Source organism: Saccostrea echinata, unplaced genomic scaffold (genome assembly GCF_033153115.1).
Source record: "Saccostrea echinata isolate AGI-Se365-2 ecotype Australia unplaced genomic scaffold, CSIRO_AGI_Sech_v1 ptg000062l, whole genome shotgun sequence".
Taxonomy (NCBI): Eukaryota; Metazoa; Mollusca; class Bivalvia; order Ostreida; family Ostreidae; genus Saccostrea; species Saccostrea echinata.
The window spans coordinates 3,934,063-4,006,151 of NW_026889811.1; the positions used below are offsets into that span (position 1 = coordinate 3,934,063).

At 34.1% G+C, this 72,089-nt stretch overlaps 6 protein-coding genes across 8 annotated transcripts; 4 read left to right on the forward strand and 2 right to left on the reverse strand.

Moving 5' to 3' along the window:
* Positions 1 to 7,716: 7,716 nt before the first annotated feature.
* On the reverse strand, positions 7,717 to 17,916 carry LOC133175481 (proline-serine-threonine phosphatase-interacting protein 2-like). Of its 3 annotated transcripts, XM_061310579.1 has the most exons (14): positions 17,710 to 17,916; positions 17,216 to 17,316; positions 16,892 to 16,966; positions 16,554 to 16,695; positions 15,260 to 15,322; positions 15,066 to 15,170; positions 13,595 to 13,640; positions 12,510 to 12,589; positions 10,884 to 10,982; positions 10,419 to 10,515; positions 10,077 to 10,229; positions 9,797 to 9,865; positions 9,320 to 9,390; positions 7,717 to 8,959 (listed from the first exon to the last, which is right to left on the reverse strand). In XM_061310579.1, exons 1-14 carry the CDS (start codon positions 17,743 to 17,745, stop codon positions 8,813 to 8,815), a joined length of 1,284 nt encoding a protein of 427 aa, XP_061166563.1. In that variant the 5' UTR covers positions 17,746 to 17,916; the 3' UTR covers positions 7,717 to 8,812. The 3 variants fall into 3 exon arrangements, with proteins under 3 accessions (XP_061166563.1, XP_061166564.1, XP_061166565.1); XM_061310580.1 differs by lacking the exon at positions 9,797 to 9,865 and having other exon boundaries at positions 17,710 to 17,915; XM_061310581.1 differs by lacking the exon at positions 9,320 to 9,390 and having other exon boundaries at positions 8,817 to 8,959; positions 17,710 to 17,915.
* Positions 17,917 to 18,575: 659 nt separating this feature from the next.
* Positions 18,576 to 22,084, forward strand: LOC133175482 (E3 ubiquitin-protein ligase TRIM23-like). Its single transcript, XM_061310582.1, has 4 exons — positions 18,576 to 20,006; positions 20,336 to 20,395; positions 21,200 to 21,283; positions 21,367 to 22,084. The coding sequence occupies exons 1-4, from the start codon at positions 18,584 to 18,586 to the stop codon at positions 22,008 to 22,010; spliced, it is 2,211 nt and encodes a 736-aa protein (XP_061166566.1). The 5' UTR covers positions 18,576 to 18,583; the 3' UTR covers positions 22,011 to 22,084.
* Positions 22,085 to 22,860: 776 nt separating this feature from the next.
* LOC133175303 (anti-sigma-I factor RsgI6-like) lies at positions 22,861 to 30,775 on the forward strand. Its single transcript, XM_061310398.1, is given in 13 exon segments — positions 22,861 to 22,987; positions 23,170 to 23,262; positions 24,083 to 24,243; positions 25,371 to 25,409; positions 26,880 to 26,942; positions 26,944 to 27,042; positions 28,403 to 28,458; positions 28,559 to 28,696; positions 29,148 to 29,316; positions 29,584 to 29,691; positions 29,877 to 30,092; positions 30,240 to 30,447; positions 30,738 to 30,775. Coding segments are annotated over 13 exon segments (1,515 nt in total).
* A 2,749-nt stretch (positions 30,776 to 33,524) lies between these two features.
* On the forward strand, positions 33,525 to 42,855 carry LOC133175483 (anti-sigma-I factor RsgI6-like). Its single transcript, XM_061310583.1, has 13 exons — positions 33,525 to 33,729; positions 33,956 to 34,101; positions 34,304 to 34,396; positions 34,492 to 34,648; positions 38,205 to 38,244; positions 39,559 to 39,717; positions 40,156 to 40,211; positions 40,308 to 40,445; positions 40,850 to 41,021; positions 41,569 to 41,676; positions 41,910 to 42,125; positions 42,264 to 42,471; positions 42,758 to 42,855. Exons 1-13 carry the CDS (start codon positions 33,536 to 33,538, stop codon positions 42,793 to 42,795), a joined length of 1,725 nt encoding a protein of 574 aa, XP_061166567.1. The 5' UTR covers positions 33,525 to 33,535; the 3' UTR covers positions 42,796 to 42,855.
* Positions 42,856 to 46,644: 3,789 nt separating this feature from the next.
* On the forward strand, positions 46,645 to 61,815 carry LOC133175304 (uncharacterized). The gene is made up of 25 exons (XM_061310399.1): positions 46,645 to 46,840; positions 46,926 to 47,071; positions 47,181 to 47,273; positions 47,422 to 47,578; positions 47,822 to 47,861; positions 47,997 to 48,155; positions 48,299 to 48,354; positions 49,765 to 49,902; positions 50,613 to 50,784; positions 50,907 to 51,014; positions 51,224 to 51,439; positions 51,621 to 51,828; positions 53,811 to 54,018; positions 54,328 to 54,473; positions 54,596 to 54,688; positions 54,803 to 54,959; positions 55,360 to 55,399; positions 55,537 to 55,695; positions 57,294 to 57,349; positions 57,500 to 57,637; positions 57,727 to 57,904; positions 60,351 to 60,458; positions 60,550 to 60,765; positions 60,923 to 61,130; positions 61,723 to 61,815. Exons 1-25 carry the CDS (start codon positions 46,656 to 46,658, stop codon positions 61,755 to 61,757), a joined length of 3,420 nt encoding a protein of 1,139 aa, XP_061166383.1. The 5' UTR covers positions 46,645 to 46,655; the 3' UTR covers positions 61,758 to 61,815.
* A 7,977-nt stretch (positions 61,816 to 69,792) lies between these two features.
* LOC133175305 (prostaglandin E2 receptor EP4 subtype-like) lies at positions 69,793 to 70,252 on the reverse strand. Its single transcript, XM_061310400.1, has 2 exons — positions 70,172 to 70,252; positions 69,793 to 70,017 (listed from the first exon to the last, which is right to left on the reverse strand). Exons 1-2 carry the CDS (start codon positions 70,250 to 70,252, stop codon positions 69,793 to 69,795), a joined length of 306 nt encoding a protein of 101 aa, XP_061166384.1.
* Between the last annotated feature and the right edge of the window lie 1,837 nt (positions 70,253 to 72,089).

The following is a 72,089-nucleotide window of genomic DNA, read 5'->3' on the forward strand; positions in this document are numbered from 1 at the left end:
ATCTTGAGAAATTTTGAAAACGTCCTTCTCCCAGGACTGCCGTGTCCAAACTGAAGCACGGGCTTACAAATATTTTAAAGGTCCGGTGATTTGAGGTATAAAACAGGGTAACATAAACCCGGTGAAAAATGGAGACTCCCCACAGGTAAATATAAATTGCTTGCGTGTTCGAATAGGAACATGTAGATTTTAATGTGACAGTAACCTTGGGTTATGGGGATTCAAATTTGTTCATATGAAGGGCCATGCCCTCTTCCAAGCGGAGATAATTACAAATTAGTGAAAAGTTAATACCATCTTTTAAAAATCTTCTTCTCAAGAACTTCTGGGCCAGGAAAGAAGAAACTCATGTGGAATCATCCTCAGGTAGTGTAGATTCAAGTTTGGTCAAATCATGACCCCGGGGGGTAGGGTGGGGCCACAATGGACGACCAAATTTTACATAGGAATATATAGGAAAAATTCTTGAAAATTTCTTCTCAAGAATAGCAAGGCATGATTGGTCATATTGATATGGAAGCATCCTCAGGTAGTGTAGATTCAAGTTTGTTCAAATCATGACCCCCGGGGGTAGGTTGAGGCCACAGTGGGGGATCAAAGTTTTACATAGGAGTATATAGGAAAAATCTTTAAAAATCTTTTTCTCAAGAACAACAAAGCCACAATTAGTCATATTGATAGGGAATCATCCTCAGGTAGTGTAGATTCAAGTTTGTTCAAATCATGGCCCCCGGGGGTAGGGTGAGACCACAATGGGGGATCAAAGTTTTACATAGGAATATATAGGAAAAATCTTTAAAAATCTTCTTCTCAAGAACAACAAGGCCACAATTAGTCATATTAATAGGGAATCATCCTCAGGTAGTGTAGATTCAAGTTTGTTCAAATCATGACCTTTGGGGGTAGGGTGGGGTCACAATGGGTGATTAAAGTTTTACATAGGAATATGTAGAAAAAAAAACTTGAAAAATCTTCTGCTCAAGAACAGCAAAGCTTTGTTAAGTTATATTGATATGGAAGCATTCTCAGATAGTGAAGATTCAACTTTGTTCCAATCGTGACCCCCAGGGTTAGGGTGGGGCCACAATGGGGGATCAAAGTTTTACATACATGTAGGAATATATAGAAAAAAATTTTAAAATCTTTTTCTCAAGAACAGCAAAGCCTTGTTAAGTCATATTGATATGGAAGATTCTCAGATAGTGTAGATTCAAGTTTGTTCAAATCATGACCCCTGGGGGTAGGGTGGGGGCACAATGGGGAATCATAGTTTTACATGGGAATATATGGGAAAAAAACTCGAAAAATCAGCACAAGAACAACAAAGCTATGATTGGTAATATTGATATGGAAGCATCTTCAGGTAGTGTAGATTCAAATATTACCCCCCCCCCCCCATGATAGGATAGGGCCACAATGGGGGATCAAAGTTTTACATAAGTATATTTAAGAAAAAATCTTTTCAAGAACAGAAAAGCTATGTTTAGTCATATTGGAAACATCCTTAGGTAGAGTTGATTCAAGTTTGTTCAAATGATGACCCCCCCTTCTCCGGGGGTTTGGGGTTGGAGGGGCCACAATGGGGGATCAAATTTGTAACAAGGGAATATATAGGAAAAAAGCTTTTTTTTAGCCAATGTGCTCAGGTGAGCGATGTGGCTCATGGGCCTCTTGTTATGGATTAATTTTTTTCTTAAATTTTATAATTATAACTTAAATACTTTAAAGCCTAGAACTATCTGACTTTACTAGCTGATGCATGTTGGGTAGAAGGTGTATTGCTCATTAAAGACAGGTCACCAGAACCTTAAATTAAGATGATATGACCAAATAAACTCCAACTCAGAACTTGAAAATTATTTGGCTTAGAATAATAAAACTTGGTCGGTTTATACATCTTTGGAAGAATTCTTAAATCCCATACTAGCTGTGAATATCCTATTTAGTACTCTAGTCATTGGGATATTAAATTTCCTTTTAGCTTTTACCTTCTACTGGCTTATTGGCTCAGTATTTTTTAAAAGATGTAGTCCCATAACTGCAATGGTGTATGCAGACAAATTGAGTAACATGCTTTACCGCATTAAGAAAAATTCTTTGCATAAAAAGTTGCAGTTATGAGGCTACATCCTTCAAAAATAATTCAATGCTTATATTTACATTTTTAACTCCCTGCCTTGTCTGCAAATATGATTCTACTAGTTGATTGTTTATCACAGACATTTTTGTTAAAAGCCCCATCTCCATATAGCATGTACATATCGTCTTGTTACATATATTGTAATATTGTAAGTGTGGAAATTTATGTTGGATATTGAGCAAACAAACTAAGTGCATAATTATGATGACCAAGGGTGCCTCTTTCAAAATTGTGAATTTCATGGCCCCTAGGTCAGGGGTTCTGGTGTTAAGGCAGGACTGTATAGATCAGATAGCGAAAATACGCTAATTCTTTGAAAATCTTCTGTGCTCCTGGGTATTAGCAGATAAACTAAGTGAGGATTATGATGTACAAGGATGCCTCTCTAAATTATTAAATTCATAGCCGAAATCAAAACTGATATAAAAACTTCTCACACAGGAATCTGCATCAGAAATGTCCACAGTTTTCAGAGAATTAATTTATTCTGTATATACTGTGATTCATATATATGACGTTTTATTTTGTATGGCTCATAGACTACCTATTTCTCTTGCTTTTGGGCAAGATAGCTTCATCTAGTTTTATTATACCTCTACTGATTTTTTCCTTGTATAACATTAGATCGTTAGATGTGACTTATTCCCTAGAACTCGTTAAGAGTGGACTAACCCCCGTGTGTTAGTCAAGTGAGCTAATCCCTGCTTCGGAAGCTAATTCCCGGTTATCCGTAATCCTCTAGATTTTACTTTTACATAGGTATGATATGTAAATGGACTAATCCCCGTGTGTTAGTTCAGTGAGCTAATCCCTGCTTTGAAATCACGCTATCTGAATCCTCAAAATTTTACGTTTGTATCGGTATAATAAAACAGTTAAAAGTATATCATTGCGGGAATTAGCAAGATTTCAGTTCCCTTCGACCAGGACTATTTCCCTCGGCTTCGCCTCGGGAAATAGTCCTGGCCTTGAGGAACTGGAATCTTGCTAACTCCCTCAATGATATATTTTAACTGTATATTATTTTATACTTTTATAGATTCATTACAGTGTTATTATATTCAGGTGACCGTAAAGGCTCTTTGGGTCTCTTGTTCTAATATCTAATCCGATAAATAAATCAGTTAATTGTAGCCAGTCTTTGTAATTATGTTTACAGAGAAAATCAAACCAAACATTCATGAGGTAGATATTCTACAGTATACTCCCTTTGTAATTTTAAACAATAAAATGCTTTCTTTGGTTGTTAGTACGGGAATTAATGTCGCAGCTATTGTAGAAAAAATACATAACCCGCGTAAGCGGGTTATGTAATTTTTTCTGCAATAGCTGCGACATTAATTTCCATACTAACAACCAAAGAAAGCATTTTATTGTTTATATTTATATCTGTTTTAAAAAACATTCAAAGTAAAATTAAATATGTTATATTTTGTATTATAGTTGTGTATGTCATTGTTTGCATAATTGATGGAACAACCGTTGTTCAACTAGAAATCTATGCAGGTGGCTTGCTTAGTGTCGTTTACCGACTGATAAACGGCAATGGTTTTCATAAGAAATAAAGGAAATAATATTCAGTGGATTTAAGTATTTTTATTTAAAAATACTGATACAGAAAGGAAGTTTCCTTAACCACTATATCTAGTAAGATACCGTAAAGGTTTACTTCTTCCTGATATAGATTAGCACAGAAAGTCAGGCACGCGGTGAAAGATACGTATAAAGTACATGTCCTGTACAGGTTTTAGAATTTGGAAATTGTGTGTACTCTAAACTTTAGAATAAGGGAACTTCCTTGCATAGAGAGGAGAGAGAGAGTCTAAATATATAACATGGAGTTAATTAAACACCGATCGGAGATGGTTATCTTTTAGCTACAGTACTACTATAATAGTGTCCCTAATACAGGACTAATTAAAAATTCAATCATAAGAATCAATATTAATTATTAATTCCCTTCTGAGGAAACTGGGGGTACCGTATACGTTTGATCTCCATTCGCCAATCTGTCCACCAGTATTATTAAAGTTCTGTGTTCTTCATTGAATTTTGACAAAAAATTCGGTTTATTACACTAGTACAGTTATAAAGGAACTGTAGATGTCGTTTCAGCTTTGTGGGAATTGTGTTTGTTGGAATTATGACTATTTGTTATCTGAAAATTGAAGAGAGAAAAATATATTATCCAGAATTTCTTTTACTTAGCACCTTTTAGTTCTTGAGATCGGAGATAATTAAAAATACACAGAATATCTTCTAAAATATGTTCTTGAATAATTAAATAAAAAAATATAATTTCAGCACACGACAAAACAGGCCAGTAAAGATGTCCTATATTTTTTCATAAAGAAATCTGATGAGGTTGAACTGATTGAAATGGCTGCTATGTAGCTTGCGAGAATAGAAATTATGCGAGAATATTTTAAATTAACGAATTTCTATGCTTTTGATTTCTGCGCGACATGCATCTTGTTTAATCTTGTACAAGGTATTATTATCAAGACTTCAAAATTCAAAACACACCACACAACAATAATCAGTTGATTATAAATACTCTGAAATCAAATCATTTAGTAAATGTTGTAAAAATATATTTTGTCTTTCCTAATATGACAATACTAACGAAATTGGCATTCAATTTTCGTTCACATAAATTTGATCAAGTGATCAGACTTTCTTGCGTTTGGAAAGCAAACTGCACACTTGGAAGGACTAAACTGACATGTGTACATTACGTTCCATTTCTATAACAGAGTCTAAATAGAGCATTTTTTTTTCTTTGTAACACAATTTGAAATAAAATATACACATAAGAAATAAAATATAATTTCTTAAGAGTTTCATTGGGTTTTGACATAAAATTGGTACCATCAAATCTACAATGAAATATGGCGATAACGAACAATAATCAAGCTCGAAAGTCCATTGAAACAATACAAAATTAGTGCAGAGTAAACGCAGACCTCTAAAACCTCAGAGGTGCACGTGAGATGAGGTGCCATGTAGGAGTAAGTGTCCCCTGTCGACTGGTCACACTCGCCGTGTGCTTATTGTCATGATCGGGAAAAAACGTAAAAATCCATAGACAGTTTAGCGTGTAAATAATGGCCAAAATTAGTACAAAAAAACGTCATTCAGCGTTCGACTTGATGGTATTTGCTGACTAGGTCATTGTATCGACCAAGGAATTTGCGAAATGTTGACTTAAAACGAGACTGTTGATATCCTTGTTTCATTAATTTATTTGTCAATACCTTGTTTCGATTTAGAAATTGTTCGTACGCAGAGCATGCTCTTGCGTAACGAATCACCTGGGAGACATAAACTCCTTATGCAGGTGATAAGGGTATATTGTTACATAAATAAGGGAAGTTTGACGATAGAAAAATTGAAGTCATCACGTTTATCATAAAATTAAAGTCATCACGTTTATCATAAAGTTTTGTTTGTAAGGGGTCTTTTTCTAGTAAAATATCCAAATATGAAACAGATGTGTCAGACTCTGTACTTTCTTTTATTTCGAGTTCAGAGGAAATATCGAATCAACGTAAGAATGAAAATGAATATTGTTAATTGATAAAACGTCGTTGATATATCAAGAGAATTTTTTCATATAGAAGTTTTTGAATAAATTCTGCTTCATAAGAATACAAAAATAGGCATGTTAATAACGGGGCGCAATTGGTATCCATGGGAATTCCGGGTTGTTGGAAGTCGATCTCCAAAAACTACATAGATATAGTCAATATGAAACTCAATCAACTTTTTAATATCAACTTCGAGGTACTTGTGTGTACAATCAGAATGGTTTTAACAAAATAATTTTGCAAATGACCAATTACAAGGTAAGTAAATCTACGAATTCCATTTCTATTGAAAAAGCAGCTGTCTATGATGTCAAAAAGCCTGACATGAAAAACCGTACGTCTTGATGTTATTGATTTTGATAAAATTTTATGTGATTTCAAATTTTCTTTTTATTTTTAAGAACAGATCTGTGTAAAAATCATGCAAAATAGGCATGTAGGTGATATATGAAGGTTCTCAGAATTTGATGATTTTCCACACAGAGTTTGTAACCATGTATGTAAAATTAAAAAAAAGTTTTGGTTCATGGTTACCATGAAAACATGGGTGAAGAAATTTCCCTAGCAAAAAGTATCCACATCTGATTTACACCACTTCTCGAATATATTGTTGAACAGTACTCTTGAAGTTTCTCCTTTGTCAATATTTTCGAGAAGAGTAAATAAAGGGGCAAGGCAGAACGTTTACCAGAACCCGCTATGTATCTTGTTTGTTGGGAATATTAAAAATATTTAAAATTAACATGATTTTGAAAAAAAATTCCTCCTTAGAAAGGGAGCTATATGTATATGTTGGATTACCACTTGCAGCTCCTATAAAATACAGTTAAAATAATGAGCCTTACAAAGACAATGTTGTTACCTGCTTTGTCAGCTGGGACCAGTACATATTGATCGTGTAATCTATCTAATTCCATTTTCACTTCCGAATTATTGAGGAAAGAAAAATAGATGATTTTTATATTGCCCCTCAATCGCTACTGATACATAAAATCCATTCTGACAAAGTGACAAGGTCTTCTTTTTCATATTTGGCCCACAAACTTGGACATAATAATTATATATAAAATTATGACATCAGTTTAAAGATCAGTGTTCCCTAAATTTTGGCCGTTGTAAAATATCTGATTCAAGGTCCTCATTATTAAGTATATTTACGTCACCAGTAATGACGTGTCCAGCAGGACTAAAGTTGTTGGGTGAAGAACATGAACACGTTTGAGGATTATGTTTCAGATGTTCGATATCTAGGCCATGTAAAGTTTGTTTGTAATTAAAAAGTTTGGAAGCAATAGTCGATGTATATTTGTAAGAAATACAAGGTGTAGACTTCAACTTGAAATATGGTGGAATAAAAGACTGGATCCTTTTGTGATTAAGAATATTACTTATATTAACTGCATCAATTCATTTGTTGGCAAATTGAAGTTTAAGGAACAAAATGGTTGCTTGAATAGTATTCTCTTCCGTAAAACGTGGCGCTTTAAAAAGCCTATGATTTGCAATATCCATATTCACAGATCCAAGCCTGTATTCTGTTGTCGAAGAATCCAAATTTGGACTTTCTTTGACCTTTTCAAACAGACTATTTAAAACTTTCAAAAGGACAGAGTAAAGTTTGGCTGCGAATGTGATGAGGACCTAACTGTTTATTTACATAGGATTTGATCACGTGACCAACTTCATGTCATATCCATATGAAACTCTAAAAATGATTTCTTATTTCTTAAAAGGACACTTTTATTTAACTTGGACCGAAAGCATGAAGAATTGAGATGAATTGAGATGTTTTACTTAACAAAGAAATAGGAAAGAAAGAACAAAAAATGCTTGCCAAGAAAAAATAAAAGAAAAAAATCTGTATACATTTTAAGGAATGAATCAGAAATGAAAAAAAAATTGCTAAAATACATCGTACTAAAGGAGAATGAAGCAGGAATTTGGCAATAAATTATTTTAAAGAAGAAAATACAATAAACACACGAATCACAGAATAAATAATTGATTTTAAACTTTGAAATAGAATAGGTGTGAATATCTGGTATACTCCAGTTCCACATAACTGATTGCACATTGTTCAACATTAAAGCGCTTAAGTACCTGACATTATCACATAATTTGTCTCACAACTAAAATTGAATTATTCGTGTTTCAAGAGACATTTTGGTATAATTTCTTATATTACAATGATTTCATATCTTATACAGTGCATGAATATATAAAATAGCTTTATTCTATATTCTTATGAAAGTCTCTATTGTTATAATCTTGTAATACTGCTATAAGACGTATGTCTTCTGCAATAAAGAAATTGAATTGAAAGTGAAAGTGAAATTTGTCTCAATTACGAACACATTGATGATTTAACGAAGTAGAATTCTGTTATTTTCATTTACAGAGTCACTGAGAAATCATCAATACGGTAAATTAATTTTTTAAGTACATTTCTTTTTTATCAGTTTGTGTCAGGTATGAGTAAATGAAATTTATAAGATACACAAAACAAAAATAAACGAATTCAGCATCTGGCAATGGATTAAGCGTCAAATGAATGTTTTATATATAAATGAACATCTTTATACTTTACTACAAGCATAACAAAACGAACATCATATACGGAAATAAGCTCCTTCTAGGATTATAAAAAAAATAAAATCTTTTAAAGAACGACTGACTTCAATTTTTACATAGCTTTCTCAACATGACGAATGAAAAACATTTCTGACATAAAATATTGCATATGCACATGTAGTTCGTAACGATATTTTTACGTAGTACTTTTTTCTATAGGCCAACTTAAACTGATTATTTTACCCATTCCTAAGCACCTTAATGAAATTTGGCTTCAAATTGTTATCTTAATGTAAGACTAAATACAGATTAAAATTCTCTTTCTCTCTCTTTGAGACACAAAATCGGGTAAGGGTAATAAATTCAGTTCATACGTAACACTAAACATACATTTAAATATAAATAATAAAATAAAAGAAGGTTTCAAAAAATTGCATTTAAACATTGCGATTCACAACGACAAACATATCCACAGTAAATTTTTATTGTTGTTTCTTCCAGAGGTGAGAATTCACAGGTAGGTAGTGGTCCCCATTCTGACACACGCTGTGGGGATCAGACCACACCTCTCCCCCACCTTAACCTGGGTCATCCCCGCCTTCATGTCCCTCATGAATTCCACCTTCTGTCCTATCTCCACTGTCAGCTCAGACGGACTCTAGAGAGAATATATATAATAAAAGGTCAAAGGTTAACTCTTATGACAATTTTGTATGACATATTTGTCTTATTCGATTTACAGGTCTAATTTGCACACTTATTCACAATAATCATGGTAAAAGTAATAGTGCTTTTCATTATTGCTATAGTGAATCAAGATTTACATTCTGGTGATCTTTTCGGCCAGAAAATTTATTTAGACTTTACAAAAATAATGCTTAAAGTTTTGCAATTTTCTACCTTTTTTTACATTTCAATAAGTATATACATCAGTAAGCAATTCTTTCATCAGATAGATTTGAACGAGACAAGACGAGACATGACTAGACTTCCTGTAGAAGGAGAGGAGATTTATTACCTTTGCTTGATAAGACTTGAGAATGTTAACCAGTGATCCGGGCGTTAGACCTGGTCCAGAAGGCCTGGAATCTTTGTAGAAAGAAAGTAGTACAGAGCATGCGCAAAAATACTCAGATAACAACTGGACAATCTGACAAGAAATGCATAAGACTTTGATGTACAGTATATATGTTGAAAGCAGAGATTAAAAAAGTGGTTTCCTCAAAATCATCTAACAGACTGCCATATACACTTCAGAATGTTTTTAAAGAGCAAGAAACAAAAATAGATTAGTAAAATACAGAAAACACAAGACGTGCAATTGAAATGCAGAGCACTTCAGATAGGAAAGAGAGCATATTATGAGAGCTTTTAAAATTATGAATATTAGTACTCTCTCAAGAGACAAGTAGATACAAAAATAAATGGGATGGTTACAGTGTGCAACAGTGACATGCTATATAATTACAGGCAGTACGTGTCCGCTCCGATTTACCTTGGAAAACACGAGCATAAGAATATTCCCCAGACGGTATGGCTCCCGCCAAAGCATAATGCTCGTCAGCTAAGCATGCGTGGAAATTAAAACAGCAAAACAATTAATTCTCAGGGTTAGTAAGACAAAATCAAGGATTTTTGTAATCTATTAACTTTTTTGTATTCTTTTTGCAATTGTCTGGTAAAACAAACATAGCATTAGGTTTAACAAGCAACCGTGTACGGAACAAAATTGTTGTATATAAATTTGATGCAGTTATTCTACTGCTTTCTTCTACCTTCGTCAAAGGAGATGAGCGGCCCCTCAGAGGGCCTGGGTGGTGGTACTCTAGGCTGCTGGATGGGAGGCAGTGGCTGTGGGGGTCGCATCGTGTGGCTCCGAGGTGGTGTACTGGGGGCTCGTCGGTCGTAGTCTTCAAAGACTATCGGCTCTGTAGTGTAGTAAAAAGTTCATCTTATATTCCTTTTTTATTTCACTTGTCATTTAGAAAAAAAAATCACTCTAATAATTGACTATCTCTGCAATGTGTTTCATGGTTTATGTTTCAATAAAATCAACAAACATTCAAGTACAACGTACATATATCAAACATACACTAGAGAATTTATATTTTGCTAACCTGGTCTTCTCCCTGATAATTTGTTGTTATCTATGAATTCTTGTAGGTCTTTTGATATATCACAGTATTGCAAGACGTTCCGAACAGCTTCAGCGCACTGTTCAACACAAAAGAAGAAACTGTTTATCAAAGCTTATAACCAATCAAAGGCAAAAACAAAGAGTGATAAAAAAGAAATGGGTACATCACATAAGCTTTGTCTATTGGTAAACAAAAGATATAAATTACAGGTAGGTGAGTACTCAGTATAAAGAGCGCCGATTATAAAATAAAGAGCTACCGGGTAGATACCAGGAGAAATTACGATGATAAATTATATACGTGTTTCATCGCTGTATCGCTATTCTCTTCATTGCACCGATTGTCATATAAATATCGCACAATAGTGTATTCAATGATATGCTTTCAAGCTAAGAGATCAACTTTTCTTTCGCCAATATTCAATCATTCAGAATAAAAACTGACCTCGTCGTGATCCACGCATGCTTTAGAGTCTACATTGGTACACTTCCATATGCTATCTCTAAAAAAGCCGACCCTCTGTTCCTCCAAGCGCTGGAATTGCTGTGGATAAAATGATATATATGTCAGATCAATATGAGATGTTTAATTTAATACATTATTACAAGTAACTGAATTAAGAGGGGATACAAAACATAATGACAAATATTAATGAATACGTCTGAAAAGATCTAATTAATGAAATACGCAGTATATATAGATTTTGTAGGTATTATTTTGAATTCTTTTACAGTTATTGCCGAGATCGTTACAAACATTACAATCGTTCTCTACTCACATTACATTACAAACGATCTCTAATCACAATTATTTCATTATAAACAATATTTTCTAATCACACAAAAATTATATAAAACGTTTTCTAATCACACAAACATTAGATTTCAAACATTCCCTACAAAAAACATTACATAACAAACGTTCTCTAATCACACAAACATTACATTACAAACGTTCACCAATCACAAACTTCTCTAAATCAAACAAACATTACACAAACATAACAGATGTTCTCCACACAAGCAATAATTACATACAAGCATCCTCCATCTCCTTTTCAAACACATAAAATTTTACATTACAGCATGCATCCTTTGTTCACATAATAATTACATTACAGCATGCGTCCTTGGTTCACACAATAATTACATTACAGCATGCATCCTTGGTTCACATAATAATTACATTACAGTATGCATCCTTGGTTCACACAATAATTACATTACAGCATGCATCCTTGCTGCTCACATTAATTACATTACAGCATGCATCATGCATCCTTGGTTCACACAATAATTACATAACAAGCATCCTCCATCCTTTGTTCACACAACAATTACATTACAGCATGCATCCTTCGTTCTCACAATAATTGCATTACGAGCATTCTCCATTTCCTTTTCCCACATGTAAAATATTACGTTACAGCATGCATCTTTGGTTCACACAATAATTACATTACAGCATGCGTCCTTGGTTTGCACAATAATTAAATTACAGAATGCGTCCTTGGTTCACACAATAATTACATTACAGCATGCGTCCTTGGTTCACATAATAGTTACATTACAGCATGCGTCCTTGGTTCACACAATAATTAAATTACAGCATGCGTCCTTGGTTCACACAATAATTAAATTACAGCATGCATCCTTAGTTCACACAATAATTACATTACAGCATGCGTCCTTGGTTCACACAAAAATTACATTACAGCATGCATCCTTGATTCACACAAAAATTACATTACAGAATGCATCCTTAGTTCACACAATAAATTACATTACAGCATGCATCCTTTGTTCACACAATAATTACATTATAGCATGCATCCTTGGTTCACACAATAATTACATTACAGCATGCATCCTTGGTCCACACAATAATTACATTACAGCATGCATCCTTGGTTCACACAATAATTACATTACAGCATGCATCCTTGGTCCACACAATAATTACATTACAGCATGCATCCTTGGTTCACACAATAATTACATTACAGCATGCATCCTTGGTTCACACAATAATTACATTACAGCATGCATCCTTGGTTCACACAATAATTACATTACAAGCATCCTCCATCTCCTTTTCCCATATCTTCCTAGAGATCTCTACTGCCTGTACTGCATTCTTGTAATTAACATCTAACAACAAAGGACCATTTGTCAAATTATTTATTTACTTCTATGACGTAATAAACATTGTACTTCTAAAACAAATAGGCATTGTCGTCTTTAAATAATCTAGGTTATTTTTAACAGGTCCAGTACACTCTCTTGATTTAGCTATAAAGCTTTATTTAGCTATTCAGAAGAGCATTATAAAGCTATTTATATGCAGTTTTTCACAAAAGTGTTTTTCCTAAGAAATAGATAAAAATTTGCAAGTTTTTGACTTTTCATATGTGTACTATGAGCTATCAAAAAGCAACCCATATCAGAGATAGTTCTAACATTGCAGCATTTGAATGCATTTAAGCAAAAGATGTATTTCCATTGTTTGGATAACTGTACACCACCTTGCATGCGTTAAGGCGTGGATAAATATGATTGGTTTGCATAGTGCTGAATTATTACCAATCAATTATCTTGTTGATCATAATCGACCTTTATAATTCCATTCAAAAAGTAACTATTAGGTCACAAATCAATTGCTTTATATATAGCCTCAAAACTTTTATAACTTTGAGTTCAAAGTCTCTGAAGGAGACGCAATTTGATAGACAATGTTTACATGCACACTTTCCAGAAGAGTTCAAGCTTGAGTTCTATCACTTCACTAAAATGCGACTTTTTGTACATGTTGAAAAAATAACACTAAGTACAAAGTGTGATAAAATAGCTAAATCAAGCTAAATTCTGAATAGCATAATCCAGCTATACAGCTAATCCAAGTTATATAGCTAAATCAAGAGATTGTGCTGGATCTAATTAAATGTGGTTGAATGGTTTATTGAAATACATGTACTTTCTACTAATGCGAAAAAATATTTTGCAACCCTTAGGACAAGTGTGTTATTAGATCGATTTATTGTACAATGTATTTGGTTTTTTCAGATATGCATTACTTTTGTTCCTCGGCAACAAAACACGGAGTAGAATTTTCCAACAATGCATAATCTTTAAAAGCAATATATATTGACCCCTAACCTGCCTGTTGTTGGGCTTCGTCAGCTTTTTCTTTTGCCTTTCCGACCTATTGTCATTGAAAATATTAAAAAAGTGATAATCATATCTGGTATTTTGTTGTCTTCGTTGTTTCTTATAAAAAGCTACACATGTATCATTATATAATAGCAACTGTCAGTAAATCTTACCTTGGCTAAGTCTTTAGAGGTAATTGTCAGGTTAATTGCCAAAGAATTACTAATTATATTATTATACAATGATATGTTTTTTCCAGTAAGTTGTACCTTGGATAAGTCTTCAGAGGTAATCTTTACACTCTGTGGGGTCAAGTTAACATGATCACTGTTTTAGAAGTTTCTAATTATTAGCTCACGTGAGCCGAAGGTTCAAGTGAGCTTTTCTGATCAAAGAGTCTTCGGCGTCCGTCTGTCGTCTGTAAACCTTTCACATTTTCGACTTCTTCACAAAAACCACTGGGCCAATTTCAACCAACTTGCCACAAAGCATCCTTGGGTGAAGGGGATTTAAGTTTATTCATAGGATGTGCCACACCCCCTTTAACAGAGAGATTATTACGAATTTGTTAAAATTTGGTGGCATCTTTTAAGTGACAGCTTCATTACATACTCTAGATCTAAATTTGTTCATATCATAATCCACGGGGTAGGACAGGGCCACAAGAACGGGTCGAAGTTTTACATAGGAATAGGATATATCTTTAAAAAATCCTCTTCTCAAGAACAGTTAAGCCATTATTAGTAATATTAATAAGGATGCATCCTCAGGTAGTGTAGATTCAAGTTCAGTCAAATCATGACCCCGGGGGTAGAGCGGGCCACAACGGTGGGTCAAACTTTTACAAAGGAATATTTAGGAAATATTTTTGAAAATCTTCTCAAGAGCAACTAAATGCAAGTTATTATTAACTGTAGAATCAAGTTTGTTCAAATTATGACCCCAGGGGTTGGGTTTGGGGGGGGGCACAACAGATTGAGAGGGTCAAAGTTTTACATAAGCATAGATAGGAATCATCTTGAAATAAAAATCTTCTGCTCAAGAATAGCAAACCCATGATAAGTAATATTATTACAGAAGCATCCTCAGGTAGTGTAGATTCAAATTTGTTCAAATTTAGAGGGTGTGACCACAATAAGCGATCAGAGTTTTACATAGGAATACATAGGAAAAAATCTTTAAAAATCTTCTGCTCAAGATTAGTAATATTGATATGGAAGAATCCTGGGGTAGTGTAAATTCAAGGTTGTCTCCCCTGTAAACTTTTCACTGAATACTGATTTCTGTTTTTTTCTAGCCAGTGTGCTGAGGTGAGCGATGTGCCCCGTGGGCCTCTAATTATGTAGTGGTAGGTTTGCCATTAAGTCGTACCTTGGCTAAGTCTTTAGATGTAATCTGTACACTCTGTCGGGTTAGATTAATTATTGTCTAAGAATTAACATTATTATATAGTGGTATGTTTGTCAGTAAGTCGTACCTTGGCTAAGTCTTTAGAGGTAATCTGTACACTCTGTCGGGCCTGGTTAAACGTCTCCTCGGCTGCCTCCTTCTCTTTACACTTTGTGATGTATTTCTCTTTGCACTAGACAGAAGTAGAATTATTTGTTTATTATACATTTGTACATGTACCTAATGGCTCAAGATAGATTTACGTGACATCTTCCAACTTACCGACATACAGGCTTTGTATTTTTGGATTTTGTCATTTTGACTTGATTTTGTTCTGTCCTCGATCTAAATATAGAAGATGTATCAAAAATATTTAAAAGAGTCTCGTGTATCTAAATAAAAATTAAACGAACAAAACACAGTTATTTCCGCTTCAAATATAAAATTTGAAAAAAGGTCTCTTTAATTGAGGTTTTATTAGTGAAAAATATCCACTCATGAAAATCTTCAATTATAAAATATGCACGAAGTACCAAATTGAAACGATTCGTGAGAGGAAGAAGTAATCTAAGCATTTTAACAAATGAACCATTGTATGAGAAATTTTTAATTTACGGAAAGTTTTGTTTAGTGGTTAAGTATTCACTTCCAGCGCTCTTCATACTGAAACAAACCAAAACTTTATGAATTAATTTTGTATTTCAACCGACAAAAAATAACAAAATTGTAGAAATAACTGCTAATAGCAATTAAAAAATGTCTTCCTCTTAGTGTTCTTAAGCCTTCGTTTTTCATCATCAAATAGCAAATGACGACCAAGATGCTGGGTACTCACATTGTAAGAAAATTTATGCGTTTCACAACACAATTGTGGAGGTTTGAGATAGAATGGTTAAAAGGGCTCCGAGTGATCATTAACCATTTACACAATATTTCATCCTCTTTGCTTTTGGTTGGCTTTTGCATTTGTCAATTTATCATTATAAGGGAAAGGTGGGGGTCAATTAAAAAAAATACAAAAATTACATAACCTTGATTTCTTAATCAGTTAACATTTCTGACAGACTCAAGTGACATGAATGATTTGAAACATACATATCATTTCCAGTTCCCAATCCGAAACAATCACTCTATTGTTTTTTAATTGCTTCATGCATGACCACCGTTAACATGCAAACTTCAAACATATAAGCTTAACAGAGGACCATGTGTTCATTGTCATTTTGGCGTGAATATCATTAAGTATTCAGAGTTAAAAATACGTATAAAAGATATGTTCGTTTACATTTTCCTAGGAATCATATATACATATATATCTTAATTTTAGAATTTCCTAATAATTGTGTAGTAGTGCAGTAGATATGTCAGTAAATCATTATACAAATTTTGCCTTCGTTTTTTTTTTATCTAGACATATTCTTCCTTGATAGTATCATTTAATTTTTTTTCAATTTGCGTCTTAGTGCCCTGCGAAGCTGAGCGACTCCATGTAAACGAATGAGAGTTTTTAACACACACATTGGCTCAGGTGAGCTAGCTACTGATGTATTGGGCGGACGTGTCCTAAAATGCTCACCTGTTGTTTAATAGATTTATGGTCGTCGTCGAATTTGCTGAGCTCGTTGTAGAGTATTTGGAAGTCACTTCCTGCCTGTTCATGAGTTCGGGCGATCCTCTCTGTCTGAGTTTTTAGTTCCCTTACTGCCTTACCCAGGTCCCTATACGTAATCACAGGAGTATGAATTAGTAAAAGGCCTTAATGGCGTTTCTCATTCTTTTATAGTTTAAATTGTTAACTCTCTCTCTCTCTCTCTCTCTCTCTCTCCTATAGTAAGAAATTCTTGTATTATTTACTAGTAAACTTTAGAATAAACTTTTTTCATACAGAAACTCTTCCCCCACTATTATACATACCCGATTTCTTCTTTAGCCTCTAGTTTCCTGACCAGGGCTTGGATCGCTTTGCTGTACACCTGTTCTGCCTTGGCTCTGTAATAATAAACACCGACATATATATTAAGGTCATTGTGATAAACAATCTAAACTGATATTAAAATGAATTCGTTAGCGATATGTTTATGACCGCCCCTTCATCCTCGCTTAAAATTTACGATTACAAACTCTAACAAATTTCAGCTTATGTATTTTCCTTGTTATTATTTATGTTGTCTTAAACTGTCTTGTATATTCACACTGGAAAACCTTGGGACCGTGTAATACATTAATTTATAACCCTACCTTTCTTTGTAATAATCCTCTAACTCCTTTGACACCTTCCTTATGTCTTTGTTTCTTTTGGAGAGGATCTCAAAACCTTTAGTATTGGTGAAGTCGGGGTCCTGAATACACGAGCAAACAAAAAGTAGAGAATTCTAGAACCGGTTTGTAAAATCAACGAAAGGAGGTAATATAGGTTTAAACTCACGTGTTTTTTTTTTTTTTTTTTTTAAAAAGACAGAAATACGAATATGCAAATTGAACATTTCTGACACCTTTTAGACATACGAGTACTCGATGACAGCTGTTTATATAGCTTTATTAACTTTCTATCGTAAGATGTAGAGATAAAAACCCTTTGTTAATAAAACACGTCAACATATGTGAAACTAGAGCCTATAAATCATTTAAAACATCTATCTTTATGTGTATGTAAAAAAAATAGAATAATAAACGTTTCTAGCGATTACCTAGTAATTCAAGTATTACACAATTGACCGAATTTGAATACATACCCAGAAAGCGTCCACATACTGTGTTGTCCTCGTCATTATTTATATTCCCTCCCGTGACCTATTCACGTGTAATGCACGTCCCTTAAAGTAAAACATAAAACCGCAAACGCTAAAACACAAACGCCACGAATGAGAGCTCTAAAATTAAATGTGAATTATGAGTAAACAATTAAGATCCAGGAAGTAAAATAAGTTCATAGCAAGGTGTAAGTATGTATTGATAATTATTTTATCAGTTAGGTCGCTGTGGGTCCTCCGAGTTACAGGGTCTTAGTGTGATGTTCAAAGGAAAACGCCATAAATAAACTTCCCTTTTAATTAGCTACGAATTCCCTCGAGACAAGTAAATAAAAGTGCTGCGTAAAGTGTGCACTCCTTTTTAACTTTTAAAATGCTAATATCTTGAGGAGTAAACCCACTGAAGAGGCTTATATCGCTTCCTGGTTTATTTAAAGAACAGAAAGCTTTGATCCGCGCCTATTTTATCGCGTATATTTAAATACCTTGTATCATTCATTCAGAATTACTTTAAGCTACACCCATGAATAATAGATGTAATGAAATGCGATGCCAAAGATAATTGGATTATATTGACTTAAACACAACGATAAGATCCTTTGTCTTGCATATTAAACAACAAAGCACAATCTTAAACGTTGTCATTGGTAAAGCATTAGTTTGTCTATACTGGAATGTCTACATTAGTTTGTCTATTCTGGTATGTCTATTTTGTATATTACTGATGATAGTCCTCCACTAGAGGTAAGTACAATCATACTTCACTGTACATCATTGAAAACATTTTTTTTGGCATTCATGCTAACCTAATTGGCAATGTAAATTCTTTTAATTTCCCCCCTTATCCATTTCAGATATGTCAGACACGAACGCGATAAAGAATCTGGATTCGCGGGTTTTCTCAGTCACATGTCGCCGATGTAACCACGTGTATAATGACGAGGATCATCAACCACGTCTGTTACCATGCCTACATGACGTATGCCTGGACTGTCTGTGCGAACTCGTCTTTGATGAGATTTTGAATTGCCCGGAATGTAAATCAGCACACGAGACTTCGGAGAATGACGTCACTCTATTTCCAAAGGACCCTGTCAAGATGCGATACATTGCAGAGAATACCCAAACCCAGACAGAAGTCTACTGCGACTTCTGCGATCAAGAACCGAAGGCAACACATCGTTGTATGGATTGTCTTGATAATCTTTGCTCAGAGTGCCTGCAAATTCATCAGAAGTACAAGAAGTACCGCGATCATGGTATTGTTTCACTTAAAGAGTATGCAAATTTGCAACAACATTATGTTATGTCTTCTTCAAAATGTAAAGCTCCTGGGCATTCAAATGAGCGATTAAAATTTTTCTGTAGCAATAAAAGTTGTGAACGGTGTCTGTGCTCATTATGTGTGATTCCCCACATTGAAGACAACCACAAAGTAAAAACAATTGAAAGTGTGTTTGAGACTAGATTAAAGAATATCAAAACCATAGAGGCAGTTTTGCAGCATCAAAGTGATGGTGTTGATGACACCATAACGTTGATTAGGGACGAAATCAGCAACGTGGATCGACTTAGCGAGGAAGCTCTGGGGGACGCCGACTTTACGTTTAATCTCCTGATGAAGCAACTTGAAAGAAGAAAGTCCGAAGTGAAAACATTCATCCAATCAAAACAAAAGAATAAAAGGGCACTCCTAATGGAACAAGAAAGGAAATTCCAGATGCATAAAAACGTTATAGAGGATGGCAGAAGTTACCTTAAAAATATATTGGAGAGTGGAAATAAACCAGAATTTATTAACCTTGAACGAATCATTAGAGAACAATTCTTGAAGCTAACAGATCAGGATAATAGATGTCTTCCTTGCATTAACTCTACCGTTCGTTTCTCCTCTCAGAACATGCTAGAAGAACTGAAGGAGAGAATCGATATCTTCGGTACCACTGTATTTTCAAATGCGTATGCACCCTATACCAAAATGTATATTCCATCTCTTGCACATGTTGAAGAAACTATTGAAATTAGAATTGAGTTGTTTGATCAACATCAAGTAGGCATTGAGGAAGAAGAAATGGACGTCCAGGTTTGTCTTGTAGATCCCAGTGGAAAGGTAACACGATCCTTGTGCCCGTGTGAGAGAGAGGACGGCGGTCTTCTAAAGACACAATTTCGTGTGGATGTGACTGGTATCTATAGCGTGGAAGTCTTTATACATGGACGGCCATTTTACACCCATAGCCAGCAGCTGGACATTATAGAGAGACCACTGTCACCTGATGGTAGGTTGACTGTTATTGGTCATTCCTGTTTCACAAGTACTATAAGTTCTATGAGATCCAGAAGTTTAAGTTTATTTGACTGAGAAAAATATTTGACATTAAAGTTAATTTTTCATTCTCAATAGAATATCTTATTCTAAAAATAAAATTTAAAATCTCAGATCTCACGGGAAAAGGGGAAATTAATTTAAATGCAGTTTATCGATTGTGACGGCTCCTAAAATAATAAAAAATAATATACAGAATTATAGACACTCGAAGCAATTTATTTTGTTGCTTACTAGTTGAAGTCTTGCACACTTTCACTTATTTCAATAACCTATTTGTAGATGGTGTTCAATGCATTGATATTATGAAAAGTCCCATTCCTGATTTAGTTCTGTCACAAGGTTTGTAACCATTATATATATATATATATATATATATATATATATATATATATATATATATATATATATATATATATATATATATATATATATATATATATATATACTAATGTTTAGTCAATTAAGGTATCCGATCCTCATTATATCCGATTTTATATAATGTATGAAATAGAGAATATTCAATGTTTTGTAGTTGGATATGGAATTGCGAAGCACCAGTGAAAATATAAAAAAAATCCTGTCTCACGAGTGAATTGTGAATTTTTTTTGCATATTTCATTTTCTTTGAATTTCTTTTGCCTCTGTCTTTTGTTAGTTAACACAATGCCAGTCTGTGACGTTATTTTTGAGCGGTTGAGACGTCATAGCTTAGCAATTGTGAGATTAAAAACATTGTAACATTTTAGCAACATATTTGGGAAGAAATTGGTAGTTTTAGTCTCTATCAAGATGGTTTAGTTACTCAATCTCTATCTTATGACAGGCCAGAAATTATTCTTTACTTACTTTGATATCCTTTCACACTGTGATAGAATATCACTTTTGTTTCCTTTCACACTGTGACAGAATATCACTTTTATTCAATAAATAAATAACAGTATTTCACTGTTGAAAATGTAATAAATACTTTTTTAATCTGATGTTTTACGAACGATAAACAATCTAGTGGCAGGTAATTCTCATCACGTGGTGTCTTGATAGAAATCACCAAATAACAGACACTTATTCTTAATCAGTATTTGAGTTATGGTTAAATATACCAGTGTTCTCATGGTTATCATTAACATTTTTTTTAAATTGCAGATGACATGAAGCCTTTGACTTCTCCAAGGAAACCCATCAATTCAGGTTCATCCGGATTAGAGCGCTACCGAATGACCTATACCTGTAACACACTAGTAGCTAACATTCAATAAATCATACTCAATATATAAAGCCTACTTGTGTATTGATTTTTCTTTTACTTTCAGGTCCCCCTTTTCATCTTGATGAGTCAACTTTACACAAGAACTGCTACATTTCTCGAAATAAGCTGATAATTTCCAACACATCTACAGCGGTATCGCAGTATCAGACGACCCTTATCAACAAGGGCAGCGTGTACAATGGAATTGCCGGCTCCATCTGGTTCTTTTCTCCTTGTGCAGCGTATTTTGAAGTCGAAATAAAGTATGACATCTGGGAAGATCTTAGTTTCAGTGATGTCATATGTGACGTCATTATTACTAATTTGGAAATGTCTGACTTTACGTCACCTACTCGACATCACAAGTTTGGCTGGAGCTTCTCTGTCTTGTTTTGTGAGAAATGTCACCAGGTCTGCATTGAGTGCTGGGATCACGGTCACCTTGTCAGTCATTTACCTGTCGGTCTTGTATATAGGAAGTCTTCCCTGAGAAAAGTAATCGGGATATTCGTGGATGATACAAATGGCTGTATATCCATCGTGGACACAACAGAGTCGGATCTCATCGTACGATTTGATGACGTCATGTTTGAAAAACCTCTTTGGCCCGCTTTTTGTCTACACCCTTCAGGGAAATTTACTGTTGAATTAAAAATAAGAACTGGTCAACAAATTAACAAAATCCCGTCTCATCTTTTACCTGTTTGACAGGTGTATAAGGCATTTAATGCACTTGATACATGTTTAGTGTTAATATAATACTTAAAGCACTCGATAAATGTCGAGTGTTAATACAATACCGTAAAGTTGATTTATGTCGATTTTCAATAAATAATTTTAAAATACGATTGATTTATTTTCAGTTTCAATGTAATTTTTGCAGAAAATGTGTTAGAAAACAATGATATTTATTTTTAAGATAAGTCGTCCACAAATATGATTATCTGTACTTTATTCAATTATATTTTGTTTGTCATTGCAGGAAAATGTGAACGATCGAAGTTTAATGGTATCATATTTTGTAAGAAAAAAGTTGCATTTGAACCAAGAAATAAAACTTATATAACGGGCGTATGTACTTTGTAATTTGTTGGGAGACTCCATAAATAGCAATGTCCTACCTCTAGGTTTATCTATGCAGAACTGCCCTATAAATTCTTTTCTGGCCATTCGGTATGTATCGGCATTCACTATGGTGTTGAAATATTTGGTCACAATTTGTTTTTGTATTACATTTCATGGGACAGGCGCAGCCAGTGAATTGTTCCACAATGCAGATTTTGAAAGCACTTCCTTTTCCGGAAATTGGGTGGCTATTGATTGTACCATGACTTCCCGAACAGATGATAAATATCATGGAACGCGCAGTGTCATGGTCTCTCATAGGCGAGTAAAATGTTGCATTTCTTCCTCGTTTCCCGTTTTTGTGGTTGTAGCATTGCTATTTACTTTGCCTTTGTTTTGAGTAATTGTTTCTAGACCTGTTTCTGAATTATCTGTTTATTCATGAGAATAAGGCTTACTTGTTCTTGTGTAAATCTGTCATGTTGCAGACATCATGCGTGGTCCGCAGTCCTACAGACCTGCGAAGAATTACGCGGTTAAGATGTACTTCAAGCTCCTTAACCTTCCCTCTGGACACGCTTATGCCGAAGTCAAACTGAACGTGGCTCTTACTGTTAACGGTATCTTACAAAAAGAAAGTTACTATATGATATTTGACTCTCAAAGAGATTTTTGGTACTGAAAATAATATTTGATAGAATAAGTGACAATTAAACACACATTTCTAAGCTCAGTTTCTGTCATTAATTTTCATAGCTTTTCTATTTATACAATTCGTATCAACCGCCTTTTTATCGTTAAGGAAAGTCAAAGTACTTCATGCTGGCTAAGCTTCCTATGCAACAGTTAAATTTTGGATGGACGGAAATAAGTGGCGATTCTCATGCTCAAAATGGTTGGTTAATCTATTTTGAATTATGCTATACCCTCTTTGATTTTACTATTAAAAAAACTTATCCTGCTTTTTCTAATTTCATACAACATATTTCAAACAAACTGTTAGGCCTTTATTTTTATAATAAAGAGCAAGGTTCACTTTATGCATAAAATGGCCCTGTAGATATACCAATTCATTGACTAACACTTTATGTTCCATTTTTAACATCAAGATAGAGACTTAGTACTTTCATTTTCTATTAAAAATTTTTCTCCTTAAAGCCAAGGTCTTGGAAAACAAGCTTCATGGAATTGCAGTGTTTCTTGAATTTTAAGGAAAACAAGTATATTTGAGTACTTTAACAGAAGAGAAATAATATGAGCGCACCCTCTGATCTAAAAAATAAAACATGTTTTGTAATCCTCAGAAATAGTTCTATCATTTAATAGTTGCATATTTTAGATCAGAGGTTGCGCTCATTAAATATCGAAAAATAGCTTTAAAAATTAGCTGTTTTTGTAGAATTTTTCAGGATATTAGGAAAATGACGCATTTCATGACGTCATAATGCATTGGCTAGCCGGAAAATTACGTCATTTTTGATAGATACGCAGTCATCAAAGGTCTAAATGATATTTAATGCAATGTCAACTAAAACCAAGCAGTTTCAGTTTTTCTGAAATTCCCAGGGCCAAAAAAGGCCCTAAATGAACCTTGTTCGTTAACTAATTTGTCTACCTGATCAATACATAGGTGTTTTATGCCCTGTCTACAGATTTGTATTGTTTGTAGTTTTTTTAATCACTGTCCGTTATCTTCACCCTTTTCATTCTTCTAGGAACCACCGTCGCTTATACATATATTGAGATACCAGACATATCAATCAATTACCTGGTGGACTTCGCCAGTGCCCAGGAGCTACCTCATAATTCCCACTGGATGTCAGATGCCCAAAATAGAATCAACAACATCCGAAAGGCTCCCGTCTCATTCAAGTGAGTTAAACAATCTTTTAAAATGCTTCTATGCTTCTCCTCGTCAGTATATGTCATTTATGGCGTAATATGACTTCAAAGCAGAGTTCTTGTCTTTCCATCTCTCATTTTCCTGCTTCACTTTATCATGACTCGTCATTGATGACGAAATATGGCTACACATTACAGGTCTTTCCTGATCATTTTGGCCCATATTGCTCAACTGGATTGAAAGAGGCGTATCCTACCGAAAGCTATTATATAAAAATTAGAAAAAAGCGTAAGAATATTTAATTGGAAGAAGTTTTTTGTCAGATTTTCCCCCGCTACAATTTACTTTTGGTAGTGGTTAATTGGTCAAAAATGTTTTAAAAAAAGGAGTAAAATTAATGTAACTGATCTGGAAATGATTTTGCTTATGAAATATCTGTCAATTACCTGTTTGTTATATATAGCTTCACTGGCTGCCGGTAGAGTTTCGTTGCCAATTTAAGACTCTTGTCTATGCATACAAAGCACTCCACGGACAAGCTCCAACATATATTTGCGAACTAATTGAGCCGTACACACCTTCGCGTAGCCTCTGCTCAGAATCATCAAATATTTTAGTGGTTCCGTCAACAAGGACTGTGACATATGGGAATAGACGATTCGACAGAGCTGTGTCTACCTTATGGAACTCTCTCCCTTTGTATCTTAGAAAATGTTACTCAATAAAAATTTTTAAGAAAAAGCTAAAAACTTTTCTTTTTAAAAAGACATATGACTTGTAAATAGACTGTGTATTTAATCCTTTAATTACATTAGGGTGACTACATTTTAAATATTTATCCTATTTATCTTATTTTTAGTATTTTATGTATAGTGTGGACACTGAAATTTGATACATTTATCTTATAATTTCATATATGATTGCTGTAAATTTTATTGTTTTATATAATATGCTTGTACAGCGCCTTAGAGTTTAATATATAGGGCGCTCTATAAATGTTTAATAATAATGATAATAATAAAAGCTTCTCCACTGTTTTTGGCCCTTTTTGTACATATTTCATGCACTTTTGAAAATGCTTCACTGACTGGGTTAGGGATAAGCGATAAACTGTTTTAACACTTCATTTATTAAATGTATGTATTTGTTTAATTATCTAGATTGCCACAGTAGTTAATGCACGTGGTATATCGATCGAGGTATGCATGAATATTGACATAAATTGTTTTTGAGAAGAGGAGCGGAATCTTAGCAGCTCTCATTATACTGATGATTTTCGGATCAATGTAAAGTTCATGACGATTGACCCATTTCTCGAAAGTTATTGCCCTTGGACATTGAGAATTTCTAATCCATCACCATTTTCCGGGTTTCACCAGCCTTATGCTTTGAAAATATTCATGAATTCATGCACTGTTTTCCTGATTATTTTCTTCTGATGTGCTGGTTTATAATAAGTAATGATGTCCACCAATAATTCAATAAGAGTAATGGAATGTATGGAGATAATGAACAGTATTCAAGCTCAAAAGTCCATTAAACAATAAAAATTTTGGAGCAGAGCAAACACGGACCTCGAAAAAATAAAAGGTGGTATCAGGTGCCATGGAGGAGTGAGCATCCCCTGCCGACCGGTCACACCCGCCGTGTGCTCCTTGTCATGATCGGGTAATAACGGAAATATCCGTCGACAATTCAGTGTGTAAATAATGCCTAACAATTAGTATGAAAAACGTCAGTCAGCATTTAACTTAATGATAAATTGTATTTGCTGACAAGGTCATTTTATCGACCATAGAACTTACGAAATGACGACCCCAGACGAGACCGCTGATATTCCCGTTCCATCAACCCAACCCGTCTGCCAACAACTTACCTTGCTTCAGAAACTGCCCACACGCAGAGCACGCCCTTGCGCATCGAATCAACTGAAAGACACAAACCCCATATGCAGTCGATGAAGGTGTATTGCCGCATAAGTAAGGGAAGTTGACGATTGAAAAGTTAAAGTCATCACGTTTACTATAAAATAAAAAAGAAGTTGTAATATGATATTCAAATTTGCTTCATTTTCATTAATTGATCTTTTAAAATTTGAATGTAACAGGGGGCATTCATGTCTTATTGACACTTTTCGGCGCTATAGGTACACAGATGTCCATACAAACGTACTTTACGTGTTGTGAAAATATCAAAACAGGCTTTTCATGCTTGATGAGACTGATTGATTAATTCATGTTGTTTTACGTTCCATTTGAGAATTTTTTACTCACATAGAGACGTCAACGTATATCGGTGAAGGGTTTCAAATTCAGACCTTTATTCGGCAATCAGTGCCATTGAGTGGTGAGGATCTTTATTGTGACAACGCCTACCGTGACACAGGGCTTCGGGTTTTTAAGGTTTCATCCGAAAGACTCGCAACTTTCACTTCTAAGTGCCGAGAGCTTGGCAAAGGAATAGTCGCTACCTAATTTTTATCGACTTAGGTCTGTTGCGAACGGAGCTTGAACCCACGACCTTCCGATGATGCTATAATGTGTATTTGCCATATCACAAAGTATTCCTGTATTTCTGGACTTTCTTAAGTCCGTTGATTGGCTTTCAAGATATTTGTCCGTATACTTATGTATTAATGTTATAATATTATACATCTTCTTTTTGTGAAGTTGGTCCAAAAGAAACGAAATTTTGCTTTTGGAACTGCTGTGGTCGCTCAATCCATGACCGACCAATCAGTCAGAAAAGGAATATCAGGACTTCGTGTACAATAACTTTGAATGGGCAATCTTTGAAGGTGCCTTGAAGTGGATGGCCATGGAGTGGACAGAGGTGAGGCTAGTTTTGTTACTTAAATGACTTGGATAGAATAGCTGTGGTTCAATTACATTAGATGGATCTAGTAAAGGTTAAAGGAAAGAGATGGTTTATTTATTTAGGTGTTTTATTGGGGTTGAATGGTCAGATTTCTGTTCAATAGCTTAAATGAGATGTATTACGTCTAGAATAGACAGAGGTAGGCGTTAATTCATTACTTAAAGGTGATGTATTAGGGAAGAGTGGACAGAGGTAGACATTAATTCATTACTTAAAAGTGATGTATTAGGGAAGAGTGCACAGAGGTAGACAGACATAAATTCATTACTTAAATGTAATGAATTAGGGAAGAGTAGACAAAGGTAGGCGTTAATTCATTACTTAAAGGTGATGTATTAGGGAAGAGTGGACAGAGGTAGACATTAATTCATTACTTAAAAGTGATGTATTAGGGAAGAGTAGACAAAGGTAGGCGTTAATTCATTACTTAAAAGTGATATATTAGGGAAGAGTAGACAAAGGTAGGCATTAATTGATTACTTAAAGGTGATGTATTAGGGAAGAGTGGACAGAGGTAGACACTAATTCATTACTTAAAAGTGATGTATTAGGGAAGAGTAGACAAAGGTAGGCTTTAATTCATTACTTAAAAGTGATATATTAGGGAAGAGTAGACAAAGGTAGGTGTTAAATGATTACTTAAAGGTGATGTATTAGGGAAGAGTGGACAAAGGTAGACATTAATTCATTACTTAAATGTGATGTATTAGGGAAGGGTAGACAAAGGTAGGCGTTAATTCATTACTTAAAAGTGATATACAATGTATTAGGGAAGAGTAGACAAAGGTAGATGTTAATTGATTACTTAAAGGTGATGTATTAGGGAAGAGTGGACAGAGGTAGACATTAATTCAATACTTAAATGTGATGTATTAGGGAAGAGTAGACAAAGGTAGGCTTTAATTCATTACTTAAAAGTGATATATTAGGGAAGAGTAGGCAAAGGTAGGTGTTAATTGAATACTTGAAGGTGATGTATTTGGGAAGAGTGGACAGAGGTAGACATTAATTCATTACTGAAATGTGATGTACTTGGGAGGACAGGGATATGAGTGGTTCTATTACTTTAAAGGGTTCTTTGAGGTTTGAGTAGGAAGAAGTAGACATGATTCAATTTCTTTAAAACGTTTATTAAGATGGAATAGACAGGTTTTTTTTATTTTCAAAGTAAAATCTGTGGACTGTAAGATGACAAATTTCCTTACATAAAAAGGAGAGTAAACCAGATAATTCGAGGGATATTTTAACTCTGTTTACCTGCTTGTTTCATAATAGGCTGTTTTAAATTTTTGTTTTTTTTTCATGTTTATTTCAGAATCATATTAACTTAGACAGAGCGTTGAATGCTATTTCTGCATTGAAATCCCATGGGCAAGTATTGCACATCTGGAATACCTAAATTCAAGCAGCTGTATGAGTTACTAATATTCAAGATAAATCGTTGTAAAATATATGATTTTGATCATTACAAAATTAAAGTTCGGGGACACAACATGTTTTGGGATGTGGATCAGTATGTTCCCCAGTGGCTGAAAGGAAAATCCCAAAATGATCTTTTGTCTTCTATGAAAGGTCATGTGAACCAAGTGATCTCAAGGACGAAGGGGAAGTATGTTTCAGCATCGTATTTTGATTTATGTGTCAAAACTCAGCCATTGAAATGAAATTTAAAAAAAACAAAACAAGCCAACCCCTTCCCCCGCCTTCCGAAAAAATGAATTATTGATATTTTGTCATTGCTAATACTCTTTATTCTAATTCAAAATTTTCTTATATATGCAAATGTCTTGTCAAGTCAACAGTACTGTCACTATATAATATAAAGGGTTGACGGTGAATTGAAGAAGGCTCACATAAAAAACAAAAATTTGCATCAATATACCCTGTACAAAGTCCATATATTCTGAAGCAACTTTATTAAGATATTTAAATGTGTATATAGCTAATGTACATCGAATATTGGTTGAGAAAACCTATAACTGTATTCTAGTCATTATCATATTGAAAGCAGTGTAAATTTGGTTTAGAAATTATGAAGACAAAGTCCATCTTGTTGATAGGTTAGAACACTGGGATGTCAACAACGAGAATCATGGAGACTGGTTTGAACTTCACACATGTAACCCAGATATTGCAGAGAAGATGTTCCAGTGGATCCACCAACAGGAGCCAAACGTGAAACTGTTCCTCAACGACTACGAAGCCATCAACCAGCATTATTTTACAACAGTATGTTTAAATTGTTATCAATCAAATTCAAATACTACGACGTTTAAAAAAAAAACAAATAAAAATAACAAGAACAAAGAAGAGAAAAAAATACATCAAACAACGATCAACCCCCCCCCCCCCCCAAAAAAAAAAAAAAATTACAAAACACCGCAAATGTAAAATTGAATTAGATCAAATTCTACTCAGTGGTTGTGTAAAGATATTCATTTGAGAAAAGGAAATCAGATATGAAATATTGAAGATATGGTCATGTTCTTTGTCCAGGCGCTAAGAAATCAAGCATTACATCTTATAAAGGACGGGGTACCTGTTTATGGTCTTGGACTCCAAGGACATTTCTTTTCCCACAACATTGACATGGATGTTCTCAAAGTAATCATTATGCAATAATTTCAATTACCAAATGATAAAAATTAATGGAAGAAAAAAAAATGATTGGTACAGAACTTTTTCGAAGATAGATTGACTGATTTACAGTAACATTATTGCGAAATAACATTATCAGTCGAAACATTATTTTTTGTACTGTAAAGTAACACTACATATCTGACTTAAAGTATCGGCTGGATAAGCTTGCTGAGTCCGGGCTGAAGCTGTGGATCACGGAACTGACACTGTTTGACACAGATAGCAACAGAAAGGCCAGAACCCTAGAAAATCTCCTGACCTTGTTCTTCGGTCACTCGGCGGTAGAGGGCGTCTTATTCTGGGGATTCTGGGATAGACATATATGGCACACACAGGATGCACTATTTATTGGAGATAACATCACAGTAATGTGACTGAAAAATGATGATGATAATAATAATAATTGCAAGAAAAAAAAATCAGTTCTATACAACTCAGTATAGGTTTGAATATATAATAATGAATCAGGTGATTTGTGTTCACAGAGTCACTGAAATATAAAATTGTTTTAGCCAAATGCAGCTGGACAGAAATACCTTGATCTTTTCCACAAAACGTGGAAGACATACTTTGTTTACGATGTAAACCCTGGCAGTACAGTCAACATACAGGCATATTTAGGAGACTATCAACTGGACATAAAAAAAAATGGTCATCTTATTCACCAAGAGAATTTCAGCCTCGGCAAATCAGGAAAAGATATAACTATTTGCCTCACAAGTAAGAACTGATTCATAGACAACCTAACAGTTAAGACAATGTACGATTTAAACAAGAGAGGCTAACAAGTATTTTTTTTTCAAACGCAAGCGAAATTAAACGCTTGAGGGTATGACGTCACATATTTTGGTGATACACTGAGACCTTTAGTTATATCAAAGATCATACGAATGATTTTGTTGTTAATGTATTCATTTCATCAGATGATTCTATGAAGATGAGTAAGGAATTTAAGTTAAGCGGTTACAGTGTAAAAATATTTATGTTTTTCTTCTATCCTTTGATTTCAGGTGATCATCATGGAGTTTCACAGATTCTGTTTGGATAATACGCATAATTCGTTTATGTAAAGCAATATTATAAACAAATGAAACATGGAAGTTTTTCTTCAGTTTTTCATGGATAATTCAAAATTAAATAAATAAATAATATGTTTACTGAGGTTTTGACCTTGAACATTGACTTACTAATTAAGTATTATTATTTTATACTGTCAATATACTCTAAATCATTTGAACCATCAGATTTAGACGTAATATATTAGTATATTAAATGTATTGTCCAGAATGTAAAATCAGCACACGAGACTCCGGAGAATGATGTCACGATATTTCCAAAGACCCTGTCAAGATCGGACACATTGCAGTGGATCCCCAAATCCAGACAGAAGTATATTTTGATTTTTGTGATCAAGAAACGAAAGTTACATGTCATTGTCTATGGACTCTCTTCATAATCTATGCCCAGAGCGCCTGCAAATTTATCTGAAGTACAAGAAATAGATGGTTTTGTATCACTTGACGAGTATGCAAATTTGCAACACCATTATCTTATGTCTTCCTCAAAATGTAAAGCTCCTGGACATTCAAATGAGCACTTAAAATTTTTCTTTAGCAAAAAAATTTACGAAGAGTGTCTGTGTTCACCACGAGTGATTTCTCACATTGAAGAACTAGAGAGTAAAACAACTGACAGTGTGTTAAACACTAGATTTAGGAATATCAAAACCGTAGAGGCGTTTTTCAGTTCAAAGCGAGGATGTGAATGAGTCCATCACATTGATCAAGTATGAGATCAGCAACAGAGATCCTCTACCCGAAAAAGCTCTGGAGAATGTCGACTTTACATTTAATCATATGATGAAGCAGCTCGAAAAAAGTTTCATCCATTCAAAACAGGAGAATAAGGAGGCACTCTTGATAGAAAGAGAAAAGGAATTCCAGATACTTAAAAACGTCATGAAGTATAGCAGGAGTTACCCTACAATATTTTGTAGAGTGGAAATAAGCCCAAATTTATTAACTTTCATGAATCATTTGAGAACTTTTTTTGAAGCATAAAAAAGAAGGAAAATAAATATCTTCCTTTCTTTAACTCTATTGCTCGTTCCTTCTCTCAAAACAAGGTTAAAGAATTGAAGGAAAGCATCCATACCTTCGCACTGTTGTGTTTTCAAATGTGTATGCACCTTATACCAAAATGTATATTCGATCCCTGGCATATGTTGAAGAAACCTTTCAAATTAAACTTGTTTGACTAACTTCAAAAGTTCATCTTAAAAGAGAACATTGAGTGTCCAGGCTTGCCTTGTAGATTCTAATGGAAAGCTTTCAAAGTCCTTTTTGTGCGAGAAACAGTAGGTTGGTCTCTTGAAGACAATTTTCGTGTGGTGTGAATCAAAGGAAACAACAAGTTAACACAATCAAGAACAGATGCTTAAGACGGATTATGATGCTAGAATTGGAAGATCGAGTGAGAAGTGAAGACCTGTTACAGAGAACAAGAATGAGACTGATCAGTGAGGAATAAGCAGGAGAAGATGGTTTACTGGACATACACTGAGACAGGATCCTACCAGTGTCTGTAACATCGCACTAACATGGGACCATAAGGAAAAGGAAATCGACCGAAAACAACATGGCGCCGCACTGTAGAAAGGAGGGGGTAGATATTGGATGGTTGTCATGAAATGCAACAAGAACAGACAGCAAAGGCCAGTAGGAATGAGTGGAGACTCTCTGTGTGTAGGACATCAAGAAAGATCTAATTATACATGATGTCATAAGTTACATCATTATTACTATTTGGATTTTACTCCACCTACCTCACTTCACAAGTTTGACTGGAGCTTTTCTGTCTTTTGTGAGAAATGTCACCAGGTCTGGATTGAATGCTCGGATCACAGTCACCTTCTTGGTCAATCAAAACAGGAAGTTGGCCCCAAGTATAGCCCTCGGCACATTGGAGGACTCGTTCGGTTGTAGTTTCATCATGGATACCACAAAGTCAGATCTCAATGTCTGAGAAATCTTTTCAGACCGCTTTTAGTACCCATCATCAAAGCGTTACATTTGAATTGAAAATAAGAACCAAGCAACAAATTCCCGACTTATTTTTTTCTGTTAAACTGAAATAGGTGTATTGAGCACCAAGAACAATATATACATGTATATATATTGAGTTAATACAATGCTTACTAATAATATAGTTGATTGAATTCTGTAGTTTTACGTCCCTTGCAAGATCATTACAGCCATAAAACGTCAGCATAATACGAAGAAGGCTTCAAATGTAAACAATTACTTATCACCTAGGGCAGTTGAGCAGGGAGTATTCTTTACCATGTCAACGACGAATTGAAGCATGCTGAGTGACATTACAAAACTTGATACGATTTCTCGTATGTTTGTTTTCATATAACCTTTGCAAAAAAAAAAAAAAAATTAAGTTATAGGAACCAACGGAAATTGAAGACATTTATTAGCTTTCAACACTAAGCATTCAAAAATTTGAATGTTTGTACCTAAAAGGGTATGCAAGATTAACAAATTACCAAATACTAGTACTTTTATCTACAAATATGAAATATTTTTATAGCTATAAACTCTTATTAAGAAAAGAAAAAAATGATCTAGGTATACAATATGTAATTTCTTATGCAGAGCTCTCCTTATCCAAGGGGTTAAATAGTGTAGAAATGACAACGAGGACACTCCATGAATAGCAACGTCCTGACCGTAGGTTTATCTATTGTTGAACTGTCCCATAAAGTCCTCTCTGTCCATTTGCTGTGTATCAGTTCTTCATTATGTTGTTGAAATATTTGATCACAATTTGTTTTTATATTACATTTTATGGGGCAGGCGCAGCCAGTGAATTGTTCCACAATGCAGATTTCGAGAGCACTTCCTTTTCCGGTAATTGGGTGGCTATTGATTGTACCATGACTTCCCGAACAGATGATAAATATCATGGAACGCGCAGTGTCATGGTCTCTCATAGGCGAGTAAAATGTCACATTTCTTCCTCGTTTCCTGTTTTTGTGGTTGTTGCTTTGCTTCTTGTCATGCCTTTGTTTTGATGTGATACTGAATCATTCAACACAGTTACGTTATAGAGATAAAAATAAATATTCAAATTATTTCTTTCTGTATCATTATGTTCAGATTCTAAATCTGCATGAGAATTAGGCCTACTTCTTTATGTATAAATCTGTTTGATGTTGCAGGCATCATACGTGGTCGGCTGTCCGACAGACATTTCATGTCACTCCAGGGAAGAATTACGTGGTTAAAATGTACTTCAAGCTCCTTAACCTTCCCTCTGGACACGCTTATGCCGAAGTCAAACTGAACGTGGCACTTACTGTTAACGGTATTCAGCAACCGAATCTTACAAAAAGAAAGTTAATATATCCAAAGACATTTGGATAAAACGGCGTTAATTCATTACTATAATGAAAATATTTTTTGACGAAATGAGTGACAATAAAATACTCTTTTTAATGTTCAATTGATTATCAATTTTCGTATTTTTTTCTATTTATAAAAATCATATTATCTGACATATCATTAAGGTAGTCCTAAGTACTTTGGGCTGGCAAAACTTCCGATGCAGCAGTTGAAATTTGGATGGACGGAAATAAGTGGCGATTTCCATGCCCAGAATGGTTTGTTTATATTGAATATCATAAAATTCCCTTTGATTTTACCATTTAAAAATGGGTATTTGGGCTAACGTCTAACTATTTCTCATTTCATTCAGGAGCCACAGACGCTGGTATATACATAGAAATACCAGACATATCTGTCAATTACCTGGTGGACTTTGCCAGTGCCCAGGAGCTACCTCATAATTCTCACTGGAAGTCAGATGCCCAAAATAGAATTAACAACATCCGAAAGGCTCCTGTCTCATTCAAGTGAGTCAAATGTTTGCTTCACTATGTCATGATACGTCATTAATGATGCAATATTGCTCCATTACAGAGTAGAGGAGAGGTCTGTTCTGAACTTTTGTCCCATACTGGGGTTTTGAAAGTCGGCACAAATGGTTAACTTATTTATCACGTAGTTACCAGGTTATCGACATTGTACAATAATTTAAAAGTAATTTTTTTAAATAAAAATATAAAGTGAAATCTACCTCCCTTGTTGATTTCAATCTGATTAAATTTTCAAACTTGTCGTTCTTCTTCGTACTTAGTATAAAGAATAAGATAATTAATCATTGCATTTAATTGCAGAAAAATATATCTTTTTAGAAGAAGCATAACAATTCACACACACAAAAAAAACATGTCAGTATATTTTCTTTATAACAACTATCTGGGAGACTTATATTATCGTTTTACTAACAGCGTAATAGTTTGCTTGATGGGGCGTGCTAAAATTTTGAATGCTGAGTGAAATATATTGAGATAACGAACAGTATTCAAGCTCAAAAGTCCATTAAACATTACAAAATAGGTGCAGAGCAAACACGGACCTTCAAAACATCAGAGGTGGGATCAGGTGCCATGGAGGAGTGAGCATCCCCTGCCGACCGGTCACACCCGCCGTGTGCTCCTTGTCATGATCGGGAAATGACGGAAAAATCCGTCGACGATTCAGTGTGTAAATAATGGCCTAACAATTAGTATGAAAAACGTCAGTCAGCATTTGACTCAATGATGGAGTTTTAAATACATGTACATATAAGAAAATTGGTAAGGCTGTTGTACTATATATAGCTATCAAAATCATCATTATAGGAAGTAAAACTTGCTTTGTCTGTCCACGTGTAGTTGTTGTTTACTGCATACTCGTCAACAATGATTCAACACGATTGGTCAGTGATATTGCTGGGTTCTGTGTTTTATACGCAAAGTATTATTGATTCCATTGAAATCAAACAATCAATCGATGAGTAATATAATATTCAGCATACAAAATTTTAGCATGCTCCATCAAGCAAACTGTCACGCTGTTAGAAAAACGATAATAAATGAATGAAAAATAAATAATGAAGAAATTCTCCCTGGTTTAGTCAACCCTCTTGTGTACACAACAATACAAGGAACCTTTTGTGTACATAACAACAGTGGAAGCAATCTATATGCCATTCCTACAAATCGGCAATTTATTGATCGTTTTTCACACTTGAGTTACCTTGCCTTAAAACACAACATCGTGCAAACCAATTAATGACAATTTAATTTTTTTTTATTATGTAATTAAATTTTTTCATAGATTATACTCTATATTGAGCATTTCACGTACCTATAAATCTACCTATCAAATGTTTTTTTTTTACCATATGTGCAACTTGAAAAATTAGTTGAAAGGCCTACCTCATAGAAGGTATGACTGTTGCCAGCATCATAGGAAAGTGAACACTTTCCTACAATGATGACAATTAGTATTTCCCCTATGATGAGAATAATACACTTTATGGTTTTATTTACATCCTATTCACTGTTTTTTCTCTGTAAAGTCGTTTTTCAAATAATAGAATTTTTAGCCCGATCCTATAAGCTGTAGCAACTAGCAGACAGGAGAATAATTCGTACGTTCAGGTAGGACCAAAGGTCACAGGCAAATGGCTCTTCATTTTGAGGTGTAATAATATACTTTACGAACTTCAAACATTAGAGGCGCAAAAGTTAGATTCATCAATATCAATACGGAGACCGGAGGTCACGTATTATTTTTTTTAAATTGGAAATCACTGGTCATCATTATAGAGACCAGAGGTCACCTAATATGTGTGTATGCTTTTATTATTTTGATGAAAAGTGGTTTAGTTGCGAATTTGATCGCGAAAATACCACGAATATCAGTGCTCCACGTAAAGTCTGCAACACAGTAAAATTTCAAATGATGGAGAACCCTGTATACTATATTCTTACGGAGACAGGTAATCAATATCAATAACCAAAGGTTACCTTGAGTGGTGTGTCCTATTGGAGGTCACAAGGTCATATTACGAGTTTGTTATATATTGTACAGAGACTAAGGGTTACCAATGTTTTATATCGATACGGGGACCAGCGGTCATCATTAAGGAGACCAGAGGTCACCTAATATGTTTTATCAATATGGACACCACACGTCATCAATTCATAGACCAGAGGCCAGCTTATGTTTCCTTACAGAAACAGACAGAGACCAAAGACGGTTATTCTTTAAAAAATACATTTTCCGTATAATGTTTGTAAAAGCTTCACACATTCTACTTCTACTTTTGCGGAAATAATTGACTATCTTTTGTAGCGGAGTAAACAGCTTTGATATCTTTGAATGATAAGGTGTCCTGGGGTCCTTTTTATAAAGAAAATTTCCACAAACGTTTCACAAAAACATGTTTATGAACAATAAGTTTAAAATAACTTTCAACGCTCACTCTGGAATCGAGGATATTACAACTCATTGTGCTGTGTGTCAATTGTATTCATACGCAAAATTAAAGAACACGATCAAATGCGTGTGACACAATGTACTATCATTCCAATAACAGCGTGTCATTATGCTTGATCGAGCGTGCTAAAGTTTCACATGTTGATTAATATATAACTCATCGATTGCATGTTTTATTTCAATGAAAAGAATACAATATTGCATATGAAACAGAACCCAATAATACATTTAATACTGCCAGCAATGGGCTTTGACTGACCACGTGTTGCTCTTATTACAAATGCCGTACTCGTAAATAACCATTCGATGCGATTGGTCAACTTGTAAATTTACTTACATTGTCAATGGTCATTTGCAAAATTGATTTGTTAAAACATTCTGATTGTACATACAAGTACTCTGAAGTAGATATTAAAAGGATGCTTGAGTTTCTGATTGACAATATCTATGTGGTTTTTGGAGACCGATCATGACAAAGGAGCAGGCGGCGGATGTGACCATTCGGCAGGGGATACTCACTACTCAATGGAACCTGACCCCACTTCTGATGTTTTAGAGGTCCATGTTTGCTCTGCTCCCGATTTGAATTGTTTTAATGGACTTTGAGCTTAATACTGTTCGTTATCTCCATATTTCAGCATTATCAATGTATTGCTGGGTTCTCTGTTTTATATGCAAAGTAGTATTCATCTCATTGAAATCAAACATCCAATCTATGAGAAATATGGTAATCAACATTTGAAACTTTCGCACGCATGATCAAATAAAGTGACACGCTGTTATTGGAATGATAATATTTATAGTTGATATGACGTACTGTGGAATTTGTAAGGTAATAGAGAGGAAATATTTTATGCATTATATATCATTTATGCATGTTTTTCATTGTAGTACATAAATGAAAGGAAGAAGACATGATGTAGAGTGTTCATAAAACGACAAAAACTTGCTGAAAAAAATAATTCCTTCTCTACCTTTATTGGGCATTGTACTTTTGTGCATATTTTATATGTTTTTTAATGACTTGATGAGTATATTAAAATTGATCAATCAATTTAAAATATGTAAACATTTCTTTAGACTGCCGCATGGAGTGAATGCACATGGGATTTCTATTGAGGTATATTTCAAGTTAAGAATTAACACAACTTGTATTGCAAAGAGGAATATAATATTTGGATAATAATTCAACATAATTTATTCTGTAGTAAAATTGCTTTGTAATTGGAACAATAAATGTCAATTATTTTTGTTCTCCTGAGTCGAAGGCTCAGGTGAGCTTTTCTAATCGAAAGGTGTGTGTATCGTTTGTAAACTTTTCACATCTTCGACTTCTTTTCAAGAATCACTTGACCAATTTCAACCAAACTTGCCAAAAACATCCTTGGGTAAAGGGAATTCAAGTTTGTAAAAATGAAGGGCCATGCTTTCTTTCATTCTTAAATAAGTGAAAATGTAATGACATCTCTTAAAGAACCAGTGGGCCAGAAAACATGAACTTTGTGTGAAAGCTTCACCATAGTGTAGATTCAGGTTTGTTTAGGACTCCCGGGGTAGGACAGGGCCACAATAAGCAATCAAAGTTGTACATAGGAATATGTAGGAAAATATCTTTAGAAATTTTCCTCTCAAAACAGGAAAGCCAAGACTAGTCATTTTTATAATCAGTCAGGATATCAAAGTTTTACATGGGAATATATTTGGAAAATCTTTTAAAAAAAATTCTCTATTGATCAGCAAAGCCATGGTGAGGCATATTGATATGCAAGCATCCTCAATTAGTTTAGATTCAAATTCGTTCAGATCAGGTCCTTCGAGAATAGGTTGAGACTACAATGAGGATCAGAGTTTTACAACGAGTACACGGGACGAAATCTTAACACACAGTTGCAAGATCACGCTAAATTTTTTTAATTACCAAAACATACCTAAGATCTGTGGATTTTTTTGAAAAAAAAAATAAACCGCAGATCTTATAATTGGAATTAAATCAACATTGGGATGCTTCAATATCAATGCAGCTTGAGGCGAAATCATTGATCCAAAATTTACATAATGCATGTGTACAGAAAAATAAATGTAATATTTCTTTGTCTTTGTTTAGCTCGTCCAAAAAATGGCGAAATTTCGCCCTTGGAAATGCTGTTGTAAAAATAACGTGTGACAGACTGACCGACAGATAGACAGACAGACAGACAGGCAGAAAAGAGACCTATTGTAGTTAGTCTTCTCCGTTTTCACCACTTGAGGACTAACTAAGATTACATAAAAAATATGCATTTAAATTTTTTGAAAATATTGTCTGATAACCAAGTATCAAGGGGTATTTTTCGATTTTCTCTAGTCAGTTTATTGGCATTAAAGATTTGTCTCTGTACCCGATTGCTCGGATTTTGTCACAATAATAGATGTAATATTTCTTTTCTTTGTTTAGTTGGTCCAAAAAAGGCGAAATTTCGCCTTTGGAACTGCTGTTGTTGCTACTTCCATGACAGACCCGTCTCAAAAGGGATATCAGGATTTCGTATATAATAACTTTGAATGGGCAGTCCTTGAAAACGCCCTGAAGTGGAGGCAAATGGAGTGGACAGAGGTAAAGGTCGCTTTATTACTTAAAGTATTTAGATTCCACAGTGGTCGTGGTTCAATTACTTTAGAGGGATGTATTTGGGATGGAATGAAAAAGATGGTGTGGTTTTATTACTTTATATATACATAATATATATACTTTATATATACATATGCTATATTAGGGTAGGGAGGACAGGTATAAAGTAAGTTCTATTACTTTATAAGGGTGTTTAGGGTTGAATAGACAGAGGTAGGCGAAGTTCAATTACTTTAAAGCGTTGTATTAAGGTGTAATGCACAGGCTGTCAGAATTTAGAAATAAAGACTGACGATTGTAAAGGAAAGTAAAACAACTTAATTGTTGGGATATTTGAACGTTGATTGCCTGCTTGGTTTATTCCGGGATCCCTGATTGTCAGCTATTATCTTCATGTTGATGATAAAGGTTTATTATTTTCAGAATCACGTTAATTTTGACAGACCGTTGAATGCTATTTCTGCACTGCAATCCCATGGGCAAGTATAACCTCTGGAATACCTAAATTCAAGCAGGTATGCGAACCATTAACATTCAAATAAATCTTTGTAAATATACAAAACTGTCCGTTACAGAATAAAAGTTCGGGGACACAATATGTTTTGGGACGTGGAACAATTTATTCCTCAGTGGCTGAAAGGAAAATCCCAAAATGATCTCTTGTCTTGTATGAAAGGTCACGTGAACCAAGTGATCTCAAGGACGAAGGGGAAGTAAGTTAAGAAGATTGTTTCAGCATCGTATTTTAATTTCTGTACAAAACTCAGTCATTGACATGAAAAATTCTATTTACATTATTGATAATGTTTATGTGTTTATGGATAACACGATTCTTTCCAAAAACAAAATTTTCTTCCATGCAATTGTGTTGTCATTTTGACAAACAAAAATTTCATATATTAGCAAGAGTCGATGTATTTTATTGGGTTGATATCATAAACATGGATCAGCGTAAACACACCCTGAATTCTAAAGCAACGTTGCTAAAACAACTTTATGTGGATTGCTCATGAACTTCGAATTCGTTTTCTTGTAAAAGGTTTAGAGATATTCCATATTGCTTGTATAGCAAATTTATATGCAAAAATGTATATAAAAAAGTGTATATTGTTGATAGGTTGGAACACTGGGATGTCAACAACGAGAATCTCCATGATGACTGGTTTGAACGTCACACACGTGACCCAGATATTACAGAGAAGATGTTCCAGTGGATCCACCAACAGGAGCCAAACGTAAAACTGTTCCTCAACGACTACGAAGTCATTAACCAGCCTTATGAAACTACGGTATGTTCTAATGCGTCTGTAAGGCAAGTTTTCAATCAGTTTACTTGTTTTGAATTTAAAAAAAAATATAATCTCTCATCTCCCTTCCCCCCAAAACAAAGATCAAATAAAAAAAAACAAAAAAACAAAAACAAAAACAAAACAAAACACTCCCCCCCCCCCAAAAAAAAAACAACAAAAAACAACAACAACAACAACAACAAAACAAAAACAAAACAAAACAACACCCTCCCCTCCCAAAAAAGAACCAAAACGAAAAAAAAAACCAAAAAAACAAACAAACAAACAAACAAACAACAAACAAACAAAAACAACAACAACCCCCCCCCCCCCAAAAAAAAAAAAAAACAAACAAAGCAAAATAAAACAAAAAATGTATATAAAGATCAAGCAAAAAATTTGAATGAAACACAGGGTTAAAAAAAAGTAAATTTCATAGAAACACACACATACATCAACTAAACTTACTTAATGTGCAGCTATATTGTGTTGCAGAGAGGGGAAATCAAAATACAAAATATCATGGACAATGTCGTTGTTTCTCTAGGCACTGCGAAATCAAGCAATACATCTTATTAAGGACGGCGTACCTGTTTACGGTCTTGGACTCCAAGGACATTTCTTTTCACACAACATTGACATGGATGTTCTGAAAGTAATCATTCTACAATATAAATTACTTATTGCCATTCATTTACCAAAGAGTAGCAATATTTGAATGAAGGCGATAAATAAAAGTTACAATGTGTGGCAGGAAAATGAAGTACGTGATTACTTAATTTGACTAACAAAATGTATAATATGCTTCGTACGATAAAGTAATACCACATATCTGACTTGAAGTATAGACTGGATACTGTAAAGTAACACTGCATATCTGACTTAAAGTATCGGCTGGATAAGCTTGCTGAGTCCGGGCTAAAACTGTGGATCACAGAACTGACCCTGTATGACACAGATAACAACAGGAAGGCCAGAAACCTAGAAAATCTCCTGACCTTGTTCTTCAGTCACCCGGCGGTAGAGGGCGTCTTATTCTGGGGATTCTGGGATAGACATATATGGCACACACAGGATGCACTATTTACCGGAGACAATATCACAGTATTTTGATATATTAATTTAATTTCAGTTAGAATGATTAGAATGATAAAAAAAATGGTCTTCATGCAACTTGATTTTAGTTTCAGAGTTTGATAATAAATTAGATACACTGAGTCACGGGACTTTAAATTGTTTTAGCCAAACGCAGCTGGACAGAAATACCTAGATCTTTTCCATAAAACATGGAAGACATACTTCGTTCACAATGTAAACCCTGGAAGTACAGTCAACACACATGCATTTTTAGGAGACTATCTACTGAACATAAAAAGAAATGGTCATCTTATTCACCAGGAAAATTTCAGCCTCGACAAATCAGGAAAAGATATAACTATTCACCTCACAAGTAAGATCAGATTTGTAGACAACCTGAAAGTTTAGACAATGCAGATTGAAACATTCCATAAAATATACATTCACTTTTCCAGTATATCATGGATATAAATTGACGTGTTCTTATGATACACTGAAACCTTAAGTTATATTGATACTTTTAAGGAACGATTTAGTTGTTGACATGTTTATCTCATAAGCAAAATTCTTGAAAGATTAATAAGAACTGTATGAATTGAAATAATGTCGAGACAATGTAAAAAAATTGTATTCAGGATTTTTGAATCCATTGATTTCAGATGACCACCATGGAGTTTCACAGATTGTGTTTGGATAATGAGCATAGTGTACATGTATATAGACTAATATTCTTGATAAATTAAACATCAAAAGTGTTCGTAAATTTTTTTTCCCAAGATAATTAAAGAAACAACGGATATGTCAATACGCTTTTCGTTTTACCCCCTGGATTTATGAGATTGATCGCTGTTTATCTTCACATTTTATATCAAAAGATATGTACCCTTCCATCATTTGTAGATCGACTGTTTTTCCTTTTTGGCGAACTCTGTGAGGGCAAAGGGATACTTTACCGCTAAAAACCAACAAATAGTGAAGCATGAAAAACACTAATTTCTCTGTTTCGACTAAGGAATTTGAAACATTTCAAAAAAGAGATTGCATTTTGCACAGACAAGTGAGGACATCTCGCCATAAAAGTCCATAATTGTCGAATGAAAAATATGTTCTTCCAGGATAAAAAGTTTATTTCAAGCTTCACTTGTTTGTGTCACAAGCTAAGCCTGGGAGTGATGTCGCTCGTCTGTCTGTTCTTCTTGATGTTTTTAAAACATAGGTAATCAAAGATTACAAAGCTCACTTCGACGAATGTTATTCATAAGTGAGTCGAATCTCAAACCATTTTTTTTTCTAGTTTGTGTGCATCCTTAGATCAATATCCATGCAATTTTTGATTTAAGTAGGACATACAGTTACTTCGGGAATGGACCTGCTCTAAACACTTTCACTTGTTCACTTATCCATGAAATGTAGGTAAGTTCCAACATCGAAGCAAGTCTGGTAATGTCCATCCCTTGTTGCATCATCCATATAAGTCTCATCATAACAGTCCATATAGTTATGAAGCTACTACAAAAACAATACGCAGGTGTGTTAAGGAAACACTCATATTTTCTGACTTGACTAAATCAGTGAAACAATTTGACGTCATAGTAAGCAAGTTACGTCAATTTTAGAACACAAGTTTTCTTTACATTGGTATTTAGAAATGTAATTAAACTCCTGTAAATGAATAGAAACATTGCAAATATTAACAAAATTAAATGTTTTTAATTTGTTATGCTGTATCTGTCACTTGGATTAAACATTCCGATCAATGACGTTATAACTATTCAACAGATAACTTGAGAATTGATCATGATGTGTATCGAAAATTTTGCTCCGACGGCATGTAAAAGATACGTAAAAGGGGATAAACAGGTATGTTGATTTATTTTCATCGATTATATTTTCTATTGATGACGATCAAGTTATTTACATATCCCCGTCGGCGTTTCCTATGTCATTCATAACAAAATAATGTAAAAGAACAACACTAAGCCGGATACTTCAAAATATAATATTTGTAAAGATCGAAAACTTGCGTTCTATAATACTTGGAAGTGCTGCTAGAATCGTGAGGTAAACAGGGTTTGAAGAATTATCTTATAGGTATATAATGCAATACATCGGGTAAAGTTTAGTACGAATGTGCGGAATAATTATTTTCCCAACCGGAGAGCAGGATTCTAACAGCACTTTCTAGCCATAAGAGATATTTTCAGCTATTATTTACTCAAAGAAATTATTTAACCCGTGGGAAGTGTTGTTCTGTTTAATATTTTATGAAGGAATATTTTTCTATTAATAGCAGTCACGTGATGACGTCGTGGTGGTGCACTTCTTGGCCTCAGACACTATGTGGTTTTTATGCGAAAGTTAATAATAGTTTAAGTATTATCGGCGGCTTTGATAATTTATCAAACTTAAATTTCTTTAAAAATGTCTAAATTTCCAGAGAAATGATTTGAATGCTTCCTTAACATATTTGCGTACCCTGCTCATTCATTTGTAAAAAATATAGGTCAGATCCAGCATCCGAAGCAAGTCTGTTAGTGTCATCCCTAGATGCATCATCCTTGCCAGTTTGGTTCAGGTAGGGCAAATATACAATAATCTGGAAAATATAGGTCAGACCCAGAATCCGAAGCATATTAGGAAGTGTGATTCCCTAGGTGCATAATCCATGCATGATTGGTCCTGGTAGGGATTAAAGTTACTTGGGAATGGACCTGCACCAAAAATTTTATTCTGATCATTCATCAGGAAAATGTAGGTCAGATCCAGCATCCGAAGCAAGTCTTGTAGTGTCCATCTCTAGATGCTTGATCCAAACAAGTTTGGTCCAAGAAGGTCCTGTAGTTCCTTTGGAAAGGACCTTCTCCAAAAACTTTAACCTGGTCACTCTATATGGAAAATATAGGTCAGACCAACATCTGAAGCAAGTCTGTTAGTGTTCATTCCTAGATGCATCATCTATGCAAGCTTTGTCCAGGTAGGACATATAGATTCTTGGGAATGGACTTGCTCCTAAAAAGTTAACTGGGGACACCGACGCTTACGCCAACGCCGGGGGTAAAGCATAAGCTGATCTCGACTTGGTCGAGGTGAGCTAAAAATAAGTGGAAAGATGTTATTTGTCATGTGTATTGCTTATGAAAATGTTTACTGAACTTTTGAACTAATTTTTAAGAAATATTCATACTTTCAATATTTAATATTGTATACATTTCAAGATATAATGTACGCTAAATTATTTAAACAGTGAAATTTAGAGGTAAAATATTATTGGGATTGCTTTTCATAAGTATATTTATAATATTCCAGAGCTAATGATCTTTTGAATGATAACTACCTTTTTCAACAATTTAAAATAAGTCAAATTAGCTAAATGTTTTATGAATCATGAGAAGTGTACGAGTTAGATGGAACAATTATTCATGTTTTTTATTTAAAAAAGGTGAAGATTTCGAATAACAATCGATCTCACAAATCCTTTAAGCACTACAATGAAAAAGGTTACGAAAACGACAGTGTATCAGATCTTAAAAACCTTCAAACAATACGAATTTGCGAACAGGGCAAAAGCAGGGATCCCTTGAAATTCCAAAGGTTTGATCAGGTGCATAGGAGAAAATTAGCATTCCCTGTCGACCGGTCACACCCGCCATGACCCCTATGTATTGATCAGGTTGACGGAATATTCCGTACCCAAATTTAGTATTAAAACAAAGGCCTAATCATTGGTATGAAATATGTCAGTCAAAATACGACCCAATGTTATTAGATTGTATTTGCTAAAAAAGCCATTATAATGACCAAAGAATTTACGAAATGATGATGAAATCCCTGTAACATCAGCTTATTAGTAACCTTCCTCACTTTAAAAATTGATCGTACTCAGAGCATGTTCTTTAGTATGTAATAAGTTTGGAGATATAAACACCATATGGAGGTGATAGCGGAATATTATATAAGGAAAGTTGACGATGGAAAAGCTGAAGTCATCCTTTTGTGATACAGTTTAGTTATAAGTTGGCCCTTATCATGTAAAATTCGTAAAACATCCAAATATAAAACAGATGTGGCCGACTCTGTTGTGTCTTTAAATTCGAAATTCACTGGGATATATTGGGTCAAAATATGAATAGAAATAACCATTGTTAGTTGATATATCTGAATGTGGAGTTGACCTATATATAGATAGAAAGTTTTTTGATACTCAAACCATATTAGTAATTATTAGGGTCATTTTTTGACCAAAAAATCACGATTTTAATCTGTTTAATATGGATTTCAATGGAGGGACATGAGAAATGATAGTAGCTATTATAAAAAGTCCCCTTTACGCAAGTAACATTTAGCTTCCAGTTAAGTCTGGATAAAAGGCAACAAACTCTTTACAATATAATTGTCTTTGAAATATGTGAAGCACTATACGTTCTTTCTCATTTTCACGTAATAACAATTATAGAATTTAACCTTGAGGCACAATGTCTTATCGCGTTCAACGTTAACATTGACTCAGTACATTCAGAGACAAAGATTATACGATCCAAAATCCACTGAATGTAAAATATGTTAGTATATACAATTGTGAGTTTACTAGTCATCAGTTCCATAAATGCACAAAATGAACTGCTGCATAATTCAGATTTTGAAAGTTCATCCTTTTCCGGAAACTGGGTTTGTGGCGATTGTACAATGACGAGCTTCACTAGCGACACCTATCATGGAAGACAATCTGTCAAAGTTACAAACAGGTTAGCTTTTTCTATTCAAGATATCATATATTTTTTTCTGCGGTATTATAACACCGTAACGCGTGATGACATCTTTCATTGCCAGGAAACACACTTACTCAGGGCCACATCAAACTGTCCCAATATCATCCGGACAGAACTATGTCGTCAAGACGTATTTTAAACTTCTTAACCTTCATCCGGGGACTATGTATACTAGCTTGTCTCTGAGAGTCAACCTTCAGGTGAACGGTAAATAACAATGCCCATAAAAAGAAAGTCATAGTATTTTTTTTTCAAAGAAAACAATAAGATTTATTACCCATTTCAGCGATTCGGATATTGCAATGTTTTCTTTTAGGGAAATTTGTACATCTAAAAGTGGCTCAACAGCCTATGCAGCAACTGAAGTTTGGTTGGACAGAAATAAGTGGCGATTTTTTTGCACCTAATGGTACCTTTCTTACTTTTAAATAAGTCGGAAATAAGTGGCGATTTTTTTGCACCTAATGGTACCTTTCTTATTTTTTAAAGAAGTCAGAATTTTTAAGTATTTCCAATTTTAATATTAGATTTATAACTGTGGCATTTGACATATTCAGGAACAACATCAGCGACAATTTTCCTTGAGATTTTGAGTATTGATGTTAATTATCTGATGGATTCAGCAAGTCTTCAGCCATTACAACACGACTCACATTGGATATCGAAAGCGCACAACCGCATCAACAAACTCCGTAAAGCACCCGTCACAATAAAGTAGGTGTCATTATAAACAGTATGCGATGTTTCACTGCATGTCACAAAAATAACAAGATTCGTAATTAGATATATTAATTGCCGATGTAGAGGGAATTTCATGTAAGAATTACAAACACGTATTTGTTCTAAATAACAAACTCTTATAGGCCAGTTTTCTGTCCGGGATAATCATAGATAAGTCATCATTCTCTGAAATAATCTGGTTCATATTTAGTGCAGTAACTTAAAAAAGTATTTTAGACTGGCACCAGGACAGCAAACTCATGGCGTCTACGCTGAGGTAAGGATTAAATAGTAGTTGAATAATTCAATGTCATTTTTTTCTTGAAAGCACCTGTTTCTTGCTACAGTAATTAAAATTATCTTTTCTGATTTAAATTCAATGTGATTTAATTATTTTCTCAATTTTACTAAGCTAATTCAACAGAAAAGTGCATTTCCGTTTGGGACAGCTGTTCATGCCGACAAGCTCGGAAATCCTGTCTACCAGAAATATACAGACTTCGTGGTCAAAAATTTTGAATGGGGTGTCATAGCAAATATGCTGAAATGGAAAGCCGTAGAACACAGAAAGGTGAAGAAGACATATCGAACCCAGTACTGGTAGACTAGAGAACGTCCAGTGGGTGTCAGACCACTTCTTATTTAAAAAAAGATATAAGGAAATAGACATTTATAGATTGAAAATATCTTAATACGTTGCATTTACCTTTTCAGGGTCATACAAATTATACATTGGCGATGAATGCTTTACAACTTCTTCAATCTCGTGGGTGAGCATGTTCTGAACTTTAAATGCATGGAGTAAAAAATAAATCTGGATTGATCATAAACCGTTTATAAGGTAGTCCGATCCTCAGGTTCTGAAATCAGCTTTTAAGTAATTGAAAATGCTCACAAAAATGTCTCTGATTTCACATAATAACGTGAATTTACCCATGGAATTTCTTCAAAGTTCATCATTATAGTTAATCATATTGTATAGGGAAAATTATCATATCTCAAATATATTTTCAGGAAATGCGAATAAAAACACCAGTTATGCATTTTGTAATTGAAAATTGATCAACAAATATAATTTAAGATAGAAAAATATAGGTACATGTATCCAGGCATTTGGAGAAATTAGCATTTTTTATATGCTTGTACAGTATTTTAGTTCTTTCTACTTCAATTGTCATATAAAAAGCTTGTGCTATCATTGCTAGACATCACATATCACATCTAATTTCATATCATGCTAATAAGCAGTGGTATCTAATGCTAGACTAAAGGAAATTCGATTTCTCTAAAAATGAATTCATTTTTTTTCTTTTATGAGGTACAAATGTCAACTTTTTACAAGACCGTTTTTAAGACTTCAAAGAACCTTGAATCATATTAAGATGCATAAAATGAAAATTGTTGCCCGAAAAGACCTCAATTTCAAACTTCATTTTGAAACTTTTAAAGAAAATATAAATTTAAGAGTGTTCCTTCCTAGCTGAGGATCGGATATCCTTAAAAATTATGTGCATTAATCATTCAGAAAATAGTAGCAAATAGCACCAGTTTTAGCATTGCTTAAACAATATTACTTCTTTAACTTTGGATGGTAATGGCCAATTGATAACTAAACTGAATGACAAAAGGGATGACTTCAGCTTTTTCATCGTCAACATCCCTTATTAATGTACATGTAGTAATATTTCTGCTTAAAGTGTTTATGTTTCCAAACTAATTCGATACGCATAAACATTTTCTGAGTAAGGTCAATTTTTAAACAAAGGCAAGCTATTGACAAATAGTTTGATGTTACAAGGCTTTCAATAACCCCGTTTAAGTCAGCTTTTCGCAAATCCTACGGTCGTTATAATGACTTTGTTTGTTAATACAACCTATCGATGGGTCTGATGTTTCATACCATTGGTTAAGTCATTACTTTTATATTACATTTGACATGCGGAATACTCCGTCTGTCTAATCAATACATAGGGCTCACGGCGAATGTGACCTGTCGACAAGGGATGCTTACTCCTTTCAGGCACATGATCCTACCTCTGATGTTTCCAGGGGTCCGTTTTTGGGCTATTCACGATTCTTTTTGTTTACTGGATTTATGAGATTAATCTCTATTCGTTATCCTCATCATTTCGTTTCTTACAAAAGGATGTTTAAATACGTTTTCTTTGATCAATTTACAGAATGCAGATTCGGGGTCACAACATGTTTTGGGACGTTGACAAGCACGTGCCAGCTTGGTTACAGGGAATGTCTCCCTCAGATCTAGTCAAAGAAATGGAGGCCCACGTAAACGATGTCATGTCGCATACCCGGGGAAGGTGATGAAAAAAATTTAACATAAACTCTATATGATTAGAAGATAAAAACACGAGTATTTCTTATGGAAGATGAAGAACTGATTTTTTTGTCATGAAAATATGAAAACCTTCTTGGTATTATCTCACACAAACTTCTTTTCGTACTGACGAAACACGCATGCCCACTAACAACAACTATATTGTTTTACACATGTATAAAAGAATCTGAGAACTTTATAATTATAATAAACAAGGCCCATTGCCGAAGATATGAAGGGAAATTAAGTTACATGTACAAGAATGGAACTCATGGATCCAATTTCAGAAATGAAACAAAAGAACTTTTTGTACTATAAAAAGATAAGTGCAAATCTGATGGAGGACCGATACGTTCACTATGGAAGTATTTGTCTTACTGTGCAATGGAAGACAGAAATCTTACAATAAAAACACTTTTTGTGTCAAAAAGGAAGAGAAAATAGTTAATTAAATTTAATATCCTAGTTTAGTGTATAATTTATTTTTTTAATGATTCTAAAACACACACACACACACACACACACACACACACACACACACACACACACACACACAAGCAAACAAAAAGCAAAAACAAAACAAATTACCCCAATTAATCATATACTTTTCAATTTCAATTTCAAAACAGAAAAACAATATATATTATTTAATTTTTTTCTGATAAATTGAATATTAACTTCAACATTGTATAGGCTTGTACACTGGGATGTAAACAATGAGAACCTACATGGTGATTACTTTGAGCGTCACACGAGGGACCCAGACATCACCCACAAAATGTTCCAGTGGATCCATTCCCAGGACCCCAGCATTAAGCTATTCCTTAATGACTACAACATCCTCTCTCAGTCTTCTATGACCACGGTCTCTGGAGATTTTCACAAATTTACCTTTATTTTAATATTGGGATGACATACAATTAAATTTATGGATTATTGCAAATAAATGTGTATTCAATATAAACATGTCTTTATAACACTTTTCAGGCAATCAAAAGCCAGGCAGTTAATTTTATGAAAAACCACGTTCCTATCGGAGCCGTTGGTTTACAGAGCCATTTTCATACAACAGATATCGATATGGATGTCTTAAAGGTAATCCTTATATTCAATAAAATAAACAAATCTTATTCGATAAATATAAATGTAAAATTTAGATTGAAAATTAAATTTTCCCCATACATTTATTTTCTTGTGTATATAATTTTTGTAAATAGTACAAAACCACACATTTCCCGAAGACTGCAATTTTACGATAAAAGGATAAAGACCTTTGTGTTATCATTTCCATCCCTACAACACAGTACAGACTGGATAAGGTGGCGGAGGCCGGGCTAAAAATCTGGATTACTGAGCTGACAGTGGGAGCAGCAGACGACAATAAAAAGGCGGCAGCTCTGGAGAACTTAATGACGATGTTCTTCAGTCACCCTGCTGTTGAAGGGGTCATTCTCTGGCATTTCTGGGACGGATCCAACTGGCATCAAGATGAGGCTTTATTTAATGGCCCAGGAATCACTGTAAAGTATTTGTTTAGTTTTAAAGCCTATTTTTTTTTCTTTTGATAAACTATATTACGAGAATCGTATTGATGAAGGCATTTGGAGTATCTTGAAAGTGCCACTGACTATACTAATTTTTGAAAGTGAATTGGAATGAAATTTTCGAAAATACTTGATTAAAATCGATTTTAACTTACAGCCAAATGCTGCGGGACGGAAATATTTAGATCTTGTTCATGGCACTTGGCGATCTCACATGAAACGTAGATTAGATCCAGGTCACACAGTAAACGTTACAGCGTTTATGGGAGATTACGTTCTGAGCGTCCGACGAAACGGTCACGTGATTCACAACGAGACATTTAGCTTAGGTTCATCAGGAAAAGACCTTACGGTTCACCTTACAGGTAAGTTTTGAATGAGGCACATGGCTTTAACATCGTTTTATCTTTTGAATTTTTCATCCATTGGCCTGCTCTTTCGACAGGTGACCACCAGCATGTTTCACAGATTGTGTTTGGTTAGGAATAAAGCATACCTGATTATCAATTAAATCTGTTTCCTTGTTTGCTTAACATGTGATTGATTGAATAAAGATGGAACAGGAATATGTATTTATGTTTTTGATAATCATCTTTTTAATCTAAAAAATTGATATTCTTAATTCAACCATGACAAAGATTGTATAAAAATAGACCAATTTTAAATATTTTGTATTTAAAATACCCAGCAATGTCAAAAAGATAGATGGATAGAATATAAATTAAATATATAAAGTGTGTTAATTTTTTTGAAATGGATATTTTTCCACCTAAAACTGGCTGCAGTAAGTGGAGAATTTTGAAGTCCCTAAGGGTAATGAAAATAAATCATGTAATATGACTTATATTAGGATTGAATGAAACCTCAGTGATATATACAATGAAACCAGCTGACTATTTACAATTTTAAAGGTCACTGCCAAACTTGGAGGCAGAACTGATTAAAGGTTGCTCTGAAGACACATAAACATAATCATAAATTCAATATAAAAAATATCACAAGGGTCAAAAAGAGTTAAATAAATTTGCGGGAACAGTCCGTGTTTATCATAGATTAACTCTATGGGTTTTCTTTACCCCCTCCCCAGCTTGAAAAACAGGGTTGTATAGAGATGGGGGTTCCGTCTTCTGTCCGAAACACTTGATGTATCCATCTCATCAGTAACTACTCCTATATCACTAAAAAGAATTAATGAAATGCGCACAAAATCTTCATTACATAGTGCCATCCTGCACCTATTTCTAAGTTTCGATCAAACTGATATTAAATTTGGAGATTTCCATAGCAAAACAAGGACAGCGACATTCTTTCTGCAAAATTGGGGGTATCCATCTTTTATTCGCAACTCCTCCTGTACCACTCAATAAAATTCAATGAAACTATCACAGAATCTTTTTATATAGTGTGCACCTCTTATTTTACGTTCTGATCGGACAGATATTTAGGGTTTCCCATAGCAAAAAAGAACTTTTCAATTATTCTCATATGGGAGCGAGGATATCATCTTGTGAGCTCAGTGCTCACAGTACGTCTAATTTTGATGTCATCATTATGAATAACCATGCAAAGGAACCTGAGCTTTAGAAAAGCATTAAAGTTTCCTCTGGCTCCTTATCCAATTTGTTGTCCACCTTTTGTGAACAGTTTCATTCTAAAAAGTGTTTTTTCTTGTATCATTTTCCCTAAATACTGAATGTAAATGCACATTACAGGGTTTAAAATGATTCTGCAAAAGAAAAATTCTAAATGTACTCTTCATACGTTGAAGCAAGATCTTAAGCTTATAGGTGAAGTATCGATTTTGATAGTTTATTTACACAGCGTACATTTCTTTGGTATTTTTCTTGGTTGCTCGAATTTTATTAAATGTGATTGTTCAAGTTATTTATTCTTTTTATTTATAATTCATAAATTTTATACAAGGAAGTAGGAATGCGCTAAATTCAAACAGAAAGGAAGGAAGATGAGAATCATTCAAATTCTTTCAAAAGAAAACTGAATTGAAATTAACGAAATAAAAAAAAATGGGAATTTTGCAAGAATTAACTGAATGTCAAGTAAAGCGTTAGGAAAAAAGTACCAAACGAGATTCATAGGAAGAAAATCTAGCCTTGAATAGTATATCCTGTTCTTGACTTATGTGTGAAATTTCATAATGAAGACTTTTCCACTAATTTTGTAATTGATTCATGAAATATCAGAACTCGGACTTAGCTAATGTCAAAAGGTCAGAAATTTGATCTAGATCTGATCAAAGCACTCTTACCTTATCTCACTTACCATGTGAGACACAAAAGTAGTCTATTTTATAACCTTAGATAGAATCAGAATTAAGTTTGATTACTAGTTTATGCAAGCAGAAACATGGCAAGATTCTCTATATTGTATGGACTATTATTACTTGTACTTTATTCTAATGCGGAAACCGAACTATTGAAAAATGGTGACTTTGAGAGCACGTCTTTTAGTGGAAATTGGCAGGCTGCAGACTGTAGAGTGACTTCATATACAGCCGACAAGTATCACGGAAGTAGAAGTGTAAAAATCTCAAACAGGTGTGAAAAACATTTTTTTTATCTATGTTTTTTCGTAGAAAATTCGTTTTAGTTTCTTAAACTAGTGTTGAATCGTGTTCGTGCATTTCTAATCGTAGTCAATTTTCATTAACTAATGATAAAAAATAAACCATTTCGGATACTCTTACACTGTGCAATTACTGTATCAAGCGTGTGTATGAAAGAACAAAGGTTTGGCGTTTAAATTTTTTCCATGTAACGGAGTTCTAAACGGAGATTTAAAGTAGATTAAGAAAAGTCAATATGCTATACAGCATCACATGTAAATAAGCTATTGTTCATCATAAGGCACCATGACTGGTCAGGGGTCCGCCAGGACGTCAGTCTCACAGGAGGACAATGGTACGCTGCCAAAGCATACATCAAGTTACTAAACATGCCAGCAGGTGTCTCGTACGTTTACATGGAGATGATGGCGGCAGTCCATGTAAACGGTTTGTACCTTTTGATGAGTACTAGAATTGTCGTGTTTAATATTGAGTTTGCAGTAAAACCTAAGAAAAATGGATAGATGAACGTTTTATGTGATGTTTTTCACAGAGGACTTTCTTTATAGGACATACAAAATACAGAACTATTGGTCAAATTCACATGCAGCAAGAGAAGTATGGATGGACGGAAGTTGGAGGGGACTTTTTCGCAGATCATGGTGAGATTCTTGTATACAAGATACGTAACTTCTGAAAATATATGTATGTTTGTAGCTCTGAATTTCAAATGGAAAACAATAAAGGCATTGTTAGATAAAGGTGTTCATGAACAGGTGCGACTGGTGCTACTTTGTATGTCCAGGTACACAACGCCGCTGTGAATTACCTACAGGACTTCACCAGCCTTCAGAGGATTCCCACAAACCCAAACTGGAAATCAGAGGCTAACGCCAGAATTAACAACACCAGGAAAGCCCCTATCACAGTCAGGTCAGTTTTAATACACACACACCCCCTCCCACACACACACACCCCTCCCCCCCTATATATATATATATATATATATATATATATATATATATATATATATATATATATATATATATATATATATATATATATATATATATATATATAAAGAAAGATTAATCAACTTAATTCTGAAAGAAAATGACTGTCACTAGATATCTCCTTTAAAGAACAAATCAGAGACTGCTAGTGTGATTGTTAATATTATTTATTATGTAACTACTCGTTAAGATTGAGAGTTTCCAATGTTTATGATTTTTTCAAGAAGCCGGAAAAAAAACCAATTACACAACGAGCCATAAGTTTTAAAAATTTATTGATCCTTATATTAAAAGGAATACATTGATTATTAATTCTTCAGACTAGTAAACGGAGCATCAGCTAAAGGACTTAGCGTTGAGGTAAATCTTAATAATTTTTGGGTTTATTAAGTAATTCAAAACGGAATGTTTACTACAGTGGTGCATCCCTATAAATAAGCATTGAAACCATTAATTATCAAGCACGGGTTTTGACTCGGCCTTTTTTGTATCCTTAGCTGCAGCAACAGAAGAGTAGTTTCGGATTTGGTGCTGGTGTAGTGGCCGATATGATGACAAATCATAATCAACAGGCCTATCAGAATTTTGTGTATAAAAATTTTGAATGGGCAGTCATTGTTAACGCTCTTAAGTGGCGTCTTATGGAGTGGTCAAAGGTAAATATGTATACGGTCTAAATTTTGCAAATAGAAAATATAATATATTAATAATACCCCGTATAGGTGGAATTTTTAGCGAGAAGCAAATTTAGCGATTTGTTCTAAAAAATTGATGTTTTATTTTTGCGAGAAGTAATTTTTGCAATTTTGTGATACATAGAAAGATAAAAGATAACCTCCGATGTGGAATGAATATTAACGATATTAGTTTTAGTGATCTCAACAACCTCACTAAAAATGCCAAAATTGAATCCTCGCTAAAATTTCTGCATATACGGTATAATAATTGTATGGCCCATATCTTTGTAGCTCTCTCTCTCTCTCTCTCTCTATTAGGGATGGCAACGAATATTCGAACATTCGAATATTCATTCTATAAGAAGTACTGTGATTAATAAATTTTGATTAGAACAGTGCTGGAATTATCCCTGTTTAATTTACTAGCGATCAATTTCGATCGCCTGATTTTTTTTCACTACTTTCTTATCTTATAAATCTACTAAATTACATGAATTTTGTTTTGAGTAAGGTGTTAAAGAATTGTACAATAATGCTTTATGTATAATACGAAACGTACTTTCATACTTTTTATTAGTTAGATACGATCGAATCTAGAATCGAGGACAACAAATGAAATATAAGAATGTCTAAAAGGCGTGAAGAGTATAATTATCAAAATTAAATTAATTGATTATTGAATGAATGTCCGATAGAATTAATCTGTAATTAATATTGTAAAGAGCTTAATTTCAGAATAACTTGTAAATTACTTGATTATCTCGGGTTGTGCATAATCCTGAATTTTATATTCATTATCGGGATATTAGTTAAATACATAGGAAAAATGTCTACATGGAAATATTTGTTTACATTGTATTAACGATTATAATCATATCTCTTATCAAGCAGATAATTGTAATTTATTACACGTATTGAAATCTGAACAGTATTTCGTTACCACTATCTTGCCTTTTGTAAGACGGCTGGTTCCTCAGTTGAAGCTACTATAAATACACGTTTAATTTGTTAAAATTATACTTTTCTACATTTAAATCAATTATTTATTTCAAACATTGACAAATATAAAATGGAATTTCTTATTGTACACCTTCAAAAGTCTTCAAACAATTTTACTTCCAATATAAGTATACCTACGCTAAACCTTTCATGAGAGTAGGATGATGCATATTTAAAATAAAACAGATTTTATTTATTTCATCGAATATTCGAATATATTCGAATAGTTTTATTGAATATTCGAATATGAATTATTGACAAAATCGACATCTGTAATATATATATATATATATATATATATATATATATATATATATATATATATATATATATATATATATATATATATATATATATATATATATATATATATATATATCACACTTGTGTCTTATAGTATGAAAAATTATGGATCATATATTACTTGAAACAATATCCCAATCCTTGAGAATTTTTGACTCGGTTTCTGTTAACATTTATATACATTTTCTTGCAAATTTGATGGTGATAGCATTCATTCTACAGTGATAAAATTTGTTTTACATATTTATAGTGTATTTAATTACTTTTCAATTAAGGGCCATATTAACTTCGCCAGACCTGTCAACGCTATAAAAGCCCTTAGTTCTCATGGGTAGGTACTTTTATTAAAACATTTACATGTAGAACAGTCTTAACGAGGATTCATTATGTATCCTTTTTCAGCCTTACAACTTTTGAAGCAAAAGTTCGCATTTTATATTAAAAAAAATGAACATAATCAGTCAACTTTATTCTAACAAAGTGTAAAGATCCGAGGCCACAACATGTTTTGGGGAGTGGACGGTCATGCGCCGGCGTGGTTGGCTGGAAAATCTGCATCAGAATACGTCAGTGAAATGAAGCTCCACGTCCAGGAGGTCATCAGTCATACCAGGGGAACGTAAGGAGAGAGAGAGAGAGAGAGAGGAAATATCTCCGTTACCGAACCTTTACAGAGTTGATTGGTTTTATGAATTATTTTGTTTTCAGACTAGAACACTGGGATGTTAACAATGAAAACCAGCACGGGGATTACTTTGAGCGTCATACTAATGACCCTGACATTACCGCCAAAATGTTTCAGTGGATTCACAGCGCAGAACCAGGCGTCAAACTCTTCATTAACGAGTACAATGTCATCACAACTCACAGGCTACAACGGTCTGTTGTCTTTTGTCTATTCCATTTATAAGGATGAAGAATGTGTTTGTGATATCACTTAATGAAATAATTAATTAAAATAACATATTTGTAATCTCTATATGTTACTTATATGAGTACTGAATGTGGAATAGCTTACTGTAAACCAACTTTTAATCGAGTGCGAGAAATATTCGCGACCTACTTTAACTCGCGAGTATTAATCGCCAAGAACCAATTATTTTGCTTGCATTTGTAGAGCATGTTTCCTCAGTCGCGAAAATTAATTGTCTCGGATTGATTTCATACTGACGATTCGCGAATAAAAGTTGGTTTACAGTATAACATCTACATTAAATCTCTCCAATGAAATAAAGTTTGTAACTTATAAGAAATCTATTTTTATTACATTTTCAAAAGTGAAATACTGTGATTTTTTATTGAATAAAAATGACATTCTCTCACAGTGTGAAAGGATACCAAAATGATATTCTCTCACAATGTGAAAGGATATCAAAGTAAGCAAAAAATAATTTCTGGCCTGTCATAAGATAGAAATAGTAAATAAGCATTTTGATAGAGCTAAAATTGCAAATTTCTTCCCAAATATGTTGCTAGAATCCATGCTATGTACGTAATGTTTTCAATCACACAACTGCTAAGCTATGACGTCAAGCCTATGACACTGTGTTAAGAAAAGACAGAGGCAAAGGGAAAATCAAAGAAAATGTAATAAACAGAAAATTCAATGTTTTGTAGATGAATATGGAATTTATTTCACTCGTGAGACAGGATTTTTTGATATTTTCACTCATGCTTCGCACTCGTGAAAATATAAAAAAAATCCTGTCCCACTCGTGAAATAAATTCTATATTCATCTACAAAACATTGAATATCCTCTATATAACCTATTGAAAACTAGTTATCACCATCTTCCTAAGAAGTCTAGTATTTTACAGTCTTCGAACTGTGCACTTCATCTCTTCTGTGATTGGTAGAAAATGCATGATCTGAAAATTTTTAATTACTTTTTATTATTATTTTTATTATTGGTTTAAATGCTGTGCTAGACAAGGGAGATAATTTTTTAATGATCTTATTTTCGTACGCTTTACCAATTTTTCAAGATTTTCAATCTTAAGAAATATCGACAAAACGAACGAGAGATTGATTGATTGTTGTTTAACGTCCCTTTTGAGAATTTTTCACTCATATGGAGACGCACGAACAAAAGAAAATAGCAGTAATGTAAAGGTAAAGATAACGAACAATGATCGATCCTCTAAAAAAATCAACAAACAATGCAAACATGTGAAGAGGGCATAAAACATGGACCCCTGGGAATTCCAGAGGTGGGATCAGGTGCCTAGGAGGAGTAAGCATTTCCTATTGACCAGTAACAACCGCTTGAGCCCTTTGTATTGATCAGGTAGACGGAACTATCCGTTGTCAATTCAGTACAAAACAAAGACCTAACAATTGGCATGAAACAGGTCAGCCAAAATGCGACCTTATGATAGGTTATGTTTGCTAACAAGGTCATTATACTGACACTTCGCCTGATAGGTGTATATCAGTTTAAAGTTTAAGGTTTTTGTTAAAGATGGCAAAGCTTTTTGAAAAACCTATACTTGTATAATATATGAAAATTTCCCTGTGAAGATATTTTTAATTTATTTGAAATCTACTCAATGCAGAGTAATTTATAGCAAAAACTGTTTTCCATGAAGAGTAGTTTTTAAGTTCTATTAAATATCTACTTTGATAATTTTCTCTTTATGTCAAACCTTATAGAGTAGTTTATAACCAACTTTTTGAAGATTGACTTCAGTTTCATAATTAACATAATTATGCAGTTATTTGTGACCAATTCTTAAAATTTATTAAAGTAGAATTCTATTCTTCAAATTGTCATTTTATCATGGGCCATTTTATAATTATGTTATTCATATTTATTATGATATTATTATACATAATTTTATTAATAAAAAGTGAATGGGATTTGGCAGCAGGTGTAGCCTAGTTAGCCTTCTCCTCTCAATAATTCAAATTAAGTAAAATGTTTACCTCATTTTAGACACTGGTTCTCTTTGGAAGTTTTAAATAGATCTGCATGGGTTTAATATTTTATTTTTTCTCGAGAGAAACAATGCAACTTTTTGTCAAGTCGATATGAAAGCATAATCATATATTTGGTCATTTTTTCTCATTTATAGTAAAATAACTTTTCCTGGTTCCTGGTTAGAAGCAAAACATTTAAAAGAAAATTAATTTCTTCGTAATTCTGATATCTTCATAAATTTCTTTATTGTTTTTATTGTTTAGTTTGCTTTGAATTATATATGAATTATATAAAACATGTTTATTTACCACTCAGGGGGACAAGAGTATGACTTATTGTAATAGAATCCATATAAGTCAGGGTGTATAAACTTCAACAATACTTCATAACATGAAAATGTTGGATTTGTAGGCCACTCGAAACCAGGCTATTCAACTCCGTAATATGGGTATACCTGTTTATGGCGTAGGAATTCAGGGCCATTTCCACAGTGGTGACATAGATATAGACGTGGTGAAGGTATTATTTAATTTAAATAATCACCTAAATAAATAATCATCAACAAGTCAACTTAGAGTGAACTTTAAAAAAAATCACTTATTCCTAATAGTACAGATTAGATAAAGTGGCAGAGGCTGGCCTAAAAATCTGGATAACAGAGCTCACCATTTCTGAAAGTGACGTAAACAAAAAAGCTACGGCTCTGGAAAATCTGCTGACTCTGTTCTTCAGTCATCCGGCGGTAGAGGGCGTTATGTTCTGGGGATTCTGGGACGGCGCGATACATCATTCAGTTGATAAGCTGTTTGAGGGACCTAACTTGACGGTATTGAAAAAAAATCGCATTTCAGATATGAGTTTAATAATTAAGTAAGATTTCCTTATTTTAAAACACATTTACCTCCAGCTAAGAAAAACAAGCATGGTAGGCAAATTTGCTGGATTTTGTTTTAAGAAATATATATTTTATCTTTCCGACTTAGCCAAACAAAGCAGGGCAGGTGTACCTTGACTTGGCACGTAAAGCATGGAGAACAGACTTTACCCACGCAATAAGCACACACAGTGGAGTTCATACATCCGGGTTCCTTGGTGATTACGTACTGAACGTAAAAAGTAATGGTCACGTGATTCATCAGGAACATTTTTCTTTGGACAAATCAGGGAAACATTTAAACATCCATTTAACGGGTAATTGATCACAATTTATTTACCACAGACACTTATTTCCGAAATAAATTTTTACTCCAGAGTATAATAATAAGACTAGGTATTTATTTAACTCCAAATTTGGATGAGCACCCATCCCTAGAGTTGCAGTAAATTAGGCTTTAAAAAAGGGGAGTGGCGAATGTTAATTACCATTTTCTTCTACGACAATTTATCTAAAAATCATACATGGCATACATGTCTTTATTTTCTTGTATCTCCGTAAACAGCGTTCAAATATTGCTCGCCGAGTGGAAAATTCGTTTCACACCACGAAGTGTGTATGTGTGTGTGTGTGTGTGTGTGTGTGGGTGGGTGGGTGGGTACTTTTTGTAATATGGAATTATGGGGTACAAAATATATAAAAACCTTGTGTCATTATCATACTACTGTGTTAAAAATATATAATAGAAACACGTGCCTGTATTATTTACATGATATTTAGTTATACGCAAATTAAAATTTTAGGATAATTGTAAAATTGATCTACGTTATCTCTGGTTGTTGCATTCGATAATCATCGAAGGTAGACGAAAAATTCTAAATATTTATTCAAATTTTTGTTCAATTTCAGACGATCATCAGGTCTCTCACATTGCATTTGGATGAAACCACGATTGGTCATTAATGATCTTGCATAAAAATAAAAGGATGAGGGAATTGTAACAAGATATTTGTCCACGTTTTCTATACTGCTATAATTTTGCCAGGTAATTTAAAACATCTGTTTGGATGAATACAACCTATCATTACGTCAAATGCTGACAGGCATTTTTCATACTAACTGTTAGGCCATTATTTACACACTAAATTGTCTATACAAATTTTCCCTTTTTCCCCGATCATGACAAGGAGCACACGGCGGGAGTGACCGGTCATCAGGGGATGCTCACTCCTTCATGGCACCTGATCCCACCTCTGATGTTTTTGGAGGTCCGTGTTTGCTCTGCTCCCTATTTGTACTGTTTAAATGGACTTTGCGCTTGAATACTGTTCGTTATCTCCATATTTCATGAAATAGGAGTTTTATTCTTCTTGCCATCGTACATAATCACTTAAAGAGACTTTATACTGTAATTTCATTTTTACATATACAACAAATATTGTTCTGTAAATATTATTTGCCCTACCTGACAAAGATATTTGACAATATATTGATTGATTGTATTTTGTTTTTTGTCCCATTCGAGAATTTTTCACTCATATAGAGACGTCGCCATATACCGGTGAAGGGCTTCAAATTTTGACCTTTACTCGGCACTCAGGGCCATTGAGCAGTGAGGGATCTTTATCGTGCCAACGTCTGCCCTGACACGGGGCCTCGGTTTTTAAGGTCTCATCCGAAGGACCCGCAACTTTCACTTCAAAGTGCCGAGCGCATGGCGAAGGAACAGTTGCTACCCATTTTTTATCGACTTAGGTCAGTGGCGGCCGAGATTCGAACTCACGACCTCCCGATCACGGAGCTCTATCGACTGAGCTACCGTGAACGGTCTATTTGACAATATAAAATACAGACTTAGGTGCCTTAAATATGATACACTAAAGATTTATAATTCTGTCGTGTTAATGTCCCTCATAGCTCTTTCAACCATATGATGGAAACTGAAGTATTCATATCAAAGTCATCTCATGCAATTTGCTTATCCAAACCAAAATGGGTATTCCCGTTACGCAGTTCGAAAAGTAAACACATTCGGGAATTTCTTGTTATCTTTGACATGTCTGACTCAGTTCATCTTTAAATAAGTATGATAAACTATGTTTCTTTCAGCTAAAGATTTTAATCTTCTTATTTCAAGACTTATTATTTTCTTAGGTTTCAAACGAAGTCTACCACCTGGAATTAGAAAAACATATGAGATTAAAAACCTACATCTTTTTATCCACAGCAAGATATGCCTAAAAATATAACCAAAATATAAAATTTAACCAATTCTTCCATCTTCTAAGGCAGATCTTTACTGACCAGAATGGTTGACATATCTAGCAGATTGACACAAATACAGATAGCCAAACAATCAAGATAAAAATTAGCTCCCTTAAAAACTTTCTTTGGTAGAGGTAACAAAATATTGTTTTCAGGTTGAACTTCAGATCCTTCAATTTGGCTGTAACCCACGAAACGAAATTTTTACAGTACACAAGAAAAGATCATTGCAATTTCACTTGCAGCTTTTAAAAATCTTAGGTATCAATGAATTAACTAAATGTGATATCATCAATTTATTGCTTTAAAGAAAAGAATGACCTCATTTCATACCAAATTAAACTTTCAAATTATTGTCGAATCTTAAGATTTTGAGGATTCTGGGGAAAAAAGTTCAACAGAAAATAGTTTCTTTCAAGAACAGTCATTTCAACAAGTTTAAAATAAGATTTTTGTGACTATATTAATGTTTAAATTATTGGAATGAAATATTGAGTTAACGAACAGTAATCAAGCTAAAGGTCCGTTGAAACACTACAAAGTGGAAGCAAAGCAAACACGGGACCTCTAATAACATAAGTGACTGGATCAGATGCCATGGAGGAGTAAGCATCGCCTGTCGACAGGTCACATCCGCCGTGTGCTCCTTGGTTTGATCGGGCAAACGGAAAAATCCGTAGTCAATTCAGTGTGAAGATAATGGCCTAACAATATGTATGAAAAGCATCAGTCAGCATTTGACTTAATGATAGATTGTATTGGCTGACAAGGTCATTGAGGACCTTAGAAATTGTGAAATGTTGACTTTAAACGAGACTGTTGAAACCTTTGTTACATAACTTGTTTGTCAAAAGGTTGCCCCCTTTTAGGAATTATTCTTGTTCGTACGTAGTACATGCTCTTGCTATCGAATCAACTGGGAGACATCAACTCCATATGCAGGTGATAAGGGTATATTTCGAATTCCATTCTATTGAAAAAGCAGCTATCTATGATGTCAAAAAGCCTGGACTTTAATTTACATAGAGGAATGGTTTATTAAGTGTTCAAAATTCGTACTTTTTGATGTTATCGATTTTGTTAAAATTGTTTGATTTCAAATTTTCTAAAGGTTCATCAGAGTTTTTACGTATCCACATCTGATTTACATCATTTCTCGAAGATATTCTGTACCGAACTCCTGAAGTTTCTCCTTTACTGCTGTCAATATTGTAGTGAGGAGTAAAGAAAGAGGTTTGGTAGAATATTTACTGAAACCCGCCATATGTCTTTGTTTGTGAGGATTTTTATGTAGTTTAGGAATCCAGTATAGGTATGGTAATTCAGATTCAATTTGATTGTTGGTAATATCAAAAATATTCAAAATTCTCAAATAATATTGGAGAATGTCCTCCTTAGAAAGGGAGCTTGGGTACAAGTTCGATTACCACTAGCAGAATTATATCTGGACAGAGCTTCTGTACCAAAACTTGGGAAAATCTGAACTGCAAATCTTCTAATGTTGTCTACGGAATAGAATGTAATCTTTGTGGACTTGTTTATGTTGGTGAAACCAAGGGATCACTCAATAAAAGAACATCAGGTCATAGATTTCAGATAAATAATGGGGGTCAGCAACTTTTATACAAACATTTTAATTTACCTGATCATTCTATTTTGTCAATGAAAGTTAGAATTCTGGAAAAGATTTACCACCACACAAACAGTCCATCACTGAGTACACCTTTCCGTAGACAACGAGAAGAATTTTGGATAAGAAAGCTAGGGACAGCCTTTCCCTATGGATGTAATGACAATGTCGATAGTGTTGGAAATCTTTCCAGTCCACAGTGTAATAATGTAAATGTGATGGGACTTTTTAACCATACACAGAGACGTAAGCGTAATCATGGGCATCGGTCTTACAATAATCCTTTAATACACGATGTCTCTTTTGATTCATTACTACCTTACGTAAATCAACAGTTAGGTCTACATCATATTCGCACCAAACTTTACTCTGTCCCTTTGAAACTTTTAAATAGTCTTCTTGAAAAGGTTAAGGAAAGTCCATTTTTGGATTCCTCGACACCAGAATAAAGGCTCGGATCTGTAGTTATGGATATAGCCAATCATAGGCTTTTTAAACCCCCGCGTTTTACTGAAGAAAATGCAGATAAAACAATCCGTTTTTTTCCTTAAACTTCAATATGCCAACAAAGGAATTGACGCGGTTAATATAAGCAATATTCTTAATCACAAAAGGGTCCAGTCTTGTATTCCACCATATTTCAAGTTAAAGACTACACCTTGTATTTCCTACAAATATACATCGACTATTGCTTCCAAACTTTTTAATACAAGAAAACTTTACAGGGCCTGGATATCGAATATCTGAAACATAATCCTCCATCGTGTTCATGTTCTTCTTCGCCCTATAACTATAGTCCTGCTGGACACGTTATTACTGGTGACGTAAATATAGTTAATAATGAGGACCTTAGATCACTAATTTTAAAAGGTCCTAAATTTAGGGAACCCAGATCCTTCAAGTGGCGTAAGAATTTCATAAATATTATGGATTCTGTAGAGGACTACGCCAGGCGATGGGCCAGACATGAAAAAGAAGACCTTGACACTTTGTCAGAATGGATTAAATGTATCAGATGTATGTTAAAATCGCGCATTAAAAGATTGAGAGGCAATATGAAAACCATCTATCCTTCTGTATTCAATAATCCAGAAGTGAAAAAAGAATTAAATAGATTACATGATCAGTACGTACTGGTCCCTGCTGACAAAGCAGGTAACAACATTGTCTTTGTTTGTAAGGCTCATTATATTAAATGTATTTTAGAGGAACTTGGATTTAATTCTACAAGTGGTAATCCAACTTATACTCATAGTTCCCTTTCTAAGGAAGAAATTCTTCAAAATCATATGTCAGTTTTGAATATTTTTAATATTCCAAACAACCAAAATGAATTCCAATTACCATATTTATATTGGATTCCGAAACTTCATAAAAATCCTTACAAACAAAGATACATAGCGGGTTCCAGTAAATGTTCAACCAAGCCTCTATCTTTACTCCTCACTAAGATATTAACATTGGTGAAGGAGAAACTTCAAGAGTACTGTGCAACAATATATTCGAGAAGTGGTGTAAATCAGATGTGGATACTTAAAAATTCCAAGGAACTTTTGGAAAATTTGAAATCACAAGATTTTACCAAAATCAACAGCTTAAAAACTTACGACTTCTCAACTTTATACACAACCATTCCCCACGATAAATTAAAGTCCAGGCTTTTTGATATCATTGACAGCTGCTTTTTCAATAAATGGAACTCGTAAATATACTTACCTTGTCATTGGTCATTTGCAAAATTATTTTGTTAAAAAACATTCTGATTGTACACACAAATACTCTGAAGTTGATATTAAAAAGATGCTTGAGTTTCTGATTGACAATATCTATGTGGTTTTTGGAGACCAGGTCTTCCAACAATCTATTGGAATTCCTATGGGTACCAATTGCGCCCCGTTATAAGCAGACCTTTTTTGTATTCATATGAAGCAGAATTTGTCCAAATTCTTGTACGTGAAAAGAAGAAAACACTTGCTGTGGCGTTCAACTCGACATTTAGATATATCGACGACGTATTGTCAATCAACAATGGCTATTTTCATTCTTATGTCGATACGATATATCCTGGTGAACTTGAGATAAAAGATACCACAGAGTCTGACACATCTGTTTCATATTTGGATATTTTACTTGAAAAAGACGTTAATGGTAATCTAACAACCAAGCTTAATGTTAAACGTGATTACTTTAACTTTTCAATCGTCAACTTCCCTTACTTATGCAGCAATATACCTTCATCACCTGCATACGGGGTATATATCTCTCAGTTGATTCGATACGCAAGAGCATGCTCTACGTATGTACAATTTCTAAAACGAGGTAAATTATTGACAAATAAGTTGATGAAACAAGAATATCAGCTTTCTCGTTTAAAGTCATCATTTCGTAAGTTCTATGGTCGATACAATGACCTTGTCAGCAAATTCAATTTATCATTGAGTCAAATGCTGACTGACGTTTTTCATACTAATTGTTAGGCCATTATTTACACACTGAATTGTCGACGTATTTTTCTATTATTTCTCGATCATGACAAGGAGCACACAGCGGGTGTGACCGGTCGGCAGGGGATGCTCACTCCTCCATGGCACCTGATCCCTCCTCTGATGTTTGGAGGTCCGTGTTTGCTCTGCTCCTATTTTGTATTGTATAATGGACTTTTGAGCTTGAATACTGTTCGTTATCTCCATATATTTCATCCAACCTCCTCTTAAATACTATTAAAATAATAAGCCTTACAAAGACAATGTCGTTACCTGCTTTGTGAGCTGGGACCCGTACATGTTGAACATGAAATCAATCTTCTTTTTTTTACTTTTGAGTTGTTAAAGACAGAAAGATAGATTGTTTTCATATTGGACCGCAATAGATTAATGCGACATTTTATGTTTGTCCCATCGCCTGGCGTAATCTTCTACAGAATTCATAATACATGTGTATTTATAAAAGTATGAAAAAGTTGAAAAAGTCGAAAAAGTAATAAACAATCATTAAGCAACATTCAATAAGATAAACATTCATATAAAATTACAGATGCAACAAAGAAAAATACTGTTTCGTATTATCAACATTACAATATATTCTTATTTAGGATATCAATGGAATGAGATTGATCTGTTGCTACTGTTTTCCATTAAAATGAAATTAGGAAAAAATAAAACTTCAGTTAATAGGAATGATTATGAATAATAACAAACAATGAATGAAAAAAGAAAGTAAGATATAATATCATTTGAGAGTGATTCATATCTTTAATAAAATCGGTTCTAATTTATCTTATTTATGTAAAAATATATATAATATATAAAAAAAGGGCTTGGCTTGAAAATACCTTTTATCAACAGTGTTTGTTTGTTTGTATGTTGTTTAACGTACCTCTCGAGAATTTTTCACTCATATGGAGACGCCACCTCTTACCGGTGGAGAGCTGCAAATTTTGTCCTATACTCGGCACTTACGGCCATTGAGCAGTGAGGGAACTTTTTCGTGCCAGCGCCTACTGCGACCGGTCTCAACGTCCCACAGTGGGATTCGAACCCGTAAGGATCAACTCCTTACTCCGCGACTCTAGAGCAGACGCTCTAACAACTGCGCCACGCGGGCGACCTATCAACAGTGTCTATAGCCCCGGGCAGTGATTTTACAGTAAGAAAGCGTTTGTGATATCAAGAGAAAGAGAGAGTCTGTGATATTTAGAGTAAGAGAACCTCTGTGAAATTAAGTGTATTGAAATATGGAGATAACGGACAATATTGAAGCTCAAAGTCCATTTAAACAATACATATCGGGTGCAGAGCAAATACTGACCTCCAAAAACATCACAGGTGGGATCAGATGCCATGGAGTACTGGGCATCCCCTGCCGACCGAGAACATCCGTCGTGTGCTCCTTCTCATGATCGGGAAAACGAATAAAATCCGTAGATAATTCAGTGTGTAAATAATGGTCTAACAATCACTGAGCATTTGTCTTAATGATAGGCTGTTTTTGCTGACAAAGTATTTTCATCGACCATATGCATAAAACTTGCGAAATGATGACTTCAAACGAGATTGTTGATATCCTTTTTTCATCAACTTGATTGCCAATAGATTGCCTCGTTTAAGAAATTGTTCATAGTAGAACATGCTCTTGCGTATCGAATCAACTGGGATATAAAAAACCCATATGCAGATGATAAGGGTATATTGCTTCAAAAGTAAGGGAAGTTTACAATTGGAAAATTGAAGTCATCACGTTTATCATAAAACTTTGTTGTTGGGTTTCCATTAGAGTGTTTTTCTAGTAAAATACCCAAATAAGAAACAGATGTTTCAGACTCTGTGGTATCTTTAATGAAATGTATGGAGTTAACAAACAGTATTCAAGCTCAAAAGTCCTTTAAATAATACAAATTTTGGAGCAGAACAAACACTGGCCTCTAAAACATCAGAGGTGAGATCGGTGCCATGGAGGATTGAGCATCCTCTGCCGACCAGTCACACCCGCCGTGTGCTCCTTGTCATGATCGGGTAATAACGGAAAAATCCGTCGACAATTCAGTGTGTAAAAAACTTACTGGGATATTTCGAGTCGACATATGAATGAAAGTAACTATTGTTAATTGATATTAATTGATATATCTTAATGTCGAGTTGAAGGCCACGGCAAGTGTTTTCTTCTCATGTAGAAGTTTTTGAATACCATCTGCTTCATATGAATACAAAAATAGGTCTGCTAATTGGGGGCGATTGGTACCCATGGGAATTCCAATAGATTGTTGGAAAACCTAATCTCCAAATACTACAAAGATACTGTCAAACTGAAACTCAAGCATCTTTTTAATATCAACTCAGAGTACTTGAGTGTAGAATCAGCATGTTTCTAACAAAATAATTTTGCAAATGACCAATGACAAGGTAAGTATATTTACGAGTTCCATTTTTATTATAAAAGCAGCTGTCTATGATGTCAAAAAACCTTTTAAATTTATCGTGGGAAATGGTTGTATAAAGAGCCTCTGTGATATCTAGATTGAAGAGCGTCTGCGATTTCTAGAGTAAGAAATTTTTGAGATATTTAGAGTAAGAGAACGAATGTGATGTCTAGAGTAAGAGAGCGTCCGTTTCGCGTTCATTCATACTTCCAGACTCTTGCCTTCCCCGACAATGTCGATAAATCTCAACTATTTTGCGTAGCGATTCCTTTCTTAAGACAATATACAACCATGGATCAATGATGGCATTAAGGACAGCCAATCGCAGAAGCCATAACTCAATTTCATTGTTCTCATCGTGTCTGAGATTTGCGGCATGCAGGAATATGTCAACCTAAAAGCAAATGAAAACAAATGAAACGATTGAATTGTATATTTCAAAATTTTGCTGAAAAAGGTTTAACATAATAAAGAGGGGTGTTACTTACAACTAAGGGGGTCCAGAGAATGACAAACACGACGGTAACTGCACTTATGAAAATAATTACGTGATCATCATAGAATCCGGAAACTACACTGGTGTCCAGAAGGTTTCCTCTTTGTACTGGGTCTCTGCAAATCCGGTACATTGTGACTGTGTTAATGGTTATGGTAAAGATAATGATAAGAAAACCAATTATGGAATACAGGTACGACATGACACGGTTTCCGGTAGTATTGCCTATAAAATCAAAATAACACCAGGAGCCCGGATAATACATATTACTTCGCCCCACTCCAATTAAATGTAAGCAAGATATCAGGCTAGATATAATCCATATTCCGAAGAGAATAATTGTATAGTTCCTGCTTGTGAACATCATCGAATTTCTCAGATGCATGAACCGGTCAACAGACATGGCACAAATAAGTAAAGCTGCTGATAAATGAGCGTCGACAAAGACGAATGAAGTGAATTGACAAAGTGGCTTCGGGTAGCACCACGTGAAACCTGATGCATATCTAGGCATCTCTAATGGATATACCAGGAATATTCCCAGAAAATCGGTGATGACCAGACCGGTGAAGAGTTTGAAAAAGGAAAACCATCGATGTTCATGGCGGTTGATCCAAAGAAGAATGAATGCAATAGTATTACCAGTGATTCCAAAGAAATATTCCATTCCTGCAGGCACCCACGATGTCTGGGTATCGTTTCTATAGCATATAGGGTAGTCATAATTTGGGTAAGACTGTTCCATGATGTATTGAAATTATATTCACAGTTCAACTGAAATATTATTTAATAACGCATATCAATAACAGCAGTCTGATTTTAAATAACTATCCATATCTAATCTCTCCAAAAGCAATTATTCCGCGCATGGGCCTGATCAACGTAAATGAATTAAAGAGAGATATTTTTCACCCAAATCTGTTGAAGTTGTTCTTTATTGAAACGATAATTTTTGTTTTTCTCTCCTCATGATTCGTTTTGTTCACTGAATTAATGGGCTTGATCACTGATCGTTATCTTCATCTTATTACAATTCACAAAATGCGGACTAGTTGTAGTTAATTCTATTGTCTCACGACAGTTACACCGAATACTTAAGATGAAAACTTCCAGACACCAATATTGATATGATATATTGTATCAGTGCTATTATGAATTTAAATAAATCTTCACATTTTCTGTTTGTTGTCAAATAACTTCAAGGAAAACTTTTTTATTTTTCATTATTTTCTTGACACCATTCCTACTCCCTCTTTCTCTCTCTCAAATAAACTGTAAAGATTTAATGATTTTTTTTGTATAGCTTATATCATATATCATTTGCAAAAAATTTTTGTTAAAAACACTCTGACTGTAAACACAAGTACTCTGTAGTTGATATTAAAAAGATGCTTGAGTTTCTGATTGACAATATCGATGTGGATTTTGGAGACCAGGTCTTCCAACAATCTATTGGAATTTCCATTGGTACAATTGCGCCTCGTTATTAGCAGACCTATTTTTGTATTCAAAAGAAGCAGAATTTGTTCAAAATCTTATACGTGAAAAGAAGAAAACACTTGCTATGGCCTTCAACTCGACATTTAGATATATCGACAACGTATTGTCAATTAATAATGGTTATTTCCGTTCTTATGTCGATACAATACATCCCTGTGAGCTTGAAATAAAAAAATACCTTAGAGTCTGAGGCATCTGTTTCATATTTGGATATTTTACTTGAAAAAGACGTTAATGGTAATCTAACAACAAAGCTTTATGATAAACGTGATGATTTTAACTTTACAATCGTCAACTTCTCTTACTTATGCAGCAATATACCTTCATCACCTGCATACGGGGTTTATATCTCTCAGTTGATTCGATACGCAAAAGCATGCTCTACGTATGAACAATTTCTAAAAAGAAAGTAAGTTATTGACAAAAAAGTTGATGAAACAAGAATGTCAGCAGTCTCGTTTAAAGTCGTC

Excerpts from the sequence above, each read along its gene's own strand:
- LOC133175305 (XM_061310400.1), bottom strand. The coding sequence starts at position 70,252 with ATGTACCGGATTTGCAGAGACCCAGTACAAAGAGGAAACCTTCTGGAC. Across the intron at positions 70,018-70,171 it reads CCGGATTCTATGATGATCAC|GTTGACATATTCCTGCATGC; the intron begins GTAATTATTTTC and ends ATTTGCTTTTAG.
- LOC133175483 (XM_061310583.1), top strand. The coding sequence starts at position 33,536 with ATGTTGTTGAAATATTTGATCACAATTTGTTTTTATATTACATTTTAT. Across the intron at positions 34,397-34,491 it reads CGATTTCCATGCCCAGAATG|GAGCCACAGACGCTGGTATA; the intron begins GTTTGTTTATAT and ends CATTTCATTCAG. Across the intron at positions 42,472-42,757 it reads TATAACTATTCACCTCACAA|ATGACCACCATGGAGTTTCA; the intron begins GTAAGATCAGAT and ends CATTGATTTCAG.
- LOC133175481 (XM_061310579.1), bottom strand. The coding sequence starts at position 17,745 with ATGACGAGGACAACACAGTATGTGGACGCTTTCTGG. Across the intron at positions 16,967-17,215 it reads GAGGATTATTACAAAGAAAG|AGCCAAGGCAGAACAGGTGT; the intron begins GTAGGGTTATAA and ends TTATTATTACAG. Across the intron at positions 9,391-9,796 it reads TTATGCTCGTGTTTTCCAAG|ATTCCAGGCCTTCTGGACCA; the intron begins GTAAATCGGAGC and ends CTTTCTACAAAG.
- LOC133175482 (XM_061310582.1), top strand. The coding sequence starts at position 18,584 with ATGTCAGACACGAACGCGATAAAGAATCTGGATTCGCGGGTTTTCTCA. Across the intron at positions 20,396-21,199 it reads TGATTTAGTTCTGTCACAAG|ATGACATGAAGCCTTTGACT; the intron begins GTTTGTAACCAT and ends TTTAAATTGCAG. Across the intron at positions 21,284-21,366 it reads CTACCGAATGACCTATACCT|GTCCCCCTTTTCATCTTGAT; the intron begins GTAACACACTAG and ends TTTTACTTTCAG.
- LOC133175304 (XM_061310399.1), top strand. The coding sequence starts at position 46,656 with ATGTTAGTATATACAATTGTGAGTTTACTAGTCATCAGTTCCATAAAT. Across the intron at positions 51,829-53,810 it reads CCTTACGGTTCACCTTACAG|TTTATGCAAGCAGAAACATG; the intron begins GTAAGTTTTGAA and ends TTTGATTACTAG. Across the intron at positions 54,019-54,327 it reads AGTGTAAAAATCTCAAACAG|GCACCATGACTGGTCAGGGG; the intron begins GTGTGAAAAACA and ends GTTCATCATAAG.